The sequence below is a fragment of the Bombina bombina genome, chromosome 7 (assembly GCF_027579735.1).
Source record: "Bombina bombina isolate aBomBom1 chromosome 7, aBomBom1.pri, whole genome shotgun sequence".
NCBI lineage: Eukaryota > Metazoa > Chordata > Amphibia > Anura > Bombinatoridae > Bombina > Bombina bombina.
In genome coordinates, this window is record NC_069505.1 from 432,990,977 (window position 1) to 433,063,065 (window position 72,089).

At 39.3% G+C, this 72,089-nt stretch overlaps 1 protein-coding gene across 1 annotated transcript; it reads left to right on the plus strand.

Moving 5' to 3' along the window:
* Positions 1 to 19,287: 19,287 nt before the first annotated feature.
* Positions 19,288 to 56,337, plus strand: LOC128635972 (GTP-binding protein Rhes). The gene is made up of 3 exons (XM_053689051.1): positions 19,288 to 19,540; positions 25,926 to 26,204; positions 55,033 to 56,337. The coding sequence occupies exons 2-3, from the start codon at positions 25,934 to 25,936 to the stop codon at positions 55,560 to 55,562; spliced, it is 801 nt and encodes a 266-aa protein (XP_053545026.1). The 5' UTR covers positions 19,288 to 19,540; positions 25,926 to 25,933; the 3' UTR covers positions 55,563 to 56,337.
* Positions 56,338 to 72,089: the final 15,752 nt, after the last annotated feature.

Consider the following 72,089-nt stretch of genomic DNA (forward strand, 5'->3'; position numbering starts at 1 on the left):
GACTTGCTTGTCAATCTGATGAGGACACATAAATAAATCTGCTGTAACCTACAACTTGATTAATCCCTGGTTTTATTTATATGAAAATGATTGTTACTTAAAATATTGTTCAAATCTGTTTGTCAGTTCAATGTTTTTTAAGAAAAGTTGACACAGGAACTTTTTAAATCAAAATATTTTTTTTCATTATTAATAAAATATACCTTTTTAGGATGTGTGTTCCTGGACTACAAAACAATGAAAATTGTTCTAAAATTAGTTTTAAATATTTATACTACATTTATTGTGTGCGCAGACCTTTTGTAATGTGGCACTTAATTACTGATCTGTCCTGTGCATATATAAACATTTACTGTGTGCACAGATAATTTGTAATGCAGAACTTAATTACTGAGATATACTGTGAATATATAAACATTTATTGTGTGTGCAGACCTTTTGTAATGCAGCACTTAATTACTGATATATACTGTGCATATATAAACATTTATTGTGTGTGCAGACCTTTATAATGCAGCACTTAATTACAGATATATACTGTGCATATATAAACATTTATTGTGTGTGCAGACCTTATGTAATGCAGCACTTAATTACTGATATATACTGTGCATATATAAACATTTATTGTGTGTGCACAGACCTTATGTAATGCAGCACTTAATTACTGATATATACTGTACATATATAAACATTTATTGTGTGTACAGACCTTATGTAATGCGGCACTTAATTACTGATATATACTGTGCATATTTAAACATTTATTGTGTGTGCAGACCTTTATAATGCAGCACTTAATTACTGATATATACTGTGCATATATAAACATTTATTGTGTGTGCAGACCTTATGTAATGCAGCACTTAATTACTGATATATACTGTGCATATATAAAAATGTATTGTGTGTGCACAGACCTTATGTAATGCAGCACTTAATTACTGATATATACTGTACATATATAAACATTTATTGTGTGTACAGACCTTATGTAATGCGGCACTTAATTACTGATATATACTGTGCATATATAAACATTTATTGTGTGCGCAGACCTTATGTAATGCACTTAATTACTGATATATACTGTGCATATATAAACATTTATTGTGTGTGCAGACCTTTTGTAATGCAGCACTTAATTACTGATATATACTGTGCATTTATAAACATTTACTGAGTGCACAGATAATTTGTAATGCAGAACTTAATTACTGATATATACTGTGCATATATACACATTTACTGTGTGCACAGATCATTTGTAATGCATAAGGGATTAAATGCCATATACTCCTCTGTGGGAAGAATTATCATAACTTAACTATTTACATCCTAAATTTTAATGTAAACTTTTAACTTAATTTCTAACATAGAAATAATCACACAAACAACTTATTGGTTAAAGAACCTGCAGGTCACATTTATTGTGGCAACACAGGAACCAAACGACCAGCACGAATAAACATGGATCAGGGGGGTGGCAATCAGGTACTAGCTAATGCGTAGCAACCCATGCTAACAAGATGGGCAGTACCAGGGCAGCAGGAGAGGAAGCAGAGCGTAGCTCAATACTGAATGTCTTAGGGAGTTCTCGGCTTCAAATCACACGGGCAGGGAACACCTCAGATGCGCGTCTGAGGACTTCACCCCTGGCCAGAAAAAATGGCTGTCACTCTACCTCTATCACATCCTGCCCCCGTACACTGTCTACCCACCACCAGATCGCCCACATATTTAGGGCCACTCTCGCCGCCACCCAAAACTCACACAAATAGGAGTAGGGACTGTCTTAGGTCTTCAATAAACAGGTCCATGCCATGGTCAGAAAGATGTACCCCGTCACCTCGGTAGAGGCTCTGGTCAGCTGCCGTAATGGTTTTGTGCTCCACAATAAAGCCCCTAAGCTCAAACATCAATTTCCTCATGTCCCTGTTGAGCTTTTTCCTGACCTGAAAAGCAGCCCTGTGGCTTGCCATATGACGCCATGTCAACCTGGGAATAATGTTGGACCATCCCATTCTCACACCAGGCATCCAAGCTTTGAAGGTGCACAGGTCCGCTTGGATCACCACACTCAAATCCCGTCTGGGAATTGAACAAGATCATTTCCTCCTAAATAGAGGATCAAAACGTGGGGTTTCTCCCAACGTTTCATGGCATCTTGCAGCAATCCAGGCAGACCTGCGCAGCAAAGGCCTCTCCTTCCTAACCACCTAATCACCACCCTAGATGACGAGAACCCCAGTTGCTGTCCTCCAGGTCGAGTAGATGCTCGGGTGGCTGCCCAGTGCACAAACGAGAGCCCCACAAAAAACATCACACCAGAAACACACCGTATTACTTAGCAGTGGGATAAAAGGGGTCTCACATATAACTGATATCTCCTAGATTTCCACCTCCCCAATGCCATGATACGGTCAGCAGACCAACCTAAAGCCGCTGCTGTCATAGCAGTCCCAACCCTAAATGAGTGATGGGCTATGGTATTGGGATTTAACCCGGTTTTGTTCACAGCCCATCCCAGGACCCTCTGGAATCGGAATCTTGTAAGAGGGGTACCGTCCTGGTGAATTAAAAACCTATACCAATTATGCCAATATTTTTATGAATCTTTATGAAGAGAGATATATTTTTTCTAGTAATTTATTTGTTTGATATGGCGCCACCTGGTGGCGATATATCAACGATATTTTTAGCGTTTGGCTGGGCGACGTTGGAACCCTTGAGGAATTTGTTAATGATCTTAATATTTCAACTATTATATTATATTAAATTTAAACTTACATGGAGTGAGGAAATGATAGACTTTCTGGATGTGAGAATAATTAAAATGGGCAATGGATTTAAAACAGACATATTTAAAAAGAACACAGACCGGAAAAGCCTGTTGAGGTTTGAAAGCGCTCACCCCCTCTCTAATTAAGTCCCTTCCCATAGTCAAATGCTTTGTGTCCGGAAGATTGTATCAGATGATAATATACTTGATAAGAGACTGATAGAAATGGGTGATAGGTTCAAGGAAAGGGGTTACCCGACTGGTTTAATTAAAAAAAGAAATGGAAATTGTTAAGTCTATCCCTAGATTGAATTTATTGAAACCTAAGGGTAAGAAAAAGAGTGTAGATAATAAGACAGATAGACTTATTTTTGTCTCTGAGTATAATGCTCAGAGCAAGGAAATCCAGCATATCATCAGAAAACATTGGAAAATTCTATTAGATTGTAACCCCTCCATAGTGGAATTCCAAAGACCTCCTATGCCCACCTTTAAAAGAGGAACTAATATCCAAAGCAAATTGGTGAAAGCAGATATTGTCTCTAATATTAGATCAAATTTGAGGTATATTACCACCAAAAATCAAGGCTGTTATCCCTGCTTGGGATGCTCGTGTTGCTGTAACATGACTAAGGGTGCGGTATTTCATCATCCCCATACTGGGAAGAAATATAATATCAATGTTTTTTTTACCTGTTTAACCACCTTTATAATATATATGATTAAATGTCCATGTGGGGGGTTTATGTAGGTGAATCGACAAGGTCCGCTAAGGACCGGATTATCAAACATAAGAGCAGTATCCGTATTGGTAATTCAAAAAACCCTCTTGCTGCTCATTTTTTAAAGGCTGGCCATTCTATTAGTCAACTAAAATTCCAGATTACTGATAGTATATACATACCACGGAGAGGAGGTAACAGGGAGTTATTACTCAAACAGAAAGAGTCCTATTGGATATATGAATTGGAGAGTCTGGAGCCAAAAGGGTTAAACAGAGAATGGGATCTAACTGTATTCCTATGAAAGATGGATTATTGCCATCTCAAGTATCTGATGTTTTAATATGTATGGATTATGTTTTGCTGCTATACATATTATGAGTAGAGTATATTGTTATTTATATTATAAGTATTTGTTCTTTAGATTATAAGTGTTAGTTAAATGGTGAATATGTAATGTATTTTAACATGGAATGGGTTAAATGTTCTTGAGCGCCACCTAGTGACACACTAGTATATAAATCACTTGGATGTGTTTGTTAGGCATGGCATGACTAAGGGATAAGGTCCCAAAACGTTGCCCTATTTTTTGTCTTATTCAATAAATTTATATTGGAATTTGCTGTCACCCTCTTGCTATTTTGAATTAAAAACCTATGCAGACCCACTGGATGCACGCCCGAGAAGGCCTTCAACAGGACGTAAGAGCAACTGGTGGAACCCTGATTCGCAGGGAGCGACAGCCAAGCACCCCTACTCTCCTGATCCACTTTGGAGCTGGGAATAAATAGCAATACCCCATTTTCGGTGAATCAAATGTGTTCGCACAACACCCCTCCCACTTTTGCCATCTTTGACTGTGGTACCAATTCCCCCACTCGAAGGGCACCATGAAATGCCATGGCGAATGCCGCGGAAAAAAGTTGAATCTCATATTCTGAGGAACAGACGTCAGGTAGAACCTGAAGCAAAAGGAGTAACCGATCAGCAGTTATGGGTTCCCGAATGTTAGGTCGTCGCACTTCCAACCTACCCCCAGCCCCAAAGAATTTGGCGAACCAAAAACGTCTTGGAAGAGTCTGTCAGAGTGAACAATTTACAGAAAAATGATACCACTGCTAACCGCGCTGTCACCACCCCCTTTTTCACCTGCTACGTTCTAAGCTCCGCAAGCCATCGCAGCAACCATTCTTGCTCACCTGCGCAGGAAGGAAATCCATGAACATTGCAGAAGAAAACCCATTCTTCCCAATACCTCACATAAGACTTCCAAGTGGAAGGTGCCAGGGACGCTTTCAGTAGTGGAACAAGAGACTACCATCCAGTGCCACCTTCCAAAGGAAAGGAAACACCATGAGTCGCAGCGTTAGGTGCAAACTTCCTAAAATTTTACCATTGAAAATGGGAAAGCGCATCAGCTATAATATTAGCAACCCCAGGGGCATGCCTAGCCTGAAACTCAATGTTCCGCTTAAGGCACCCCAAGATCAGAATCCTAAGATATCTTACCACTGCTGGGGATGATGATGAGAGTCCATTAATGGCAAAGACCACACTCATATTGTCCATCCAAAAAACCACAGAACTGTTTTTAAGTTCATCTCCCCAGATCTCCAACGCCACCAGAATGGGGAAGAGCTCCAGGAGGCACATGTTCCTGGTAAGCCCTTTAACAGTCCATTCCACCGGCCATGGCTCAACGCTCCACCTACCATTTAGGTAAGCTCCGTAGCCGAAGGATCTTGCAGCATCCATGAAAAAGTGAATGGACTGTGCGGACGTCTGAGGTTTGCGTCAAATGCAAACCCCATTGAATTCCCTAAGAAACTGATCCAAAATCTGGATATCGTCCCTCATGTCTTTGCTAACCTTAATTCTTGCCTTAGGGAAGGTCACCCCCGGCAACAATCATTCCATTCTTTTCAGAAAAATTCTCCCGATAGGGATGACTCGCCCTGCGAAATTGAGCAGACACAAAAGGGATTGCAGCTCTTTTAACGTGCAAAAAGCCGCCAAAGCAATTCTTCTCACTTCTTCAAGCATCTTCCGGACTTTATTTCCCGGGAGTCTGCATTCCTCGGCTACAGAGTCAATTTCTATCCCTAAGAACGTAAGACATGTACAAGGGCCCTCAGTTTTGTCCTCTGCCAAGGGAACACCGAATTTAGTCATTAACATTCTCATGGTGTGCAGCAGTAACTCACATTCCCTGGAGCCCTGTCTGCCCACCATTAAAAAATCATTTAGATAATGAGCAATTCTATCCTCCCCCAGCACCTTGGCGACAGCCCAATGTAAGAAGGAGCTGAAGGCCTCAAAATAGGCGCAGGAAATTGAACACCCCATGGGTAAACAGCGGTCGACAAAGCACGATCCGTTGAAAAAAACAACCCATTAGATAAAAAGAAGATAGGTGAATCGGCTGCAGACAGAAGGCAGATTCTACATCAAGATTTGCCAGCAAGGCACCTGGACCGACCTCCAAACCACCCTTAGAGCATCTTTAAAGGACTGATAATGAACCGTGCTCAATTCCTGTGGGATTGCATCATTGACTAACCTGCCTGTTACAGAAGCATTAGTTATTTTGTTGTGAAGAACTTATTTCCCAGCAGCAATGCCTGAACCAGCCAAGCCAGCGCCTAAGAAGGGCTCCAAGAAAACTGTAACAAGTATCATTTCATAAAGGGTTAACTCTGTTCAGTTTTGAGAAAACTATTTTCTGAGGCAGGTTTCCTAGCATATTGTGTACTGTAATTAAGTTTATGTGATAAGCATTCACTGCTAGGTGATAAGAAGGACTCAATTGTTTTCTTGTGTGTACTTGTTATCTGTGGTGGCCTGTCACAAGGGCGTTGTCTAAATGTGTGATGGGGGATTTTATGCTTCCCCCCCTGGGAGTGCCCTGTGTGCATGTAACCTAAATAAAAAGCAGGCTGGGCATCCCAGTCCTCAGTTCTTCGTTGTCCCTCAATCGCAGTGTTGACTCGTTTTTGTGGGCAGAAGGGTATCCTAGCTGTACTACAGCTAAGGGGGATTATTTGCGAGACTCATATAGAATACTATGGAAAGCAGCTTCTCCCCTCTTCAGCAATAGGAATCCAGGCTACTAAGCGGTCCATCTCTCAGCGAGACTAAGGGTAACCGTAACATTTGGCGGCAGCGGTGGGATTTTTCCTGGATTTCCTAGGAGAGGTACAGAACGGATGGAGAGCGCTTACGAAAAATTGAAGCGTACAACCCTAAAGGATTTACTTGAAAGCAGAGGGGGGTACGCCAGCAACCGGCCGAGGAGAGAGCTGATCGCAGAATTGACCGAACTGGATCAGAGCTTCACAATGGCGGAAACACCGACCACGATTAGTGACGAAAAAACCAGGATTGTTCGGGAGAGGCTCTCACTGTACGGGCCGAACCCCTCCATGGAATTGGTACAGCAGTTGATGGTGGAAGCGGAAAAGGATATACGAGAGACTCGAGCCCACGAACTCAACCTAGCGAACGCACACCGCAATGCTGAAGCCCCGCAGGTAATCATCCCTGTCGAAAATGCTGGGAGGCCCAAGATACCCTATGCGGCATTTCGACCCTTCCTAGAGAGCGAGACAGGGATTGATGAATATTTGGCGGACTTCGAAAGGCAATGTGCCCTGCACCAGATTCCCAACAGGGGGTGGCCCACGATATTGTCTGGGAAACTATCCGGGCGAGCCCTGGAAGCCTTTCGTACTCTGGGTGCTGAGGAAGTGACACAGTATGAGCTAGTTAAGGAGACACTGTTGTGACGGTACGCGGTAACTCCGGACGCGTATCGCCGACAGTTTCGGGGCACGAAAAAGAAGCCTAACGATACCCATATGGAATGGGCGCACCGAATGCGGAGAGCGGCAAATCACTGGATGAGCGGAAGTAAAGCGGTGACTGGTGAGGAAATTTTACAATTGTTTCTCTTAGAACATTTTTATAATGGCATGGAACAGCAAGGGAAGGAATGGCTGCGAGACAGGCGACCTTCTACCTTAGAAGAAGCAGCCAAATTGGCCGATGAACATTATGACTCCCGTCTTCACGAACCCACAAACTACCGAGCTCCAGCACGGGTCGAACCCAGAGAGGTTTACCGTACACCCCCTCGGGCTGAATTCCGAGCCCCGGTGCCCGCAGGGCCCGCCCGACACTCAGGAGCATCCAATAACAGCTCTGAGCGTCCCAGACCGACTTGCCACCGATGCAAGCAACCAGGGCATTTCATGGCTAGCTGCCCCCTTAATACGCACCAGACACCCAGGAATTACAATTACCCCTCTGGGGCATATCGTCCGGCCCGGACCCTCTGTGCTAACCAAGAGGCCCCTATGGAGGAATATTTGGGGCCGCTTCACGAGGCGGACCCTGTATATGCTGCCTCAGATAACCGCCAGCACCATCGGCAGAAGGTATGGCTCGAGGGGCGATCTACCGAGGGATTGAGAGACACAGGGGCTACTATCACGCTGGTACAGAGTCATTTGGTGCCGGAGCACAAGCGATCTGGACAGACTGTGGCCGTTAGAGTGGCGGGGGGGATGTGTACAAAATTCCAACAGCTAAAGTGCATCTTGATTGGGGAGCGGGAAAGGGGGCTGTGAACATGGGCATAATGGATAATTTACCTGCCGAAGTACTACTGGGCAACGATTTGGGCCCCATGACTTCTGCCTATGCTCCAGTATGCCACAACGAGGCGGACCCAGTGACTACACGGGCCCAAGCCCGGACGGAGCGAGAACTCTCACCAGTGCGGGAGACACAGGTAAGACCTACCCCGACTTTGCCTGACATGTTAGGCCCCATACCCTGGGACACCCCAGATGCTTTTGAGACAGAGTCTAAGACTGACCCGACCTTACAAAAGTACCGGGAACGAGCAGAGACCGGAGGGGGCGGGGCAGATAACGAAACCTTCTTATGGGAAAAAGGGAAACTATACCGCTGGACAGAGAAAAGGGGAGACACCACTTATTTGATAGCTAGCTGCCACGACAACAATCTTAGAAAGACATTCCATGTAAACATGCTCAAGGAATATTTTGAGCGACCAGAGAACGTGACGGCCGTATGTTGTTCCCCTCAGGAAGGCCCCGACAGTCTACCCATTCCAGACCTATTAGAAAAGAGTCTCCCCACAGGTATAGTGGCTCAGGTTCAGATAGGAGACCGACTTAGCCCCACTGAAAGGGAGCAGCTCAACCAACTCCTACAGTCCAAACACCTCACCTTCTCCCCGAAGCCAGGGTACACTACTTTAACCACCCACCAGGTAGATACTCCGGGACAAGCTCCCTTGCGCCAGGCTCCGTACCGAATCTCCGAAGCAGTTAGGATAGGAATGAAGAAGGAGATCGATGAGATGCTCCAACTCAGGGTAATTGAGCCCTCCGATAGTCCCTGGGCCTCCCCAGTTGTCTTGGTGCCCAAGAAAGATGGGACCACCCCGGTTCTGCGTAGACTATCGGAGGCTCAATGAAAAGACCGTGACGGACGCTTACCCTATGCCCAGGGTAGACGAGCTACTCGATCGTATAGCCAGGGGAAATTACCTGACCACTATTGACCTCTGCAAAGGTTACTGGCAGATTCCCCTGGCCCCGGAGGCTATCCCCAAGTCGGCATTCGTCACCCCATTCGGCTTATATCAGTTTAGGGTAATGCCGTTTGGGATGAAGAATGCCCCAGCTACATTCCAGCGCTTGGTGGATAGGCTCCTGGATGGCTTCCAGAGTTTTGCTTGCGCCTACCTGGACGACATAGCGATCCACAGTGAGTCCTGGGAGGACCACTTAGCTCACGTAGGAATGGTTCTGGATCAGATCCGGGCTGCTGGCCTGACTCTGAAGCCAGAAAAATGCCACTTTGGGATGGCCAAGGTACAGTACCTGGGTCACAGGGTGGGGTGTGGAAAGCAGCGACCAGAGCCGGCCAATTGGCCCACCCCCATCACTAAGACTCAGGTCCTAGCCTTCCTGGGCACGGCAGGGTACTATAGACGGTTCGTACCAGACTACAGCACACTTGCCAAACCCCTGACTGACTTGACCAAGAAGAACTTACCTCGACAGGTCCTGTGGTCTCCCCACTGTGAAACGGCTTTCCAGGCTCTCAAAAATGCTCTAATTAACGCTCCTGTCTTGGCGGCTCCAGCCCTTGACAAACGTTTTATCGTCCATGCAGATGCTTCCATGTTCGGGCTGGGAGCCGTCCTCAGCCAAGTAGGTGAAGATGGAGGGGAGCATCCAGTTGCCTACATCAGCCGGAAGCTCCTGCCCCGCGAAGTCAGCTATGCAGCGGTCGAAAAGGAGTGTTTGGCTTTGGTGTGGGCATTAAAGAAATTGACTCCCTATTTATATGGGCAGGAGTTCACTCTGGTCACCGACCATAACCCGTTGGTGTGGCTGAACCGGGTCTCTAGAGATAACGGCAGGCTATTACGTTGGAGTTTATCGTTGCAACCCTTCAATTTCACCATTACTTACAGACCTGGGAAACAGAATGGCAACGCCGACGGGTTGTCCAGACAAACCGACCTCAGCCCCGCATAACCAGCGGTCTGGACAGCCTTAGTCTGCCCCGAAAAGGGGTCAGACCGTGTCTGCCAGAGTGTTCCACAGAAAGGGAGCACTGTTACAGAAGCATTAGTTATTTTGTTGTGAAGAACTTATTTCCCAGCAGCAATGCCTGAACCAGCCAAGCCAGCGCCTAAGAAGGGCTCCAAGAAAACTGTAACAAGTATAATTTCATAAAGGGTTAACTCTGTTCAGTTTTGAGAAAACTATTTTCTGAGGCAGGTTTCCTAGCATATTGTGTACTGTAATTAAGTTTATGTGATAAGCATTCACTGCTAGGTGATAAGAAGGACTCAATTGTTTTCTTGTGTGTACTTGTTATCTGTGGTGGCCTGTCACAAGGGCGTTGTCTAAATGTGTGATGGGGGATTTTATGCTTCCCCCCCCTGGGAGTGCCCTGTGTGCATGTAACCTAAATAAAAAGCAGGCTGGGCATCCCAGTCCTCAGTTCTTGGTTGTCCCTCAATCGCAGCGTTGACTCGTTTTTGTGGGCAGAAGGGTATCCTAGCTGTACTACAGCTAAGGGGGATTATTTGCGAGACTCATATAGAATACTATGGAAAGCAGCTTCTCCCCTCTTCAGCAATAGGAATCCAGGCTACTAAGCGGTCCATCTCTCAGCGAGACTAAGGGTAACCGTAACACTGCCTTTTGGGTAGGAAAGGTGTTGAATAATCCTGAACTTCCCTGGGTTTTTCTTTGACACGACCCCCAAAGGAGAAATAACCAATCCCGGTATCGGCTTTACTCTAAATAGTCCAGCCATCCAACCCAGCGAAACTTCCTTACCCAATTTCTCCTTCAATGCATCTGGAAACTGGTAAGCCGATTTCAGATTCCTGCTTTCGCAGAACCTTTAACCTTACCTTGAACCGAAATAATGAAACCTTCCTGGAGACCCAACCTCAGCAAGGCAGCCGCATCCCTATCAGGGTACAGCGCGAGTCAAGGTCTAATTGCGGCCACCCTCAGCGGGGTGTCCGCTCTTACCGACAGCAGGGCTTCTTGGTCCAACCCTATCTTGCTTCTCGCTTTTCTTGATGCAATCTGTGCCTGGGTGAGGTCCCCTGCATTTGCGGCATGCATGCCGAAAGGAACACGCAGTTCCCAGCGCGCAGTGCTTATCTTGAAATTTCCAACAGAACATACCTGGTGTGATCCGCTGGAGGAGCAGCAGTCCCTGGGACCTTCTCAGGACCCAGCCGGGCCCAAAGCTGCATCACCACACATCCAAAGTCCAGACGAGGGTTGCCTACCATCTTCCTGCAAAATTCTTTGTCATAATCCCGCCTTTTCTCCAAAAAGCAAGAAGAGTATATCCTGAAACAACGTCGCCTGGAACGTGTCAGGTCGCTGGTATTTCGTCGGCCCAGTCCCATTTTCGGCTCTCTTCTTCTGCCTCAAGGCTTCCACAGAGAGCTCAAAGATATTGACATACTTTCTTCCTGAATGCACCGAACTGTCTTAGTTTTAAGATGTTCATGTAGATCATAAGAGGACTAGGAGCGTGTATAGCCGTGGAGTGCCACCTTGCGGTTAGCAGGTCCACGCACCTCACTGATTCTGGATCTGGGTTGGGATGCCCTATCAGACTTCCCAGAGGTAACAGGTTTCCGAAGATCTTTGCAACCCCTTCCTAGCAGCCTTTCATTCCTCTGTCACCCACCTAAGCATTATATACATTCACTTATGACCCTTAGCATTTAAACCCAACTCCTTGTCATTCTCTGAATCAGAATCATCCGAAGATGATGTGAAACCCCTGAACCCCACTGAAACTGAGGACAAATGGTTTGCAACCCCGTCCTAGGCGGTATTGCCACCACGCCCGAAGTCGATGGACGCTCATCCTCTGACACCAGGGAATCTGCACCACTCTCTGTTCCTCTCTCCATGCCACTTCCGGATTTGCCAGTAGTTGCCATGTCGCTATCCTGAAAAACAGAATGCAAGAGAGGAGTACCACGCAGGAGAAGTTCAGCTCTCCCCTTCCCCCTGCTCGCACACTGCTCTCCCCCCCTCAGGCACTCTGGGCCCACATGGGCGCTTGCCACGCCCCTCTCCAACATGCACACTCTCTCTCTTCCTCAGAAAAATCATCAATATCCTCACTGAAGTGTACTGTCTTAGGGGCCTGGGAAGGGGACTTCATGCGACTTCTAGTTGGCGCTAATTCCATATCTAGACTATGAAATTGTGATGGGGTACCCTGCCTAGCAGCCGACCTAGTAACTACCTTCCTAGCAGTGGTCGGAACCGTGACCGCACGCAGAGGCCTTTCATCCCTATCATCCTGCTCGTACTCGGCCTAATAGGTGTTGCAGCAAATTTATTTTTGCCCGCTGAGGCCTTTGCCCCTGACCGTGCACTAGCGCTTTTATTAGCCCCCTTTTACCGAGCACCTGAACCATGGGGCACTCCTTTCTTACCTGCAGAGCCCCACGGGGAACTCGATGCACTCCTCTACAGGGCCAGGTGTTGAATAGCGGAACCAGAAGTGATGTAACCGGAAGTGACGTCACCGGAAGTACCGTCACTAGAGGACCCGAGACCAGAAGTCGACACGGAAAAGGCCGAAACCACCAGAGGAGCATGCGCAACACCGATCGCCGTACCATGGACCACATGGGACCCACCCGGAGCCCCGGACATCACCGACGCCAGCATTTGGAAGAGGGACACAGCTGCTGCAATGGATTCACGGGACAAGGCCACGGAAGGCCCGGCGCTCCCACTATACCCACCAACTATACCGGGGAAGTTATGGGGCCACGAGGGACCGGGAGTGACCTAGGGAGGGCAAAGAAATATGATGGATAGGCCAGGAAGGATGGGGGGGGGCTTGGGGACAAATTAGAAGGACCAGCCGCCGCATCGCCTAAATGAGAAGGCCCAGGATAAACCACATGGCCCACGGACTCAGACGCCACATCTGAGGGGCCTACATTGTCTCCCCATCCACCCTCCTGGTTAATGGCCTCTAACAGGGCCTGATCAGAGATCTCAGGCATAGTCGTGGCGCTACCACCCTCACTAAGCCGACCCTGGGGAGGAACATGGGAAGGAGAAAACAAAGGGGTTTGACCCACTGTTTCTGGGGATGGTGCGATCCATTCTTCAGCTTCATCACTCTCCTCCACGACTTCTCTCTCTGTAGGTTTCTCCCTAGCCTCCATGACTCGTTTTGGAGGTACCTTAGATCTGCTTGAACGCTTTATGTGAAAACTTTGAAGAAACCAGCAGAAAGAGGACTTGCACTTCCTGTACAGGGCTTAAAAAGGTACGCTAGAACCCCTCCTCTCTATCTGCAACATTGCTTCACACACATGCAAACCAGAGCACTCCCACTCCTCCGTCTTGGCCTTAACCCTTATGTGCATTCCAGACACATTGCCTTACATTTCCTGAACCTAATTACTGATATATACTATGCATATATAAACATTTATTGTGTGCACAGATCATTTGTAATGCAGAACTTAATTACTGATATATACTATGCATATATAAACATTTATTGTGTGCACAGATCATTTGTAATGCAGAACTTAATTACTGATATATACTATGCATATATAAACATTTATTGTGTGTGCAGAACTTTTGTAATGCAGCACTTAATTACTGATATATACTGTGCATATATAAACATTTATTGTGTGTGCAGACCTTGTGTAATGCAGCACTTAGCTACTGATATATACTGTGCATATATAAACATTTATTGTGTGAGCAGACCTTTTGTAATGCAGCACTTAATTACTGATATATACTGTGCATATATAAACATATATTGTGTGAGCAGACCTTATGTAATGTGGCACTTAATTACTGATATATACTGTGCATATATAAACATTTATTGTGTGCACAGACCTTATGTAAATTATGTAATGCAGCACTTAATTACTGATATATACAGTGCATATATAAACATTTATTGTGTGTGCAGACACTGAGGGGTAGTTATCAACGTGTCTACCTCAAATACGCTGGAATTCCACAGCGTATTTGAGGCGAGGCTGATTCGCCTTAGTTATCAAGCCCTAGATACCGGCAAAAGTAGAATATAGTGACGTAAGCTTCGATCCGCCGGACTCAGTCCGACACAGATTGATTCTTACGTCACTCCAGATGTTCCGCACACAAGTGCGGCACAATCTGACTACTTTTGCAAGTTATCAAAAAACTAGCAGGTACGCTTGGCACTTTTCCGGCCCAGCGTACCTGGTTTTCAAACCTGGAGGCGGCGGATCCCATAGGAATCAATGGGAGTCTGACCATAGCGAAAGTTCAGGTTCGCTGCTGCCAGACATCCCATTGATTCCTATATGAGATGTCTACACCTAACACCCTAACATGTACCCCGAGTCTAAACACCCCTAATCTGCCCCCCCTACACCGCCGCAACTAAATAAAGTTATTACCCCCTAAACCGCCACTCCCGGACCCCGCCGCAACTATATTAAACATGTTAACCCCCTATACCGGCGCCCCTGGAGCCCCCCGCAACTAAATAAAGTTACTAACCCCTAAACCGCCGCTCCTAGACCCCGCTGCAACTCTTATAAATGTATTAACCCCTAAACCGCCGCTCCCGGACCCCGCCGCAACTATATTAAACATGTTAAACCCCTATACCGGCGCCCCCGGAGCCCCCCGCAACTAAATAAAGTTACTAACCCCTAAACCGCCGCTCCTAGACCCCGCCGCAACTATTATAAATGTATTAACCCCTAAACCGCTGCTCCCTGTCCCCGCCGCAACTATAATATATGTATTAACCCCTAAACCGCCGCTCCCGGACCCCGCCGTCACCTACATTATACCTAGTAACCCCTATCCTGCCCCCCCTATACCGCCGCCACCTATAATTAAGTTATTAACCCCTATCCTGCCGATCCCGTACCTCGCTGCACCTAAATAAATAGTTTAACCCCTAAACCGCCGCTCCCGGACCCCGCCGCAACCTATATTAAACTTATTAACTCCTAATCTGCCCCCCTACACCGTCGCCACCTCTAATAAATGTATTAACCCCTATCCTGCCCCCCCTACACCGCCACCACTGTATTAAAATGATTAACCCCTAAACCTAAGTCTAACACTAACCCTAACACCCCCCTAACTTAAATATTAATTAAATAAATAAAAATAAATTTAACTCTTATTAACTAAATGAATCCTATTTAAAACTAAATACTTACCTTTAAAATAAACCCTAATCTAGCTACAATATAAATAATAATTATATTGTAGCTATCTTAGGATTTATTTTTATTTTACAGGCAACTTTCAATTTATTTTAACTAGGTACAATAGCTATTAAATAGTTATTAACTATTTAATAGCTACCTAGTTAAAATAAAGAGAAATTTACCTGTAAAATAAATCCTAACCTAAGTTACAATTACATCTAACACTACACTATCATTAAATTAATTAAATTAATTAGCTACAAATAACTACAATTAAATACAATTAAATAAACTAACTAAAGTACAAAAAATAAAAAAAGCTAAGTTACAAAAAATAAAAAAAATAAACCAATCATCCAATCGGATTGAACTTGAATCTGATTGGCTGATTCAATCAGCCAATCAGATTTTCTACCTTAATTTCGATTGGCTGATAGAATCCTATCACCCAATCGGAATTCGAGTGACGCCATCTTGGATGACGTCACTTAAAGGTACCGTCATTCGTCGTTAGTCGTCGGGAAGAAGAGGATGGATCCGCATAGGCTCCTCTGAAGATGGCTCTGCTCCGCTCCGGATGGATGAAGATTGAAGACGCCGCCTGGATGATGACTTCATCGGATGGAAGATTTCTTCAGCGCCGCCTGGATGATGACTTCATCGGATAGAAGATTTCTTCAGCGCCGCCTGGATGATGACTTCTGCCACTCCGGATCTCCTCTTCGGTTCCATCGGTGGTCGGCTGGCTGAACACGGCTCAAGGTAGGATGATCTTCAGGGGGGTAGTGTTAGGTTTATTTAAGGGGGGTTTGGGTTAGATTAGGGGTATGTGGGTGGTGGGTTTTAATGTTGGGGGGGGGGTTGTATTTTTATTTTACAGGCAAAAGAGCTGTTTTATTTGGGGCATGCCCCGCAAAAGGCCCTTTTAAGGGCTGGTAAGGCAAAAGAGCTGTTTACTTTTTAATGTAGAATAGGGTAGGGAATTTTTTTTATTTTGGGGGGCTTTGTTATTTTATTAGGGGGCTTAGATTAGGTGTAAGTAGCTTAAAATTGTTGTAATATTTTTTAAATGTTTGCAACTTATTTTTTTTATTTTTTGTAACTTAGCTTGTTTTATTTTTTGTACTTTAGTTAGTTTATTTAATTGTATTTAATTGTAGTTATTTGTAGCTAATTAATTGAATTAATTTAATGATAGTGTAGTGTTAGGTTTAATTGTAACTTAGGTTAGGATTTATTTTACATGTAATTTTGTATTTCTTTTAGCTAGGTAGTTATTAAATAGTTAATAACTATTTAATAACTATTCTAACTAGCTAAAATAAATACAAAGTTACCTGTAAAATAAATATAAATCCTACAATAGCTACAATGTAATTATTAATTACATTGTAGCTATCTTAGGGTTTATTTTACAGGTAAGTATTTAGTTTTAAATAGGAATAATTTATTTAAGTATAGTGTAGTGTTAGATGTAATTGTAACTTAGGTTAGGATTTATTTTACAGGTAAATTTCTCTTTATTTTAACTAGGTAGCTATTAAATAGTTAATAACTATTTAATAGCTATTGTACCTAGTTAAAATAAATTGAAAGTTGCCTGTAAAATAAAAATAAATCCTAAGATAGCTACAATATAATTATTATTTATATTGTAGCTATATTAGGGTTTATTTTAAAGGTAAGTATTTAGTTTTAAATTGGATTCATTTAGTTAATAAGAGTTAAATTTATTTTTATTTATTTAATTAATATTTAAGTTAGGGGGGTGTTAGAGTTAGTGTTAGACTTAGGTTTAGGGGTTAATCATTTTATGGTTAATAAGTTTAAGATAGGTTGCAGCGGGGTCCAGGAGCGGCGGTTTAGGGGTTAAACTATTTATTTAGTTGCGGCGAGGTCCGGGATCGGCAGGATAGGGGTTAATACATTTATTATAGGTGGCGGCGGTATAGGGGGGGCAGGATAGGGGGTTACTAGGTATAATGTAGGTGGCGGCGGGGTCCGGGAGCGGCGGTTTAGGGGTTAATACATTTATAAGAGTTGCGGCGGGGTCTAGGAGCGGCGGTTTTAGGGGTTAGTAACTTTATTGAGTTGTGGGGGGCTCCGGGGGCGCCGGTATAGGGTGTAGAACAGTGTAGTTAGTGTGGGTGCTTAGTGACAGCTTGTCAATAAAGCTGTCAAAAAGCCGAAGAGCAGCGAGATCGGATGAGTGATAACTATCACAGTCCGCTGCTCATCGCCCCGTACTTGGTGCGCGGCTTTTTGACAGCTTTTTTGATAACTTAGGCGAACGTATTCAGGTCCGCGGCGGCGATGGTAGGCGAGCTTAGGCGGGCGTATTGGACCGGCGAAGGCAGGTAAAGTAGACGGCTTGATAAGTACCCCTCCTTATATAATGCAGCACTTAATTACTGATATATACAGTGCATATATAAACATTTATTGTGTGTGCAGACCTTATGTAATTACTGATATATACTGTGCATATATAAACATTTATTGTGTATGCAGACCTTATGTAATGCAGTACTTAATTACTGATATATACTGTCCATATATAAACATATATTGTGTGTGCAGACCTTATGTAATGCGGCACTTAATTACTGATATATACTGTTCATATATAAACATTTGTTGTGTGCACAGACCTTATGTAATGCAGCGCTTAATTACTGATATATACTGTGCATATATAAACATTTATTGTGTGTGCAGATATTATGTAATGCTGCACTTAATTACTGATATATACTGTGCATATATAAACATTTATTGTGTGTGCAGACCTTTTGTAATGCAGCACTTAATTACGGATATATACTTTGCATATATAAACATTTATTTTGTGTGCAGACCTTTTATAATTACTGATATATACTGTGCATATATAAACATTTATTGTGTGTGCAGACCTTTTATAATTACTGATATATACTGTGCATATATAAACATTTATTGTGTGTGCAGACCTTTTATAATTACTGATTTATACTGTGCATATATAAACATTTATTGTGTACGCAGACTTTGTACTGCGGTACTTGATTGCTGATATATACTGTATGCAGATCTTTAGCTAAATATTGCTAATACAGCTGGTATAAATGGGGTTATGGAGCATATAGCTGGTATAACAGGGACGCAAGCTGGTATACAGAATGCAAGGTGTAATACATCTAGTCTGGGGTCTCAAGTCTTGTAGCTGGTATAATAGGGGTGTAGCATGAATGATATAAGTTCTTATATGTGTGTATAAAGCTGGCACAGGGAGTCACATAACATACTTCTGGCTGGCGTATTGTGGGTTTTTCAGCTTCTATCTGGTATTTCGTGTCCCATTTTCTCTTTATTTTGATGTAAAGTTCAAAATAAATTAACTGTAGTTAAGTTTGTTTAAGAAATAAAAATAATGTATTTTTTCACTACATATTCAATAAACATTTGTTTAAAACAAAAACAAACAAAAATTAATTAAAAGTTCTGCACACACTAAATAATCTGAAAATCTGCTAACAAAAACAACATATGACTTGTCTGACTACCTCACAGAAAAAAGATAACTGTATAGCAAAATACTCAATATGGAAATGACAATAGTTTTAAACTTCTTATAATAAATATATATAAATATAGATGTCTATAAAATACCCCCCTCTTGTCTATCTTACAATAATTCATCAGTTGCTGGGATGTGACAATATATTTTTCTAGACTTTATTTTTATAGAACTTGTAATGTAAAAGAGATAAATAAAAAGCAGTGCTCATTTCTTGTTGTATGCAAGGGGAGGTGAGAGCTGGGTTATGTATAAACCAGACCATGGGAGCTTATGTACAGCCCATCCATCTGAGACGGACAGTTGCTTCCAGGCCGTGATTGGAGGCTCCCTGGGAGGGAGGAGAGAATTTGCTGCCCCTGTGCCTAGAATCCAGCACTGCCTCTTCTGCAGCTGCAAGTTCAGAGATGCTGAGAGAGGAGAAGGGACCAGTCACATCTGTCAGTGAGAGACGCTGCCTGGCCAGGGGTGGGGGGCAGTACCAGGGTGTGAATGTGCCCACTTGTCAATCCCAGTCACAAACTCACAGGATCTAATCCATGGGCACAGGGGCTTTTATGGGGACCCTTCTGAGACCCCCCCAGCTAACACCCCAGAAGAAAGAACTGGCATCTGGTGGAAGGACATTAACCAGAGCACTACAGGAGTCCTAAAGACAGGACATTCACCTGTGACAGGTAAGTGACTGAGACAATAAGACTGAGGGAAACTGATGCATGTGACAGCTTCACTAGCCGTGTTAGAGTCTGAAGTCAGAGACAGCAAAGTGACAGAGAGTGCGACAATGACTAAAGAGGGAACAAGTGACTGCTGAGATTACGCAGAGCCCGAGATGGAGAACAATATAAAGAAATTAAGAAGTTTCAGCAAATAAATATTTAACACAAAATGTACAGTATAGCAAAGTATAGTAACATGAGAAACACAATAACATGAGACACACAGTAACATAGAGCACAGTATAGTAGCATGAGACACACAGTAACAGATAGCACAGTATAGTAGCATGAGACACACAGTAACATATAGCACAGTATAGTAACATGAGACACACAGTAACATATAGTACAGTATAGTAACATGAGACACACAGTAACATATAGCACAGTATAGTAACATGAGATGTACAGTAACATATAGCACAGTATAGTAACATGAGACACACAGTAACATATAACACAGTATAGTAACATGAGACACACAGTAACATAGAGCACAGTATAGTAACATGAGACACACAGTAACATATAGTACAGTACAGTAACATGAGACACACAGTAACATAGAGCACAGTATAGTAACATGAGACACACAGTAACATATAGCACAGTATAGTAGCATGAGACACACAGTAACATATAGCGCAGTATAGTAACATGAGACACACAGTAACATATAGTACAGTATAGTAACATGAGACACACAGTAACATATAGCACAGTATAGTAACATGAGATGTACAGTAACATATAGCACAGTATAGTAAAATGAGACACACAGTAACATATAGCACAGTACAGTAACATGAGACACACAGTAACATATAGTACACTACAGTAACATGAGACACACAGTAACATATAGCACAGTATAGTAATATGAGACACACAGTAACATATAGCACAGTATAGTAAAATGAGACACACAGTAGCATATAGCACAGTATAGTAAAATGAGACACACAGTAACATATAGCACAGTACAGTAACATGAGACACACAGTAACATATAGTACAGTACAGTAACATGAGACACACAGTAACATATAGTACAGTACAGTAACATGAGACACACAGTAACATATAGCACAGTATAGTAATATGAGACACACAGTAACATATAGCACAGTATATCAATAAAGGAGTAGCAAAACCAGGTTTGCCAAGTGCAATGTCCTTTGTTCTCTTGTTGTTATAACATACAGCGCAGTGTGTAAATTCCCTTTATATACCGAGCTACAGAGCAGACTACAGGTTCAGTATGCTAATATATATGGACTTTATACACTCTCAATCACCCCGCTCTTCATGCGGTAGCCTCACTCCGTCTGTCCTCCCAGATCAAACTCCTTTCGCAGGAAAAAGAAGAGGTCTTACCTAGTGGTGTAGAGTGTCCGTTTGCAACCTCCACATTCGCGGATCCTGCTACGTCCTCGCTCTTGCGGCTCGCCCGGTCACAGCTGCACATTAACGCTGCTTTTCAAATTTGGGTGTGATCACACTGCAAACTCCTTCCTGTTTGCAATTGTCATGAAGCAAAAAAAAGAAAAAGCGGATCCATCCATATGCTTTCAAAACAAGGTGACTTTATTGTAGCGATTTTCTGTCACAAATACAACTTGTGATAACTTCAGAGGCACACACTTTAATATCAAGGGAGCTGTTACGAGGTCCGGTTTCAGTCTTACATGTTTCCGGGGATCCTGACCGTCTTAATCATAGACCTTGTTTTGAAAGCATATGGATGGATCCGCTTTTTCTTTTTTTGCTTCACAGCACAGTATAGTAGCATGAGACACACAGTAACATATAGCACAGTATAGTAACATGAGACACACAGTAACATATAGCAAAGTATAGTAACATGAGACACACAGTAACATATAGCACAGTATAGTAACATGAGACACACAGTAAAATATAGCACAGTATAGAAACATGAGACATACAGTAACATATAGCAAAGTGTAGTAACATGAGACACACAGTAACATATAGCACAGTATAGTAACATGAGACACACAGTAACATATAGCACAGTACAGTAACATGAGACACACAGTAACATATAGCACAGTACAGTAACATGAGACACACAGTAACATATAGCACAGTACAGTAACATGAGACACACAGTAGCATATAGCACAGTACAGTAACATGAGACACACAGTAACATATAGCACACTATAGTAATATGAGACACACAGTAACATATAGCACAGTATAGTAATATGAGACACACAGTAACATATAGCACAGTATAGTAATATGAGACACACAGTAACATATAGCACAGTATAGTAACATGAGACACACAGTAACATATAGCACAGTATAGTAACATGAGATGTACAGTAACATATAGCACAGTATAGTAACATGAGACACACAGTAACATATAGCACAGTATAGTAACATGAGATGTACAGTAACATATAGCACAGTATAGTAATATGAGACACACAGTAACATATAGCACAGTATAGTAACATGAGACGTACAATAACATATAGCACAGTACAGTAACATGAGAGACACAGTAACATATAGCACAGTAAAGTAACATGAGACACACAGTAACATATAGCACAGTATAGTAGCATGAGACACACAGTAACATATAGCACAGTATAGTAACATGAGACATACAGTAACATATAGCAAAGTATAGTAACATGAGACACACAGTACCACATAGCACAGTATAGTAACATGAGACACACAGTAAAATATAGCACAGTATAGAAACATGAGACACACAGTAACATATAGCAAAGTATAGTAACATGAGAAACACAGTAACATATAGCACAGTATAGTAACATGAGACACACAGTGACATATAGCACAGTACAGTAACATGAGACACACAGTAACATATAGCACAGTACAGTAACATGAGACACACAGTAACATATAGCACAGTACAGTAACATGAGACACACAGTAACATATAGCACAGTACAGTAACATAAGACACACAGTAACATATAGCACACTATAGTAATATGAGACACACAGTAACATATAGCACAGTAAAGTAATATGAGACACACAGTAACATATAGCACAGTATAGTAATATGAGACACACAGTAACATATAGCACATTATAGTAACATGAGACACACAGTAACATATAGCACAGTATAGTAACATGAGATGTCCAGTAACATATAGCACAGTATAGTAACATGAGACACACAGTAACATATAGCACAGTATAGTAACATGAGATGTACAGTAACATATAGCACAGTATAGTAATATGAGACACACAGTAACATATAGCACAGTATAGTAACATGAGACGTACAGTAACATATAGTACAGTACAGTAACATGAGAGACACAGTAACATATAGCACAGTATAGTAACATGAGACACACAGTAACATATAGCACAGTATAGTAACATGAGAAGGACAGTAACATATAGCACAATATAGTAACATGAGACACACAGTAACATATAGCACAGTATAGTAACATGAGACACACAGTAACATATAGCACAGTATAGTAACATGAAATACACAGTAACATATAGCACAGTACAGTAACATGAGACACACAGTAACATATAGCACAGTATAGTAACATGAGACACACAGTAACATATAGCACAGTATAGTAACATGAGACACACAGTAACGTATAGAACAGTATAGTAACATGAGACGTACAGTAACATATAGCACAGTACAGTAACATGAGACACACAGTAACATATAGCACAGTATAGTAACATGAGATGTACAGTAACATATAGCACAGCATAGTAACATGAGACGTACAGTAACATATAGCACAATACAGTAACATGAGAGACAAGCAGGATAATTTAAGGACACACAGTGCAGTATAGTCACATACAGGGTAAAACAATAATATACAGGAGCACAGTATTATAAAGAACACGCTAAAAACATAATGGGGAATATAAAACACACTGAGCAATATAGTATTACAGATGTAATCAGAATTATATGGTATCAAACACAACATGCAGCGCAAGACTGGTTATTTTGATGGGAAGAGTTATTCAGTAAGTAATATAATTAATTACACAATGTCACACAGTCATCGATGACTGCACAGTCAGATGCCACTTGACTGTGTGACGCAGCACAGGACAAACACACTATCAATAGTACAAACAGCAATAACCAATCAGGAAGTGGGGTATTGAAAGTAGTCCACCCCCCACCACACACACACAAAGCATGCCCACCTCATCAGACTCCAGGGGGTTATACCTGGCACCCACACTAAAATATATATATATATATATATATACTTATTGTGTGTAGACCTTTTGTAATGCCGCACTTAATTGCTGATATATACTGTTTATATATAACCATTTATTGTGTGTGCAGACCTTTTGTAATGCTGCACTTAATTACTGATATATACTGTGCGTATATAAACATTTATTGTGTGTGCAGACCTTTTGTAATGAAGCACTTAATTACTGATATATACTGTGCATATATAAACATTTATTGTGTGTGCAGACCTTTTGTAATGCAGCACTTAATTATTGATATATACTGTACATATAAACATTTATTGTGTGCACAGATCTTACGTAATGCGGCATTTAATTACTGATATATACTGTGCATATATAAACATTTATTGTGTGTGCAGACCTTATGTAATGCAGCACTTGATTACTGATATATACTGTGCATATATAAACATTTATTGTGTGCACAGACCTTTTGTAATGCAGTACTTAATTACTGATATATACTGTGCATATATAAACATGTATTGTGTGTGCAGACCTTATGTAATGCAGCACTTCATTACTGATATATACTGTGCATATATAAACATTTATTGTGTGTGCAGACCTTATGTAATGCTGCACTTAATTACTGATATATACTGTGCATATATAAACATTTATTGTGTGCACAGACCTTTTGTAATGCAGTACTTAATTACTGATATATACTGTGCATATATAAACATGTATTGTGTGTGCAGACCTTATGTAATGCAGCACTTAATTACTGAAATATACTGTGCATATATAAACATTTATTGTGTGTGCAGACCTTATGTAATGCAGCACTTAATTACTGATATATACTGTGCATATATAAACATGTATTGTGTGTACAGACCTTATGTAATGCGGCAATTAAATACTGATATATACTGTGCATATATAAACATTTATTGTGCGCGCAGACCTTATGTAATGCAGCGCTTAATTACTGATATATACTGTGCATATATAAACATTTATTGTGTGCGCAGACCTTTTGTAATGCAGTACTTAATTACTGATATACACTGTGCATATATAAACAGTTATTGTGTGTACAGACCTTATGTGATGCAGCACTTAATTACTGATATATACTGTGCATATATAAACATTTATTGTGTGTGCAGACCTTATGTAATGCAGCACTTAATTACTGATATATACAGTGCATATATAAACATTTATTGTGTGCACAGACCTTATGTAATGCGGCACTTAATTACTGATATATACTGTGCATATATAAACATGTATTGTGTGCACAGACCTTATGTAATGCGGCACTTAATTACTGATATATACTGTGCATGTAAAAACATTTATTGTGTGCACAGACTTTATGTAGTGCAGCACTTAATTACTGATATATACTGTGCATATAAACATGTATTGTGTGCACAGACCTTATGTGATGCAGCACTTAATTACTGATATATACTGTGCATATATAAATATTTATTGTGTGTAGACCTAATGTAAGGCAGCATTTATTACTAATATAGACTGTGCATATATAAACATTTATTGTGTGCACAGACATTTTGTAATATGGCACTTAATTACAGATATATACTTTGCATATATAAACATTTATTGTGTGTGTAGACCTTATATAATTAAGCACTTAATTACTGATATATACTGTGCATATATAAACATTTATTGTGTGTATAGACCTTATGTAATGCAGCACTTAATTACTAATATATACTGTGCATATATAAACATGTATTGTGTGTACAGACCTTATGTAATGCAGCACATAATTACTGATATATACTGTGCATATAAACATGTATTGTGTGCTCAGACCTTATGTAATGCAGCGCTTAATTACTGATATATACTGTGCATATATAAACATTTAGTGTGAGTGCAAACCCTTTGTATTGCGGCACTTAATTACTGATACATACTGTGCATATATAAAAATGAATTGAATATCCCTTTAATAAAAGAAAAATTTGGGTTAGTTTCCTGTCCCTGCCCTGATCACTGTATATAATACGTAGTGGATACAGAGCCTGATATCCCATCACTGTTTCTGTTTCAGTTGGAGCCATGATGAAGACGCTTAGCGCTGGGAACTGCACATTAAATGTCCCAGCAAAGAACTCGTACCGTATGGTGGTGCTTGGTGCCTCGCGGGTTGGAAAAAGTGCCATTGTCTCTCGTTTCCTGAATGGGAGGTTTGAAGACCAGTACACTCCGACCATTGAGGATTTTCACCGCAAGCTGTACAACATCAGAGGGGAGATGTACCAACTGGATATCCTGGACACTTCAGGGAATCACCCATTCCCGGCCATGAGAAGACTCTCAATACTGACAGGTAATGAGGGGGTCTTATGGTCTGGGGCCATTGGTTTATCAAAGGGAGATAAAGACACATTTAACATTCAATTCCTAATCAAATGTTAAATTATTCTTAATAAAATGCTGTAAAGTGGAATTCCATGATTCACTTTATTTCATTTTATAAATTGTGTTTTTACCCGCCCCCAAGAAAAGATATAGCCCCCTCCAGAATGCTGCACAGGGATTGTTTGAGAAGCACAGGAGCACATATATATCTGTCCCTAATTGGCCACAGTTGAGGAGATAAGGTGAACATATTCAAATGTTGTTTCAAAGAGTTTCTGCCCTGCAATGCTTAATTATTGATATATACTGTGCATACATAAATATTTATTATGTGCACAGATCTTTTGTAATGTAGCACTTAATTATGGATATATATTGTACGTATATAAACATTTATTGTGTGTGCAGACCTTATGTAATGCAGCACTTAATTACTGATATATACTGTGCATATTTAAACATTTATTGTGTGTGCAGACCTTATGTATGCAGCACGTAATTACTGATGTATACAGTGCATATATAAACTTTTATTGTGTGTGCAGACCTTATGTAATACTGGACTTAATTACTGATATATACTGTGCATGTATAAACATTTATTGTGTGCTGAGACCTTATGTAATGCAGCACTTAATTACTGATATATACTGTGCATATATAAACATTTATTGTGTGTGCAGACCTTATGTAATACAGCACTTAATTACTGATATATACTGTGCATATATAAACATTTATTGTGTGTGCAGACCTTATGTAATGCTGCACTTAATTACTGATATATACTGTGCATATATAAACATTTATTGCGTGCTCGGACCTTATATAATGCAGCACTTAATTACTGATATAAACTGTGCATATATAAACATTTATTGTGTGCAGACCTTATGTAGTGCAGCACTTAACCTCTTAAGGACATACGACGGAATTTTTCCGTCATAAAACAATTGAGCAAACTTAAAGCTGCGTCCTTAAAGGGTTAATTACTGATATATACTTTGCATATATAAACATCTATTGTGTGCGCAGACCTTATTGTCAGCAATGTATTAAGTGCATATATACAGACTGGTATAGACTGTGCTCTGTATCTATTGTCAGCAATGTATTAAGTGCATATATACAGACTGATATAGACTGTGCTCTACACCTATTGACAGCAATGTATTAAGTGCATATATACAGACTGGTATAGACTGTGCTCTGTACCTATTGTTAGCAATGTATTAAGTGCATATATACAGACTGGTATAGACTGTGCTCTGTATCTATTGTCAGCAATGTATTAAGTGCATATATACAGACTGGTATAGACTGTGCTCTGTACCTATTGTCAGCAATGTAGTAAGTGCATATATACAGACTGGTATAGACTGTGCTCTGTATCTATTGTCAGCAATGTATTAAGTGCATATATACAGACTGGTATAGACTGTGCTCTGCACCTATTGCCAGCAATGTATTAAGTGCATATATACAGACTGGTATAGACTGTGCTCTGTACCTATTGTCAGCAATGTATTAAGTGCATATATACAGACTGGTATAGACTGTGCTCTGCACCTATTGCCAGCAATGTATTAAGTGCATATATACAGACTGGTATAGACTGTGCTCTGTACCTATTGTCAGCAATGTATTAAGTGCATATATACAGACTGGTATAGACTGTGCTCTGCACCTATTGTCAGCAATGTATTAAGTGCATATATACAGACTGATATAGACTGTGCTCTGTAGCTATTGTCAGCAATGTATTAAGTGCATATATACAGACTGGTATAGACTGTGCTCTGTACCTATTGTCAGCAATGTATTAAGTGCATATATACAGACTGGTATAGACTGTGCTCTGTATCTATTGTCAGCAATGTATTAAGTGCATATATACAGGCTGGTATAGACTGTGCTCTGTATCTATTGCCAGCAATGTATTAAGTGCATATATACAGACTGGTATAGACTGTGCTCTGTATCTATTGTCAGCAATGTATTAAGTGCATATATACAGACTGGTATAGACTGTGCTCTGTATCTATTGTCAGAAATGTATTAAGTGCATATATACAGACTGGTATAGACTGTGCTCTGTATCTATTGTCAGCAATGTATTAAGTGCATATATACAGACTGGTATAGACTGTGCTCTACACCTATTGTCAGCAATGTATTAAGTGCATATATACAGACTGGTATAGACTGTGCTCTGTATCTATTGTCAGCAATGTATTAAGTGCATATATACAGACTGGTATAAACTGTGCTCTGTACCTATTGTCAGCAATGTATTAAGTGCATATATACAGACTGGTATAGACTGTGCTCTACACCTATTGTCAGCAATGTATTAAGTGCATATATACAGACTGGTATAGACTGTGCTCTGTATCTATTGTCAGCAATATATTAAGTGCATATATACAGGCTGGTATAGACTGTGCTCTGTATCTATTGCCAGCAATGTATTAAGTGCATATATACAGACTGGTATAGACTGTGCTCTTTATCTATTGTCAGCAATGTATTAAGTGCATATATACAGACTGGTATAGACTGTGCTCTGTACCTATTGTCAGCAATGTATTAAGTGCATATATACAGACTGGTATAGACTGTGCTCTGTACCTATTGTTAGCAATGTATTAAGTGCATATATACAGACTGGTATAGACTGTGCTCTGTATCTATTGTCAGCAATGTATTAAGTGCATATATACAGACTGGTATAGACTGTGCTCTGTATCTATTGTCAGCAATGTATTAAGTGCATATATACAGACTGGTATAGACTGTGCTCTGCACCTATTGTCTGCAATGTATTAAGTGCATATATACAGACTGATATAGACTGTGCTCTACACGTATTGCCAGCAATGTATTAAGTGCATATATACAGACTGGTATAGACTGTGCTCTGTACCTATTGTCAGCAATGTATTAAGTGCATATATACAGACTGGTATAGACTGTGCTCTGTACCTATTGTCAGCAATGTATTAAGTGCATATATACAGACTGGTATAGACTGTGCTCTGTATCTATTGTCAGCAATGTATTAAGTGCATATATACAGACTGGTATAGACTGTGCTCTGTACCTATTGTCAGCAATGTAGTAAGTGCATATATACAGACTGGTATAGACTGTGCTCTGTATCTATTGTCAGCAATGTATTAAGTGCATATATACAGACTGGTATAGACTGTGCTCTGTACCTATTGTCAACAATGTATTAAATGCATATATACAGACTGGTATAGACTTGCTCTGTATCTATTGTCAGCAATGTAGTAAGTGCATATATACAGACTGATATAGACTGTGCTCTGCACCTATTGTCGGCAATATATTAAGTGCATATATACAGGCTGGTATAGACTGTGCTCTGTATCTATTGCCAGCAATGTATTAAGTGCATAGATACAGACTGGTATAGACTGTGCTCTTTATCTATTGTCAGCAATGTATTAAGCACATATATACAGACTGGTATAGACTGCTCTGTACCTATTGTTAGCAATGTATTAAGTGCATATATACAGACTGGTATAGACTGTGCTCTGTATCTATTGTCAGCAATGTATTAAGTGCATATATACAGACTGGTATAAACTGTGCTCTGTACCTATTGTCAGCAATGTATTAAGTGCATATATACAGACTGGTATAGACTGTGCTCTGCACCTATTGCCAGCAATGTATTAAGTGCATATATACAGACTGGTATAGACTGTGCTCTGTACCTATTGTCAGCAATGTATTAAGTGCATATATACAGACTGGTATAGACTGTGCTCTGTACCTATTGTCAGCAATGTAGTAAGTGCATATATACAGACTGATATAGACTGTGCTCTGTAGCTATTGTCAGCAATGTATTAAGTGCATATATACAGACTGGTATAGACTGTGCTCTGTACCTATTGTCAGCAATGTATTAAGTGCATATATACAGACTGATATAGACTGTGCTCTGTATCTATTGTCAGCAATGTATTAAGTGCATATATACAGACTGGTATAGACTGTGCTCTGTACCTATTGTCAGCAATGTATTAAGTGCATATATACAGACTGGTATAGACTGTGCTCTGCACCTATTGTCAGCAATGTATTAAGTGCATATATACAGACTGGTATAGACTGTGCTCTGTACCTATTGTCAGCAATGTAGTAAGTGCATATATACAGACTGATATAGACTGTGCTCTGCACCTATTGTCAGCAATGTATTAAGTGCATATATACAGACTGATATAGACTGTGCTCTGCACCTATTGTCAGCAATGTATTAAGTGCATATATACAGACTGGTATAGACTGTGCTCTGTACCTATTGTCAGCAATGTATTAAGTGCATATATACAGACTGATATAGACTGTGCTCTGCACCTATTGCCAGCAATGTATTAAGTGCATATATACAGACTGGTATAGACTGTGCTCTGTACCTATTGTCAGCAATGTAGTAAGTGCATATATACAGACTGGTATAGACTGTGCTCTGTATCTATTGTCAGCAATGTATTAAGTGCATATATACAGACTGGTATAGACTGTGCTCTGTACCTATTGCCAGCAATGTATTAAGTGCATATATACAGACTGGTATAGACTGTGCTCTGTACCTATTGTCAGCAATGTAGTAAGTGCATATATACAGACTGGTATAGACTGTGCTCTGTATCTATTGTCAGCAATGTAGTAAGTGCATATATACAGACTGATATAGACTGTGCTCTGCACCTATTGCCAGCAATGTATTAAGTGCATATATACAGACTGGTATAGACTGTGCTCTGTTAAAAATAAACCCTATTACGAGAATAGGCAAAAGTATGCTTTTTCTACACATAAAGTTTATATTTTTCCACTTAAAATTTAACTTTTACTAGTTGTAGTTAAAAAGGCAGCAGAAATAGAAGTTATATCTAGCGTGCCAGAAAAATAGTTAAAAACACACTCTGTAACTGTGACTTGTATAAAGTACTTCAATGTTCCTGATTTTAGGCTGTTTATCACATATGAGGAGGAGGGGAAAAATCAATGATATTAGGTAAATAAATGTAAGAGCCTCTATTTAGGAGCAGTGTCCTGTATTGCCCTATATTAGGGTAGATAAGCCACTTTTTTACACTAAATATGCTATAAATCCCTTCCCCATCCTTCCCACAATATGTCTCAAATATTACAACAACAAATAAAAATATCAATTAGTAGATAGTCTGAAATTAACAGAGTGCAATTAAAATAAACACAAAGCCCCTTGTACTCTGAGGAAGCGTATATGTGAAACGCGACCTCGTCAGGGGCTTTGTGTTTATTTTAACTGCACTCTGTTAATTGATCATTTTATTTGTTGTTGTAACATTTGGGACATATTGTGGGTAGGATGGGGAAGGGATTTATAGCATATTTAGTGTAAAAAAAAAGTGGCTTATCTACCCTAATATAGGGCAATACAGGACACAGCTCCTAAATAGAGGCTCTAGAAGCCCCTGGAAGGGACATAGTGAACTGTAGGAGGCTTTGACCGTGGGAGGAAGAGGCCCTTTGCGGTTGGTGGGGATAGAAGGGAAGGGGTGGGTTCAAAGTGATCCGTACTTAAAAGGGACATTATACACTCATTTTTTCTTTGCATAAATGTTTTGTAGATGATCTATTTATATAGCCCATAAAGTTTTTTTTTAAAAAAATAAATGTATAGTTTTGCTTATTTTTAAATAACATTGCTCTGATTTTCAGACTCCTAACCAAGCCCCAAAGTTTTATGTGAATACTGTAAGCTACCTACTCATATGCAAAAGAAGGGGGAGGGGGGAGTGTCTTATTTGCCACTTGCAGTGGGCTTTCCAGCTACCTTTTTTAACAGAGCCAAACTGACAGCTTCTAAGTAAGTTTTTAAACAGTTTTATACTGGATTTTTATATCAGTATCTGTGCATCTTATTCTTTATAGTAGTGTCTATTACATGCAGTTATATGAAAATGAGTGTGTACTGTCCCTTTAAGGGGCTGAGCGGGAAGAGGCAGGAAGTCACTTGTGAATAAATACTGTGGTGGCAACAGCTCCCTCCCGCCCACCCTTTTGCTGATGGTTTTTATGCTTTTGCAGAATTTGTCGCAGCTAGGTGGGGGTGCTAGTTCTCAGGCAGCAAGGAAAGGAATATGGCCAAGTGAATTGGGGTTTGAACAAGTTGCCTCTCCATGGGGTAAGTGTGCAATTGGGTTCTTATAGGGGCAAGGGGTCCTCTAATAAAGTGGAAGTGAGGTTTGTAACGGACTCAACAGGTATATAGTTGAGTCCAGATAGAGTAACGTCCATGTTGCTAAATAAAAGGAACTAGCACCGCTGGGTATTGTACGTGTGGTTTTAAATGATGTTTAAGGCTAAGTTATTTAAGAACATTGTGTTGATGTTCATGTTTAAAATGTGCTATTTATTAATAAAATTAAAGGTTTTCTGGTTATTTAATAAAAAGTGCTGCGGCCAATTTGTACCAAGTCAATGTCTCCTGTGTCTTATTTTATGTTTGGTATGGTTAATTGTAGGCTGGTGATTACTGGGGGGCTGTAACTTGACTACTTTAAAGGTCATACATTTACCTAATATCATTGATTTTTCCCCTCCTCCTCATATGTGATAAACAACCCTAAAATCAGCAACATTGAAGTACTTTATACAAGTCACAGTTACAGAGTTGTGTTGTTAACTATTCATCTGGCACGCTAGATATAACTTCTATTTCTGCTGCCTATTTTAACAACAACTAGTAAAAGTTAAATTTTAAGTGGAAAAATATAAACTTTATGTGTAGAAAGAGCATACTGCTCCCTATTCTCTTAATAGGGTTTTTTCTGTGATTTAAATGTTGTAATATGCTCTAAGCACACTCCCAGCCAGTTACCTCTGTCTATTATACAGACAACAAGGTCACCTGGGAGCCAATAGCATTTTTGCCTTTTCAGGCAAATCTGGGATCACCTCCCTTTCGCCTAGATTTAGAGTTTTGTCGGTAAAGATCTGCGTAGCTAACGCTGCTTTTTTTTCCAGCGCACCCTTAAGACACCGCTGGTATTTAGAGTTGTCTGAGGGGCTGCGTTAGGCTCAGAAAAGGGAATGTTGAGCATAATTTAGCGCCACTTCAACCCTCAATACCAGCGTTGCTTACGGTAGCGGTAAGCTGGAAAAATGTGCTTGTGCACAATATCCCCATAGGAGACAATGGGGCTGAGCTGGCTGAAAAAAAACCTAATACCTGCAAAAAAGCAGCGTTCAGCTCCTAACGCAGCCCCATTGTTTCCTATGGGGAAACACTCTCTAAGTCTGCACCTAACACCCTAGCATGAACCCCGAGTCTAAACACCCCTAACCTTACACTTATTAACCCCTAATCTGCCGCCCCCGCTATCGCTGACACCTGCATAATATTATTAACCCCTAATCTGCCGCTCCGTACACCGCCGCAACCTACATTATAGCTATGAACCCCTAATCTACTGCCCCTAACATCGCCGACACCTATATTATATTTATTACCCCCTAATCTCCCCCCCCCAATGTCGCCGCCACCTACCTACACTTATTAACCCCTAATCTGCCGACCGGACCTCGCCGCCACTATAATAAATGTATTAACCCCTAAACCGCCGCACCTCCGCCTCACAAACACTATAATAAATTGTATTAACCCCTAATCTGCCCTCCCTAACATCGCCGCCACCTACCTACAATTATTAACCCCTAATCTCCCGCCCTCAAAGTCGCCGCTACTATAATAAATGTATTAACCCCCAAACCTAAGTCTAACCGTAACACCCCCCTAACATAAATATAATTTAAATTAAACAAAATAATATTCCTATAATTAAATAAATTAATCCTATTTAAAACTAAATACTTACCTAGAAAATAAACCCTAATATAGCTACAACATAAATAATAATTACATTGTATCTATTTAGGATTTATATTTATTTTACAGGCAACTTTGTATTTATTTTAACTAGGTACAATAGCTATTAAATAGTTATTAAACTATTTAATAGCTACTTATTTAAAATAATTACATGTAAAATAAATCCTAACCTAAGTTGCAATTAAACCTAACACTACACTATCATTAAATTAAATAAATTACCTACAATTAGCTAAACTAAAATACAATTAAATAAACTAATCTATAATACAAAACCCCCCCACTAAATTACAAAAAATAAAAAAAATATTACAAGAAGTTTAAACTAATTACACCTAATCTAAGCCCCCTAATAAAATAAAAAAGCCCCCCAAAATAAAAAAATGCCCTACCCTATTCTAAATTACAAAAGTAATCAGCTCTTTTACCAGCCCTTAAAAGGGCTTTTTGTGGGGCATTGCCCCAAAGTAATCAGCTCTTTTACCTGTAAAAAAAAATACAACCCCCCAACATTAAAACTCACCACCCACATACCCCTACTCTAACCCACCCAAACCCCCTTAAATAAACCTAACACTAACCCCCTGAAGATCTCCCTACCTTGAGTCGTCTTCACCCAGCCGAGCTGAAATCTTCATCCAAGGTGCGCAGAGGAGGTCCTTCATCCGGTAGAAGTCTTCATCCAGGCGGCGTCTTCAATCTTCATCCATCCGGAGCGGAGCGGAGCCATCTTCCAAGGAGCCTACGCGGAGCCATCCTCTTCATCCGGAGTCTTCTAACACAATGATTGCATCAGCTAATCAGATTTTTCCTACCTTAATTCCTATTGGCTGATAGAATCCTATCAGCCAATCGGAATTGAAGGGACGCCATCTTGGATGACGTCACTTAAAGGTACCGTCATTGTGTTAGAAGACTCCGGATGAAGAGGATGGCTCCGCATCGGCTTCTTGGAAGATGGCTCCGCTCCGGATGGATGAAGATTGAAGACGCCGCCTGGATGAAGACTTCTACCGGATGAAGGACCTCCTCTGCGCACCTTGGATGAAGATTTCTGCTCGGCTGGGTGAAGACGACTCAAGGTAGGGAGATCTTCAGGGGGTTAGTGTTAGGTTTATTTATTAAGGGGGTTTGGGTGGGTTAGAGTAGGGGTATGTGGGTGGTGGGTTTTAATGTTGGGGGGGTTTGTATTTTTTTTACAGGTAAAAGAGCTGATTACTTTGGGGCAATACCCCGCAAAAAGCCCTTTTAATGGCTGGTAAAGAGATGATTACTTTTGCAATTTAGAATAGGGTAGGGCATTTTATTATTTTGGGGGGCTTTTTTATTTTATTAGGGGGCTTAGATTAGGTGTAATTAGTTTAAACTTCTTGTAATATTTTTTTATTTTTTGTAATTTAGTGGGGGGGGTTTTGTCTTATAGATTAGTTTATTTAATTGTATTTTAGTTTAGCTAATTGTAGGTAATTTATTTAATTAATTTAATGATAGTGTAGTGTTAGTTTTAATTGTAACTTAGGTTAGGATTTATTTTACATGTAATTTTGTAATTATTTTAAATAGGTAGACATTAAATAGTTAATAACTATTTAATAGCTATTGTACCTAGTTAAAATAAATACAAAGTTGCCTGTAAAATAAATATAAATCCTAAAATAGATACAATGTAATTATTATTTATATTGTAGCTATATTAGGGTTTATTTTCTAGGTAAGTATTTAGTTTTAAATAGGATTAATTTATTTAATTATAGGAATATTATTTAGTTTAATTTAAATTATATTTATGTTAGGGTTAGACTTAGGTTTAGGGGTTAATACATTTATTATAGTAGCAGCGACGTTGCGGGCGGGAGATTAGGGGTTAATAATTGTAGGTAGGTGGCAGCGATGTTAGGGAGGGCAGATTAGGGGGTAATACAATTTATTATAGTGTTTGCAAGACGGGAGTGCGGCGGTTTATGGGTTAATACATTTATTATAGTGGGGGGCGGCCCCGCAGATTAGGGGTTAATAATTGTAGTTAGGTAGCGGCGACATTGTGGGGGGGCAGATTAGGGGTTAATAAATATAATGTAGGTGTCTGCGATGTTAGGGGCAGTAGATTAGGGGTTCATAGAGATAATGTAGGTGGTCGGCAGATTAGGGGTTAAAATTTTTTATTATAGTGTTTACGATGAGGGGGGCCTCGGTTTAGGGGTACATAGGTAGTTTATGGGTGTTAGTGTACTTTGTAGCACAGTAGTTAAGAGCTTTATATTCCCGCGTTAGCCCATAAAGCTCTTAACTACTGACTTTTTTTGCGGTTGGAGTCTTGTCGGTAGAGGGTCTACCGCTCACTTCTTCCAAGACTCTAAATACCAGCGTTAGGAAAATCCCATTGAAAAGATAGGATACGCAATTGACGTAAGGGGATCTGCGGTAGCCTGGAGTCGCAGAAAGAAAGTGAGCGGTAGACCCTTTCCTGCCTTACTCTAAATACCAGCGGGCGGTAAAAAGCAGCGTTAGGACCCTTTAACGCTGCTTTTGACGGCTAACGCCAAACTCTAAATCTAGCCGATTGTTTTCTTATGTAATGTAGTGTCTTTAAATAGCGATCTATAGGAATTGTGTTTTAAACTGCAAATATATATGTTAGTATGTGTATATACATATATATTTATGTGTTACTATGTGTATATACATATATATTTATGTGTTACTATGTGTATATACATATATATTTATGTGTTACTATGTGCATATACATATATATTTATGTGTTACTATGTGCATATACATATATATTTATATGTTACTATGTGCATATACATATATATTTATGTGTTACTATGTGCATATACATATATATTTATGTGTTACTATGTGTATATACATACATATTTATGTGTTACTATGTGTATATACATATATATTTATGTGTTGGTATGTGTATATACATATATATTTATGTGTTAATATGTGTATATACATATATATTTATGTGTTAGTATGTGTATATACATATATATTTATGTGTTACTATGTGCATATACATATATATTTATGTGTTACTATGTGTATATACATATATATTTATGTGTTACTATGTGTATATACATATATATTTATATGTTACTATGTGCATATACATACATATATATTTATGTGTTACTATGTGTATATACATATATATTTATTTATGTGTTACTATGTGTATATACATATATATTTATGTGTTGGTATGTGTATATACATATATATTTATGTGTTAATATGTGTATATACATATATATTTATGTGTTAGTATGTGTATATACATATATATTTATGTGTTAGTATGTGTATATACATATATATTTATATGTTAGTATGTGTATATGCATATATATTTATGTTACTATGTGTAGTTATAGATATAATATATATATATATATATATATATATATTATATATATATATACATATATTTATGTGTTACTATGTGTATATACATATATATTTATGTGTTAGTAAGTGTATATACATATATATTTATGTGTTACTATGTGTATATACATACTATATTTATGTGTTAATATGTGTATATACATATTATTTATGTGTTACTATGTGAATATTACATATAATTTATGTGTTAATATGTGTATATACATAATATATTTATGTTACTATGTGTATATACATATATATTTATGTGTTAGTATGTGTATATACATATATATTTATATGTTAGTATGTGTATATACAATATATATTTATGTTACTATGTGTATATACATCTATATTTATGTGTTAGTATGTGTATATACATATATATTTATGTTACTATGTGTATATATATATATATATATATATATATTTATGTGTTACTATGTGTATATACATATATATATTTATGTGTTACTATGTGTATATACATATATATATTTATGTGTTAGTATGTGTATATACATATATATTTATGTGTTACTATGTGTATATATATATATATATATATATATATATTTATGTGTTAGTATGTGTACATACATATATATTTATGTGTTAGTATGTGTATATACATATATATTTATGTGTTAGTATGTGTATATACATATATTATTTATGTGTTAGTATGTGTATATACATATATATTTATGTGTTAGTATGTGTATATACATATAGTATTTATGTGTTTAGTATGTGTATATACATATATATTTATGTGTTAGTATGTTGTATATACAGTATATATTTATGTGTTAGTATGTGTATATACATATATATTTATGTGTTAGTATGTGTATATACATATATCTTTATATGTTAGTATGTGTATATACATATATATTTATGTTACTATGTGTATATACATATATATTTATGTTACTATGTGTATATACATATATATTTATGTTACTATGTGTATATACATATATATTTATATGTTAGTATGTGTATATACATATATTTTTATGTGTTAGTATGTGTATATACATATATATATATTTATGTTACTATGTGTATATACATATATATTTATGTTACTATGTGTATATACATATATATTTATGTTACTATGTGTATATACATATATATTTATATGTTAGTATGTGTATATACATATATATTTATGTGTTAGTATGTGTATATACATATATCTTTACATGTTAGTATGTGTATATACATATATATTTATGTTACTATGTGTATATACATATATATTTATGTTACTATGTGTATATACATATATATTTATATGTTAGTATGTGTATATACATATATATTTATGTTACTATGTGTATATACATATATATTTATATGTTAGTATGTGTATATACATATATATTTATGTGTTAGTATGTGTATATACATATATATTTATATGTTAGTATGTGTATATACATATATATTTATGTGTTAGTATGTGTATATACATATATATTTATATGTTAGTATGTGTATATACATATGTATTTATGTGTTAGTATGTGATATACATATATCTTTACATGGTTAGTATGTGTATAACATATATATTTATGTTACTATGTGTAATATACATATATATTTATGTTACTATGTGTATATACATATATATTTATATGTTAGTATGTGTATATACATATATATTTATGTTACTATGTGTATATACATATATATTTATATGTTAGTATGTGTATATACATATATATATTTATGTTACTATGTGTATATACATATATATTTATATGTTAGTATGTGTATATACATATATATTTATGTGTTACTATGTGTATATACATATATATTTATGTGTTATGTGTATATACATATATATATTTATGTGTTACTATGTGTATATACATATATATTTTAAATTTGCAGCTCATCACTGTGCGACTTACCCCTTGTGCTGTGCTAGATTCTTTGTCGTGTCTCACGTCATCAGAACAAGGCTCCCATTGGAGCCTATGGAAGTGCTTTCTTGTGACATTTGCGTGCACTGGTATTGCTAAGTGGAGCGCAAATATTACGCTCGTGAAAGCGCAATTTTGCGCTCCATTCGTAATCTAGGCCTTATTGTGTGTTCAGACCTTTTATAATGCAGTGCTTAAAGGGACACTAAACCCTCATTTTATCTTTCATGATTTAGATAGAGCAGCAATTTTAAGCAACTTTCTATTTTACTCCTATTATCAAATTTTCTGCGTTCTCATGCTATCTTTATCTGAAAAAGCAGGAATGTATAAGCTTAAGAGCCGGCCCATTTTTGGTTCAGCACTTGGGTAGCGCTTGCTGATTGGTAGCTAAATGTAGCAAACCAATCAGCTACCCAGGGTGCTGAACCAAAAATGGTCCGGCGTCTAACCATACATTCTTGCTTTTTCAAATAAAGATAGCAAGAGAACGAAGAACAATTGCTAATAGGAGTACATTAGAAAGTTGCTTAAAATTGCTGCTCTATCTGAATCATGAAAGAAAAAATTTGGGTTTAGTGTCCCTTTAATTACTGATATATACTGTGCATATATAAACATTTATTGTGTGCACAGACCTTATGTAATGCTGCACTTAATTACTGATATATACTGTGCATATATAAACATTTATTGTGTGTGCAGACCTTTTGTAATGCAGAACTTAATTACTGATATATATTGTGCATATATAAACATGTATTGTGTGTGCAGACCTTATGTAATGCAGCGCTTAATTACTGATATATACTGTGCATATATAAACATTTATTGTGTGTGCAGACCTTATGTAATGCAGCGTTTAATTACTGATATATACTGTGCATATATAAACATTTATTGTGTGCACAGACCTTATGTAATGCTGCACTTAATTACTGATATATACTGTGCATATATAAACATTTATTGTGTGTGCAGACCTTATGTAATGCAGCACGTAATTACTGATATATATTGTGCATATATAAACATTTATTGTGTGTGCAGACCTTATGTAATGCAGCACTTAATTACTGCTATATACTGTGCATATATAAACATTTATTGTGTATGCAGACCTTATGTAATGCAGCACGTAATTACTGATATATATTGTGCATATATAAACATTTATTGTGTGTGCAGACCTTATGTAATGCAGCGCTTAATTACTGCTATATACTGTGCATATATAAACATTTATTGTGTGTGCAGACCTTATGTAATGCAGCACGTAATTACTGATATATATTGTGCATATATAAACATTTATTGTGTGTGCAGACCTTATGTAATGCAGCGCTTAATTACTGATATATACTGTGCATATATAAACATTTATTGTGTGCACAGACCTTATGTAATGCTGCACTTAATTACTGATATATACTGTGCATATTTAAACATTTATTGTGTGTGCAGATCTTATGTAATGCTGCACTTAATTACTGATATATACTGTGCATATATAAACATTTAGTGTGTGTGCAGACCTTATGTAATGCAGCATTAATTACTGATATATACTGTGCATATATAAACATTTATTGTGTGTGCAGACCTTATGCAATGCAGCGCTTAATTACTGATATATACTGTGCATATATAAACATTCATTGTGTGTGCAGACCTTATGTAATGCAGCACTTAATTACTGATATATACTGTGCATATATAAACATTTATTGTGTGTGCAGACCTTATGTAATGCGATAATTAAATACTGATATATACTGTGCATATATAAACATTTATTGTGTGTGCAGACCTTTTGTTATGCAGCACTTAATTACTGATATATAATGTGCATATATAAACATTTATTGTGTGTACAGACCTTATGTAATGTAGCACTTAATTACTGATATGTACTGTGCTTATATAAACATTTATTGTGTGTTCAGACCTTATGTAATGCAGCACTTAATTACTGATATATACTGTGCATATATAAACATTTATTGTGTGTGCAGACCTTATGTAATGCTGCACTTAATTACTGATATATACTGTGCATATATAAACATTTATTGTGTGTGCAGACCTTATGTAATGCGGCACTTAATTACTAATATATACTGTGCATATATAAACATTTATTGTGTGTTCAGACCTTATGTAATGCGGCACTTAATTACTGATATATACTGTGCATATATAAACATTCATTGTGTGTGCAGACTTTATGTAATGCAGCACTTAATTACTGATATATACTGTAAATATATAACATTTAGGGCTTAGTTACAAGTGGAGTGTTAAATTATCGCACACCCACAAATGGGCATTATAAGTGGCTGGTTATTTCTACCGCAAGGTCACGGTAGCTATTAACGCTTATAAAATGAACCAGAGATCAGATCTCTGGTTAATTTTATAAATGTCCCCCAAATGCCCCCAAAATACAGTATATCAGGGCTCAAAATTTCCACTAGCCCACTAGCCATTGGTGAGTGAAATTAGTTAGTGAATGTTGAGTCTGAAGTCTGGTGGCAGTTTGTAAGTAGCAAAGTTGGCACATTGTATTTGCAGAATGTACATTCCTATTGCAGCACTGACAAAAACACACGTTATTCCTCAAGGGCTGTAGGGACCCCATTACTGCTCATACTGTACCTTCTGAGAGGGTAAACTGGGCAGAGAGAGAGAGATTGGAGAGGAAAAATGAAAGTGGAGAAGAAGGTAGCATTAAGAGAGAATGGAGAAAAATAGAGTGAAGAGAGAGAGAGGGGAAAGTGTAAAGAGAAGATATGGGGGTCAATTTATTAAAGTGCAGACGGACATGAAACGATGTAGCGTATCATGTCCGCTGCACATCGATAAATGCCGTCAGCATACGCTGTTGGCATTTGTCATTGCACCAGCAGTTCTTGTGAGCTGCTTGTGCAAAAGCTTGTCCCCTGCAGATTTGCGGCTGCTAGCAGGGGGTGTCAATCAACCCGATCATGGATGTCCGCAGCCTCAGAGCGGGCAGACAAGTTATGGAGCCGCGGAAACAGAGGCATCAAGCTCCATTCGGCACTTGATAATTCGGCCCCATGGCCTGAGAGAAAAGGGAGAGGGTACAAAGAGAGATTGAAGAGAGAAGGAAGTTGAGAAGGATAGTTAAGAGCGAGAAGGGAGAGATGATAATTATAAAAAAAATCTCCAGGTCTGCTAGGACCTTCCATGACTGTCAGCACTCTCCGCACTCCCTATGTTTAACAACTTCCTTTTTCTATCCAGCTGTTGTCTTCACCAGAACACCAGGTTGATGTTGCTAACTGCTATAACTTATTTTTGCTAATGTATTACTGTATGTAGCATTATTTCATTTGTTATGGTATTAAATAAAAACTATATTACAAAATGTTTCATGTTTGCTAAACATTTGCAAAGAAGCGGTGAAGTAGCGGGTGTGGGTGGGATTAGAAGTGGCGAGTAACATTTTGTCCCGGTCAGTGTTCATTTTGACGGCAAATTTCGATTTAGTTTTAGTCGTATTTTAATCATCGGAATTGTTTTAGTTTTAGTCGACTGAATTTCCAGTAGATTTTAGTCCACTAACATAACACATGTTAATATTTATGGTATTAAGGTTTAAACATGCAGTACAGACACAGATTTAGCCGTTGTGATATGTAACATCTTTATTAAACTTAAAATTAAATAAAACCAAGTTTCATAAACAAACAGAAGTCCAACTTTAAAATATAACAAAAACAACTGTAAACTGTATTGGCTGTAACGCCATTTGCACATGTTACCCAATATAAAAACGTAAACAGTTCTCTGTTAATAATTAAAACAAGTATCAAGTAACTCAACACAACAAAAAGTTTCTGCAGCTAGCACAGGCACAGCATAACTGAAGAACAAGGCAATCCATACTCGTGGGTTATGCTTATTTCTATAGGAAGAATCAATTGATTGTTCACAGATTCGAAAAATTTTCAGCAACAATATTAGCACTGCTCTAGAACTTCCAAACACATTATATACTCCTGGAGTAAAGGTTTATTAACCTGTTTTTATTTATGGTATTAAGGTTTGAACATGCAAAACAGATTTAACTGTTGTGGTATATAACGTCTTTATTTATCTTAAAATGTTATAAAATTAAGTTTAGAAAATTTGACAAAAGAGCAGTAATTAGATTCGGATTGATTATAACACCTTGCATAAAATGTTTTTGTCAGCAAATTTTGATTTAGTTTTAGTCGTAGTCTTTTGACTAAAATGTCATTTTAGTTTTAGTCGTAGTTTAGTCATCAGAATTTCTTTAGTTTTATACTCACTTTAGTTTAGTTTTAGTGGACAAAATTAACACTGGTCCTCTCTAGTAGGTTAGGACTTGAAATTTTGAGCCCTGCAGTATAGTGTAATAAAACCACTGCACTAGGCAGTATTTTGGGGTTAAAGTTGGTGGGTGTGGGGTGTTAGAAAACAAACGGCACTGAAAGGTGCTTTTTTCATTGCGATCTATGGGAACTGTGTGTTCCCAGTAAATATATATGTATATGATTATATACCTATATATTTATATTTGCTGCCATCACTGCATGAAATATTCATATTTTCATGTTGAGTTAGCGCACTTGAGAATATGCCATAAAGTTAGCACGAGAGTGGGGTGTTAGGCTTTTGTTCAACTTTTTTTTCTCCATTGACCTCTATAGGGGAATAGGTTATCTCGCACACAATATTGTAAGTTCAGCTTTATGCGTGCATCGGATTAGCACAAGCACGATAACTCTTTACTTTCAACTCATAATACGAGCGTGTGACAGACCCTTCTGTCAGTACTGAAAGAGTTAACTTTAATAATATAATAATAATAATTTGCGATTTATATAGCGCTTTTCTCCCTGTGAGACTCAAAGCACTTTACAAATATACTGTACTAACATAAGACATAAAAGTTAGGAGTTTCTGAAGGTCAGATAAGCGGATTGAATGCCTGATGGAAGAGGTGGGTCTTTAGCTTTTTTTTAAAAGTCTGTAAGGACGGTGCCTCTCTGATTGCGCACGGTAAAGAGTTCCAGAAAGTAGGCGCAGCGTGGCAGAATGCTCTGGAGCCTGAGTTTGTCCTTATTCTTGGCACTGAGAGGAGGGATGTGTTGGCTGACCTAAGTGAACGGGATGGGATGTAGGGTGTCAGGAGCTCTTTCAGGTACTGTGGGCCTTGGTTGTTTAAGGCTTTGAAGGTCAGCAGGCCAATTTTAAAATATGTTCGCCATTTAATTGGAAGCCAATGCAGGGAGTGGAGAACAGGTGTTATGTGGCAGGAGCGAGTTTGATTGGTCAATAGTCTTGCTGCTGCGTTTTGTACCATCTGAAGGCGATGGAGTTCTTTTTTTGGGAGGCCCAAGTAAAGTGCATTGCAGTAATCTAGCCTAGAGGATACAAATGCATGGATTAATGTTGGCATATCATCCGGTGGAATTAAGTGTTGTATCCTGGCTATGTTTTTCAGATGAAAGTAGGCAGATTTTATTACGGAGGAAATCTGCTGTTTAAAAGATAGTCCAGCGTCAATCAGCACTCCGAGGTTTCGTACCTTTGCTGAACTAACGAGTTCAGAACCTCCAAGCTCCAGGCCAGTTGGGAAATCGTGGGATGTTTTTGATGCCCGGGGTCCCCTCACCAAGAGTAACTCTGTTTTGTCTGGGTTCCCTTTGAGACAGCTAGCATTCATCCATTCTATGAGGTCTGTTAAGCAACTGTTTATGCGGCATGCTGTGTCTGTAGTATCTGGAGCAAAGGAGAAGTAGAGTTGTGTGTCATCAGCGTAACAATGATACCTTAGGCCATGTTGGTTAATGATGTCCCTCAGTGGTAATAAGTAAATTGCGAATAGCATGGGAGACAGGATAGATCCTTGTGGAACCCCGCAGGCCAGTTCTGTTGGCGCTGATGAGCTTGATCCTGATATTACTCTCTGTGATCTACCAGCGAGGAAGGATTTAAACCAGTTAAGGACTGTGCCTCCTAGACCACAGATGTACTGCAAGCGCTCTATTAGAATCCTATGGTCAATGGTGTCAAATGCAGCTGAGAGATCCAGGAGGATTAGAATGGAGTAATCACCTTTGTCTCTTGCCATGAGGAGATCATTTAGCACTCGGACTAGCGCTGTTTCAGTGCTGTGGCGGCATCTGAAGCCTGACTGGAAGGGATCGAATATGTTTAGGCGTGATAGATGGGCTTCCAGTTGAGTTGCCACTACTTTTTCAATTATTTTCCCCAGAAATGGGAGGTTGCATACCGGTCTGTAATTAGTCATGCAGTCTGGGTCTAATAAAGGTTTCTTTAGGAGTGGTTTTACCACAGCTTCTTTTAGAGGATCTGGAAAGTCTCCTGTTTTTAGTGAACACTGCACTATTTTTGTGAGGACTGGGGCGAGTGTTTCAATGCATCCAGATATGAGCTGAGTTGGAGCAGGGTCTAAGTCACACGTAGTAGGGTGCAACTTTTGTATGGTGTTTTTAACTTCTTTTATATCCACATTTGTAAAAGTGGACCATAAACTGGGGCAGTCTGGCATTCCATTGTAGTGGTTCTGGTGTGTAACTGGCCTGCTGTGATAGCAGTTCGGATTAAGGAAATCTTGTCTCTGAAGAAGTTTGCAAATGCTTCACATTTATCCTGAGAAAAGTTGGTGGGGCTAAGCATGCATGCTGGTTTGCAGAGCCTTTCTACTGTGCGAAACAGTTGCCTGGGTCTATTGTGGGAGAGTGCAATTTCACGTGATAAAAATGAAGATTTTTTCTGAGTTATCTTGGATTGATATTTATTTAGATGTTTGGTAAGAGCAGCTTTATCCTCTGGATCATGTGTTCTGCGCCACTTTCTCTTGAGCTTACGTCCTGTTCTTTTCATTTCTCTGATGGAGCTATCAAACCACGGTGCATGGTTGTGGGTTTGGACAGTGCGTATGCGAGTTGGTGCAATGCTTTCTAGGGTGTCTCTCATGGTTTTGTTGTAGAGTCAGACTAAGGAGCTGGGGTCTTCGCAGGTGCCCATTAGTTCACTTAGATCCATATGTGATGCTACATCCAGTGGTGTCACCCCTTTTAATGAGCGGTGTTTGACCAGGTTCTGAGGCTGGTGTCTGGTTGATTGTGATACAATGGAGAAGTGAATGGAGTGGTGGTCTGACCAGGTAACTGGGTTTACAGTTACTGGTGACACTTCTAGTCCAGACTGAAACACTAGATCAAGTGTATGACCTTTTCTGTGGGTGGGAGTGGTGACGATTTGTGTAAAGCCGAGTGTACTCATCAAGCTGAGGAGATCCTGCCCAAGCAGGGATAGGGTGTTGTCAATCCAAGTGTTGAAGTCTCCTAATATAAGCCATCTGGGGTGTTCAAGGATTAAGCCAACCAAAAGGTCTGGGAGTTCCTGAAGAAATCTCTTCCCATCTCCTGGGGGTCTGTATATTAGAAGTATTCGGAATCCTCTCTCTATTGAGAGGCTGGCAGCTACACATTCAAAAGATTGGGTTTTGTGGACTGATATTTGTCTGGGATTTAAGGATGATTTTGCACAGATCATAACTCCGCCTCCCTTGCGATCTTGTCTCGGGCGGTGGAACACTGTGTAATTGTCTGGAATAGCTGCCTCTAGAATAGGCCCTGCATTTTCATCTAACCATGATTCTGTGATGCATGCTAATTCACATGTTTCAATAAGGTCGGAAATAATATCTGTTTTGTTCTTTATTGATCTGGCATTGCATAGGATTGCTCTGATAGGACAGTCTTGGGATTCTGAGTTTTTGCTCTGTACTTTGGAGACAACGTGTCTTCTAATAGGGATCACACAAAGAGATGTTCTTGATTTGATAGTGCGGTTTTTGTGGCTTTTAGGTTGGATCATTTCAATTGGGCTTGCGGGTGGACAGGATGGTGGGGCAGCTGTGATAGTGTTAGGATATAGAACTTTAAATTTTGATTTTCCTCCATGACAGCCCCTGTCGGTCCCTTTGAAAATGCTGAGTGATTTTAGGGTAGCCACTAGTGAGGGACTGAGTGCTGCGACCGCTTTTTGGGGTCTTAAGGAGTGCAGATGTGAGGTTGTATACGTGGTCATTCCCTCTGCAGTGAAGGGGTTAAAATAGCTTCTAGTATTTGTAGGAATGTTAGCAGTGGGGGCTGGTTACATTGCCCTGCTCTATAGGATTCAGGAGTGAGGTGTGAAATTTTGCACTTCAGGCTGCATTGTAGATAACAGATAAGAAAGCATGCAGGGGTTTTTAAAACCAATGTATTTTAGTAAAATAGACTTAATCAAATAGTTTTTCTTGTGTTTAGAAATGAAATATGAGCATTGTTAAATGGATGATGAAATCCAAAATCCAATTTGTGCATGGGTTGAGTCTTTTTTTTTTTTTTTTTTTTTAGTTTAAGTGTACCTTGTTTGTGGTGTTCAGCTGAAGATATCTCTTTCTGGTAGTAAGATGGTTCTGTCGGAGTATATTTCCATCCGTTGAGTATCTCACTTTAGTAATGTCATCTGTTCAATTTTTATGAGTCTAGTTGTGCGTTATGTGGAGTCGGTATTGGTCCTTGAAATAATTATAATGAATTTTGAATGTAAGAAGGTTAAAATTAAGATAAATCCAGAAGAGGTCATACACTGATTCAAATATCAGGTCACACTCACAGCAGTTCTCAACAGACCCCTGCATTTATTCAGCTTTAAGAAGCTATTTTCTAAAGACAAGGTTGCTAGCCTCAGCTATTGTGTACTGTAATTATGTTTAGTGATAAACATTCACATTGTTTAGTCACATCCAGAGAGCAGACGCCCATGTGATAAGAGGGGCTCAATTGTGTCTTGTGTTTAACTTGTTTATCTGCTTAAGTAATGTAATTCTATTGTGGCATGTCAAAGGGCGTTTTCCCTCTATCTAATGTACAATATTCTTTCAACCCCCCATCTGGGGCCAGACCTGCATAAATACTGGGCATATAGCCTTCAATAAAGTTCATTCTGTTTTAACCTTCAATGTGGAGCCTGGTCTCATGTTTGAGGGGGGTATTGGCTGGGTTGTGAGTTGCTGATCCCATATTCAGGACATCGTTCATCTGGTATTAACCCTTGGTATCCGGGTTATACTGTAACAATTGGTGGCAAGCGACGGGATCATCCTTATCGCCCAGAAGAGCAACTACACATCCAGACCGAATGGGAATACCGTATGAAAGGCTAAAAAGAGCTACCCTTAAAGACCTGCTAGAACAACGGGGCCAACAAACCAGTAACCTCAGGAAGAGGGAGATTATTACAAGACTGACCGAGATGGACGGAGTACCAGGGCCCGAGGGAACCAATGAGTCCAGCATATCAGACAGAACCCCCGAAGAAGCAAGCTTTGACCGGGTGGTCAAACTAAGACTGGCACATTATGGCCCCAACCCGTCCGCGGAAATTATCGACCGGGTCATAGCCGCTGTGGAGGCCAACCTACTTCGCCAAAGCGGCGCGGCAGCAGCCCAAGTCACAGCAACCCCAGTGGAAAAGAGAAAAGTGCATTTTGCAGCTTTTAAAAACTTCCTGGAAACAGAAGGAGAGATTGATGGGTACCTTGTGGATTTTGAGAGGCAATGTGCACTACACAAGGTACCCGCAGAGGACTGGGTCAAGATATTATCCGGAAAATTATCCGGCCGGGCCAGTGAGGCTTTTCGGGCCATTCCAGATGAGGAAGTCGGGGATTATAATACTGTAAAAGAGGCTCTGCTCTCCAGGTATGCATTTACACCGGAGGGATACAGGAGGCGTTTCAGAGACACTGTTAAATTAGCTGGTGATTCCTACGTTTAGTGGGCATGTAAGGTGCACCACACAGCATCTTACTGGATGGCGGGGTGCCAAGCCGTATCTGGGGAAGAGGTGCTGCAGCAATTCCTGTTGGAACATTGCTTTGACAAGTTATCAGCAGGAGTTAGAGAGTGGGTTCGGGACCGTAAACCCTCCACCCTGCATGAAGCTGCTCGTCTGGCAGATGAGAAAACGGATGCCCGCAAACTGGATATTGCTACCACTAAGCCACCTGCTAGAGTGGAGTAAAGACCCCAGTCACCCCAGCAGCTGCCAGTTACCAACCCCCAGCACACCGCTATACCACCCCACCTTCAGCCACAAACCACCCTCAGACAGCCCGGTTCAACTCACGGGACTACTCACAGCCTATCCGGTGCTTTGGATGTAAGCAACTAGGGCACAAAAAATCGGAGTGTCCCCTAAACACTGCAAACCAAGCACAGTCCTGGAGGAGACCCGACAGTGGAATCCCACGTAACCCTCAGCCTGCTGCCCACTGCGTAGAGGGGGAAGAATGCTGGGGCATCCTACATGAAGCGGACCCCGGGCAAGCGGTCCACCGGGATAACCGACAACAGCACTGGCAACTGGTTAAAGTGAATGGGAAGGAGGTCAGTGGACTATGGGATACTGGTGCTACCATGACCTTGCTCCAAAAGAACTTGGTGTCCGAGAACCAGCACACCGGAGACACTGTGGCTGTGAGGGTGACAGGGGGCACTGTGTTCCGCCTACCTGTTGCCCGGGTACATTTGGATTGGGGAGTGGGCGCTAGACATGTGAATGTGGGGGTCATGAAGGATTTACCAGCTGATGTTCTCCTTGGAAATGACTTGGCCCCCCTGTTTCTGCCTACTCTCCCGTGGGTCCCGCTGATGTTAACCCTGTGACTACCCGTGCTCAGGCCCGTGCCGCCGAGACCAACCCAACTGCTGCTGAGACCCAGGTAAGACCCTCTCCCCCGACTTGTACCCTAGATCAGGCCCCCTTAGGCTGGGATACCCCAGAGACGTACGGGAGGGAAACCCGGGAAGATCCCACCCTTCAGAAGTACAGGGCTAGGGCAGATGCTGGAGAAGAGGGGGTAGATGGGGAACATTATGAGTGGGTGGGAGATAGGCTATATAGAATCCCCAAACCTGCCCAGAAAAGTACTGCCCCTCCACAGAATCGGCAGCTGGTGGTGCCTGCGAAATACCGGCAAGAGATTCTGCGGATTGGGCACGATGTACCATTAGCTGGACATCTAGGGTCCCGCCGCACAGCTCATAGGATCACCCAAAATTTCTTCTGGCCCAATTTTAACCGAGATGTGCGGGTATATTGTAGCACTTGTGACACCTGTCAACGGGTGGTAAGCGGGGGGATCACCCAAAAGCTAGGCTTATGACTATGCCTGTCATTGGGGAACCCTTTTCCCGCATAGCCGTTGACATTGTGGGTCCACTGGCCAGGGCTAGTCCATCAGGTAAGAAGTATATTCTCACTGTGGTGGACTACGCCACTCGTTACCCAGAGGCAGCAGCACTATCGAATATAGAGGCAGAGACAGTATCTGATGCCCTGGTTAAGGTTTTTACTAGGGTCGGGTTCCCTAAGGAGATTCTCTCTGACCAGGGGACCCAGTTTACCGCTGTGCTCACCCAGCAGCTGTGGAAGGTGTGCGGCATTAAACCATTGCTCAGTTCGCCTTATCACCCACAGACTAACGGTCTCTGCGAGCGCTTTAATGGCACCCTCAAGCAGAAGCTGAGGACCTTTACTGACACTTGCAGAGACTGGGAACGATTCCTGCCTCATCTGTTATTTGCGTACAGAGAGGTGCCCCAGGAATCTACTGGGTTCTCTCCCAGGTTGGACAGAAAGTGTTGGTGCTCAAGCCTGTGAAGACCAACAAGATGCAAGCATCTTGGCAGGGCCCGTATAAGGTGTTATATCAGGTGTGTGATACTACCTATATTATAGCCAGCTGTGCAGATGAAAGGATCCAGCGATCCTTTCATGTGAACATGCTGAAGGAGTATCAGGAGAGGCCAGAGGATATCGCTGCAGTGTGTGCCCCTGCTGCAGACGACCCAGAGAATTTACCCCTGCCCGACTTATTAGAGAAGGACCCCCAGACTGACCTCACTAGTCTTGTGCAGCTAGGGGACCGGTTAAATCCTACCGAGAAGGTACAGGCAAGACAGCTCCTGTGGGAGAAGCAGGCGACGTTCTCCCAAGAGCCCGGCTACACTACTCTAGCTGTACATAAGGTAGAGACCCCTGGACAGAGTCCCCTGCGACAGCCCCCCTACCGTATCCCTGAAGCAGTCCGAGAAGGAATGCGGAAGGAGATACAGGAGATGGCTCGGATGGGAGTCATCGAGCACTCCGATAGTCCTTGGGCTTCACCTGTAGTCCTGGTACCTAAGAAAGATGGGACCACCCGGTTCTGTGTGGACTACAGGCGGCTCAACGAAAGGACCACCACTGACGCTTACCCAATGCCCCGTGTAGATGAATTACTAGACCGTATTGCTAGGGGACGCTATCTGACCACCATAGACCTGTGTAAAGGCTATTGGCAGATTCCCCTGGCCGAGGATGCTATCCCCAAGTCGGCATTCGTCACCCCATTCGGCCTGTACCAGTTCAAGGTCATGCCTTTTGGGATGAAGAATGCTCCGGCTACCTTCCAGCGTATGGTGGATAGACTCCTCGATGGCTTCCAGGAATTTGCTTGTGCATACCTGGATGACATTGCGGTTTACAGTGAGTCCTGGGAAGAACACCTAATCCATGTAGGGGTGGCTCTGGACAAGATTCGGGCCGCTGGCCTGACCTTGAAACCAGACAAGTGCCATCTAGGTATGGCTGAAGTACAGTACTTGGGTCACCGAGAGGGATGTGGGAGCCAGAGACCGGAGCCAGCCAAGGTAGAGGCTGTGGCTAACTGGCCCACACCTATCACTAAGACCCAAGTGCTAGCCTTCCTGGGGACGGCCGGTTATTACCGATGTTTTGTCCCGGACTACAGTACTATCGCCAAGCCCCTGACTGACCTGACTAAAAAGAACCTCCCCAAACAGGTCCTGTGGTCTCCAGCTTGTGAAGCCGCGTTTCAGGCACTGAAGCAGGCTCTTGTGAATGCCCCTGTCTTGGCTGCCCCAGTCCCTAACAAACGTTTTCTCATTCATACAGATGCTTCCATGTATGGACTGGGGGCTGTGCTGAGCCAAGTCGGGGAGGATGGAGGAGAGCACCCTGTCACATACCTAAGCAGAAAGTTGTTACCTCGGGAAGTAAGCTATGCGGCAGTAGAGAAGGAATGTTTAGCCCTGGTCTGGGCACTGAAGAAGTTGAACCCTTATCTATACGGACAAGAATTCTCTCTCATAACGGACCACAATCCCTTAGTCTGGCTTAACCGGGTCTCAGGAGACAATGGTAGATTTCTGCGGTGGAGTTTAGCCCTCCAACCCTATAACTTCACCATCAGCTACCGGCCCGGTAAGCTAAACGGGAATGCAGATGGATTGTCCCGGCAAACTGACATGCCTACCACCCTAGTCCGGTCATCCCCATGTTGACCCACCAAAGGGTCAAGCCGGGTCTGCCGGAGTGTTCCACCAGGAGGGAGTCATGTGACAGACCCTTCTGTCAGTACTGAAAGAGTTAACTTTATTCAGCTTTAAGAAGCTATTTTCTAAAGACAAGGTTGCTAGCCTCAGCTATTGTGTACTGTAATTAAGTTTAGTGATAAACATTCACATTGTTTAGTCACATCCAGAAAGCAGACGCCCAAGTGATAAGAGGGGCTCAATTGTGTCTTGTGTTTAACTTGCTTATCTGCTTAAGTAATGTAATTCTATTGTGGCATGTCAAAGGGCGTTTTCCCTCTATCTAATGTACAATATTCTTTCAACCCCCCATCTGGGGTCAGACCTGCATAAATACTGGGCATATAGCCTTCAATAAAGTTCATTCTGTTTTAACCTTCAATGTGGGGCCTGGTCTCATGTTTGAGGGGGGTATTGGCTGGGTTGTGAGTTGCTGATCCCATATTCAGGACATCGTTCATCTGGTATTAACCCTTGGTATCCGGGTTATACTGTAACAGAGCGCAACCTGACAGGCTCAAAAGTTTCCTTCTAGCGCAATTAGAGCTCTAGCAAAAGCGATAAATAGCACTAGTAATCTGACCCTTATTGTGTGCAGACTTTATGTAATGCAGCACTTAATTACTGATATATACTGTGCATATATAAACATTTATTGTGTGTGCAGACCTTATGTAATGCAGCACTTAATTACTGATATATACTGTGCATATATAAACATTTATTGTGTGTGCAGACCTTATGTAATGCAGCATTTAATTACTGATATATACTGTGCATATATAAACATTTATTGTGTGTGCAGACCTTATGTAATGCAGCGCTTAATTACTGATATATACTGTGCATATATAAACATTTATTGTGTGTGCAGAACTTTTGTAATGCAGCACTTAATTACTGATATATACTGTGCATATATAAACATTTATTGTGTGTGCAGACCTTATGTAATGCTGCACGTAATTACTGATATATACTGTGCATATATAAACATTTATTGTGTGTGCAGACCTTATGTAATGCAGCACTTAATTACTGATATATACTGTGCATATATAAACATTTATTGTGTGTGCAGATCTTTTGTAATGCAGCACTTAATTACTGATATATACTGTGCATATATCAACATTTATTGTGTGTGCAGAGCTTATGTAATGGAGCACTTAATTACTGATGTATACAGTGACATTCAATTACTGATATATACATGTACACACACACACACAAATACACATTCATATGCAGGCACTCACACACACATACACACACATTCATACACAGGCACTCACATATACAAAGACAGAAACACACAAATACACATTCATACACAGGCACTAACACATACATATACAGATATATATATATACACACATGTACAGACTCACACATACACAGGCACTTAAAAATTAGAGGATTCTTGTGCGTTAAAACGTCAGACTCTAAACAAGACTGAAACGCACACACACAAATACATAGTCATACACAGGCACTCACACATACATAGACAGAAACTCACACACGTATAGGCGGACACATGTACAGACTCACACATACACAGGCACTTATAGAGGATTCTTGTGCGATAAAACGTCAGACTCTAAACATCCACCTCTTCCTTATGAACAATACTATATTACTAATAAAATCATACAGAAAAATATGAGCACCAGTTTAAAGCAAGGATTCAGCAGTAAAACAGGTTTTATTCTATCACATAAGAGAGTTCCTTTTTTAATACAGATGTTTTTATTCTATGGAGTTAGAAAGACTATCACAATTAAAATCTCTCTATGTGGGACGTCTCCCATAGAGGTCTCTAGACAGTTATAATATACACCCCAATTCCTAAGCGTATCACCTTGGGCAAAAGCGTGCCACCCTTGCCCTGGTGTGTTAGCTACATCACCATATTGTATTGTTTAGTGTTTCACGATACTCTCACATCACACACCTCTCCCATACACTAATTAACTAACAGAAAAACGTATGTAACCGTTGACCTTGTTCCTTATGGGTTCTCTGTGTAACCTCTTGTGTCTCATTCCCTTTCAGGGGACGTTTTTATTCTGGTCTTCAGCATAGACAATCTTGACTCGTTCGATGAAGTTAAAAGACTGAGAAAGCAGATCTTGGAGGTTAAGTCCTGTGTGAAGAATAAGACCAAAGAAACAGGAGAATTCCCCATGATGATCTGCGGCAACAAGTGCGATTGTGGTGAACAACACCGCAAAGTGCGATCTGAAGAGGTGGAGAGGTTGGTGTCAGGAGATGACAACTGTGCGTACTTTGAGGTCTCAGCTAAAAAGAATTCCAATGTGGACAAAATGTTTCAAATTCTGTTCAGTATGGCCAAGCTTCCCAATGAGATGAGCCCTGCCCTGCACCGCAAGATCTCTGTACAGTATGGGGACACCTTTCATCAGAAGTCCTTCAGAATGAGGAGGCTGAAGGAGATGGATGCCTACGGCATGGTCTCCCCTTCTGCTAGACGCCCCAGTGTCAATAGTGATTTAAAGTACATCAAGGCCAAAGTACTGGGTGAAGGGCAGACACGGGACAGGGAGAAGTGTAGTATCCAGTGAGAGGCTACACACAAAAAAGGGAATGTGACATGCTTTTGAGATACAATCAGACAGATATGGAATTCAGTTCATGGAAGTCAAGTCCGGCTGGAGATGGACTCTTTTGTTGGAATAAAGTACCTTTGTAAAATCTGACACATCCATTCCACATTCAGTTGGCTGACTTGAGAGTTTATCCTCATCACCACTAGATCTTGGCTACCAATTCTGTTAGAGAAATTAATGTCTCATTTAAAATGATAACAATGTCTTCTAATGATATATGTTTAATTGTTAGATTGATACAGCTGTCAAATAAGGAGCTCAGTGTATCCCCAAGGAGACATCAAAGCAAGATGATTGCTGGTGTGATGGGACCTGCTTTGCTTGGTCTTCAAGGTGTTGATAAGATCAATGTGTATAAAGGTTTCCTCTGTTGAGTGGACATTAGTTTTCTCTTTGAATGTATATACTGACCACAGGAAAGCTTAGGTAAACACCACAAGAACATAAGTATAATATATTAGACCGTGGCATGTGTAGTGACTATAGGAGAAGATCACTTCAATTAAACAGTGTTTATGTCTTGATCTACACAATTGTGTGAGACGTCTTTGAAGGGACAGTCTCATCAATATATGTGACCTCCTAACAAATACATGAACCGTTTAACCTCTCGCTGGTATGTGATCCAGCTCTTTGTTATCAGTATTCAGAATGTAAACTGTCACCATGTAATGTGGATCAGGTCAATTTTCATGTTGTAACTTTAATAATAAAATGAAAAATAATCACATTTGTCAGCAGATGAAGAATTTATATATCCACAAATTCACGTGTTAACTGTGTCATGTCATTTGTTTTGATCAAATAACTAATTATATTCCATATGGTCAACACTAATCCAACATTTGCAAGTCTACTGGTCCTGGAACATCCTGCTTAACTATCACCAAGTCACATACTGCTGGGTTTGGGACATCCTGGGTATTGGTCACCAAGACATTTGTTACTGGGTCTGGTACATCTGTGTATCAGTCACCAAAACATTAATTACTGTGTCTGGCATATCTGTGTATTAGTCACCAAGACATTTATTACTGGGTCTGACACATCTGTGTATCGGTCACCAAGACATTCATTACTGGGTCTGACACATCTGTGTATCGGTCACTAAGACATTCATTACTGGGTCTGGTACATCCATGTATTGGTCACCAAGACATTCATTACTGGGTCTGACACATCTGTGTATCGGTCACCAAGACATTCATTACTGGGTCTGACACATCTGTGTATCGGTCACCAAGACATTCATTACTGGGTCTGACATCTGTGTATCGGTCACCAAGACATACATTACTGAGTCTGGCACATCTGTGTATTGGTCACCAAGACATTCATTACTGGGTCTGGTACATCCGTGTATTGGTCACCAAGACATTCATTACTGAGTCTGGTACATCTGTGTATTGGTCACAAAGACATTCATTACTGGGTCTGGTACATCTGTGTATTGGTCACCAAGACATTCATTACTGGGTCTGGTACATCTGTGTAATGTAATAGCCAAAAAACAGCAGCACCTTATTAATGCATCAAGGTATCTTTATTTGTGAGACATCACAGCTTACAAAAAATGACGTTTTGGTCACTTAATTACCTTAATCATGTTGTACATAACACCATCCTTGTACACAATTTATACCCTTTCAAAAGGGGAGGGGTCTAATTACCTGTTCAGGTGTATCAACAATTCTCATCCATATACAAAATTTACACACCCCCTCTAGTGGTCACAACAGAGTAAAATCTTCTTTAACCCATTAGGACCTGGAAAACATATATCCTTAATTAAAAACATATTTATAATTATTAAAAACATTACATGTTCTAGTCAAAACAACCATCTAAAATCAAACATAATCAGATATAATATAATACCACATCAGTACGTGAATAACTATAATGCTAGTTTGTTCTACAGAGTAACACCCCAATCCATCTCTTTATTCATTCCTATTGGTGCCATATATTGTAGGGTATAAATCCAGAGAGTCTCCCTGGATTTAAGTATTTTTATCCTATCTCCCCCCCGTCTAGGTCTTCTAATGTGCTCAATAATCTGGAATCTGAGTTGTGAGATAGAATGACCAGCTTGTAAAAAATGATTGGATACTGGGGCATCCATATTCTTCCTACAGATGTTGGATTTATGCTCATTCATTCTATCTCTGGCTTTACGTGTTGACTCCCCAATATACATTTTTGAACAGGGGCACTTAAGTATATAATAAAGTCAGTATTACACATATAAAAGATCCTGAATTTTTTCCCAGTTAATGGGTGAACAAAAACATCCCCTTTAATCATGTTGTTACAGTTGCAGCACCCCAAACAGGGGTAACTACCCATCCGTGGATTTGAAATGAACGTTTGTCTGTACCCCTTTTCAGGGCCAATGTCAGCTTTAACCAGTGTGTCCCTTACATTCTTACTCCTCCTATATGCTGGCATAGGAGGCTCCTGAAACTCTTTAATATGTTTATTAAGATCTCTTACCACTGGCCAGTGTTTCCTAATAATTCCATAATTTTTTTTGCTTAGCGTTTATACTCTGTGACAAACATAAGTCTATCCTTATTTTCCACTCTTCCATTTACTTTGCTTCCCTTAAGAATGGATTCCCTTTGGGTCATCTCAACCTCTCTAACTTGTTGTTCGATAAGGGATTTTGGAAAGCCCCTTTCAAGAAAACAATTACCCAATTCTCTTAATCTGGTGCCTACTTTTGTTTCATCAGAAACAATCCTCTTGACACGTAAAAGTTGACTCCTAGGTAAACTTTTAATAAGTGAGGGAGAGTGTGCACTGTCAAACCTTAATAGACTATTTCTATCGCTTGTTTTCCTATACAGATCAGTCTTTAAAAGTCTACCTTCCTTGATAACCGAGGTGTCCAAAAAGGCCACATACTCCTCACTAAAAGTTAATTTAAATTTAATGTGCCGTGTGGAAATGTTCTGATCCACAACAAACTCATATAATGAGTCAATGTCGCGCCCCCATATGCCAAACACATTGTCTATGTATCTGAACCAACATAATCCATACTTTTGGAACATGTTGTTTTAGTATAGACAAATCTCTCCTCATAGATATTCATATAGATGTTGGCATATGTGGGGGCGACATTTGACCCCATGGCAGTCCCTTGACATTGAATATAAAACTGATCTTGAAAAAGAAAGTAGTTACAATAGAGGACCAACAGTAAAAATTCCATGACGAATTCCCTTTCATTGTCTGATAGTATAGCACTAGATGTAATAGCCTGTCTTGTTGCATCCAAACCACTGATATGTGTAATAGATGTGTAAAGGCTATTCACATCTAGTGTATACAGAATAAACTTGTCACTCTGCAGAACGATTTCATTAAAGGGACAGTCAAGTCCAAAAAAAACTTTAATTTTCCAACTAGGGCATGTAATTTTAAACAACTTTCCAATTTACTTTTATCAACATTTTGCTTTGTTCTCTTGGTATTCTAGTTGAAAGCAAACCTAGGAAGGCACATATGATAATTTCTAAGCCCTTGAAGGCCGCCTCTATTTTATTTACTTTTCACAGCAGGGGAGAGCAAGCTCATGTAGATAGCATTGTGATCACGCCCGTGGCTAGTGGCAGACACTGCACTAATCGGCTAAAATGCAACTATATGCAAAATAACTAAAAGTCATGTGATTAGGGGCGGTCAGAAGATGCTTAGATACAAGTTAGTCACAGAAGTAAAACGTGTATAAATATAACAGTGTTGGTTTTGCAAAACTGGGGAATGGGTAATAAAGGGATTATCTATCTTTTTAAACAACAAAACTTCTAGTGTTGACTGTCCCTTTAAGTTTATTCAAAAAGTCCCCAGTATCTTTAATATAAGACATTGATGTAGTAACCAAAGGCCTCAATACCCTATCAAGATAAATTGATACATTGGTAAGGATAGAGTTAGTGCTAGCCACAATTGGACGGCCTGGTGGTCTCTCACAGCTCTTGTGTATTTTTGGCAATGTGTAAAAAACTGGTATAGAAAAAGTACTCTGAATCAAAAAATTCTGTTCCTTTTCAGAAATTAACCCATTACACATTGCCTTAGATACACATTTCTCAAGTTCTTTCTTAACCTCAAAAGAGGGGTCCCTGTCCAGTGGCAAATACACATCCCTATCCTGGAGTTGGGTTCTAATTTCCTGCACATAATAGTTTTTATCCAGTATCACGGTAGCACTGCCCTTGTCGGCCGGCTTGCATACAATATGTTTATTGGTACTCAGATCATTACCACATTACCATAGTTCCCAACAGCAACATTATTACCAAAAAACAACTTCAGTTTCATAGTCCTAAAGAAAGAGTATAAGTCTTTATGGAGGCTGAAAAAGTTACATCTAGACTGGGGACAAAACCATAGACCTCTATCAATAACTGCCCTTTCAGTCTCAGTTAACGTATATCCGGAGATATTTACCCCTAGACCCGCTTGGTCTTGTTGCGGGTCATCCTCTGTGTACGCTGTTCCTTCTGTTCCGGCACCTTGGTACTTGCGACGGTGCCTCCTTCTGCCTCTGTGTTTGCGCCCGAGTCCCCCGACGATAAGTCACCGGTTGGTTGATGACGTGGAGTGTCCGCGCCGATCACATGTGCGACGTTGCCTCCTCCAATTGGATCCGCCATGACGTCTGTTATCGTCATCCTGGGTGCCCTTCGACCACCGGTATACGGTCCCATTACGGTAATCCTCCTCGTCTCTGAGGAACTTCTGTCTCTTCCAGGTCTCAATAATTTTCTGGAGTTCAGCGATGCTTGCGTTTGTTGCAGTCAGCAGTTTATCCATCTCCTCCACGACAGCATCAACTTTAGAACACCCTCCAGGCGTGTGATTTCTTCGCCCTGCTTCTCCAAATCATACTGCAGGTACTCCACCGTTAGGACCAGAAGATCCAGGGAACATTTATTCAAAATATAGGTAAACTTCTCAACATATTCTTTGTTTTCTCTCATCAGGGTGGGCCTAGCATTCATGCGAAGGCCCCTTGGTATACGCCGGACCCTATGGTATTCAGCTAGGGTTGTGGCATGGAGTTCATAGGCAAGATGTTTTTTCTTTAATTTCTCAAACTCTTTAGTAGAGACATCAGTAGGTAGGGTCTAAAGGAAGTCTCTTGAGCCACGTACCAATGTGGTGATCCTAGCGGCCTCCAGGTCACTATATGTGAATGTCTGTAGATCAGTCTCAATCTGTGTCCTTTCCACTTTGCAAATGGGTCTTAGGGAGTGCCCCTAACCAGGTGCAGTACAAATAGATAGATTCAGTATGTAAGGTCCAGCACTCCTGCCCAGGCAAACAGATGCACGCTGTGAGGACTCTGCAGCAGTCCCTTACTCTGTCCAATAATAGCCAAAAAACAGCACCTTATTAATGCATACAAGCTGGTCATTCTATCTCACAACTCAGATTCCAGATTATTGAGCACATTAGAAGACCTAGACGGGGGGGAGATCGGATAAAAATGCTTAAATCCAGGGAGACTTTCTGGATTTATACCCTACAAACTATGGCACCAATAGGAATGAATAAAGAGATGGATTGGGGTGTTACTCTGCAGAACAAACTAGCATTATAGTTATTCACGTACTGTTGTGGTATTATATTATATCTGATTATGTTTGATTTTAGATGGTTGTTTTGACTAGAACATGTAATGTTTTTAATAATTATAAATATGTTTTTAATTAAGGATATATGTTTTCCAGGTCCTAATGGGTTAAAGAAGATTTCACTCTGTTGTGACCACTAGAGGGGGTGTGTAAATTTTGTATATGGATGAGAATTGTTGATACTTCTGAACAGGTAATTAGACCCCTCCCCTTTTGAAAGGGTATAAATTGTGTACAAGGAGGGTGTTATGCACAACATGATTAAGGTAATTAAGTGACCGAAACGCCGTTTTTTGTAAACTGTGATGTCTCAAAAATAAAGATACATTGATGCATTAATAAGGTGCTGCTGTTTTTTGGCTATTATTGGACAGAGTAAGGGACTGCTGCAGAGTCCTCACGGCGGGCATCTGTTTGCCTGGGGGGCAGGAGTGCTGGACCTTACATACTGAATCTATACATATGTGTAATGGTCAGCAAGATATTCATTACTGGGTCTTGTACATCTTTGTATTGGTCACCAAGACCTTCACTACTGGGTCTGGTACATCTGTGTATTGGTCACCAAGAACTTCACTACTGGGTCTGGTACATCTGTGTATTCCCAAAACAAACAGGATTACTGTTGATACCATCCTGGAGTAATTTGATGATCATCAAACTACTTTAGATATATTAATACCCACTTGGGATAATCTGAAGGATTGGCCATATATTAGGCCACATAGTCCTTTGATAAACAAATATACAGATACACCTAGAATACAATCTTGGTCTTACAACAGGGCTACCAAGTACTTTATACCAGTGATATCATACAAGCTAAGTATCATACAATCAACAGAGAGTGTGTTTTTAACTCTCTCCAGGGTAGCATACACGCACAACTTATGCTGTCTTTTTTTAAAAAATCAAATAAATAAAGGTTATATTTTAAGTTTGGTCACACATTTTCTTCAGTTGCAAGTTCCAGTAATCCACCGAATTAATTTCTATAATCCATTTTACAGTGCAATATAAGCATCTCTTTAGGACCAAAAGGCTTATTTAGCCTGTATAGTCCATCTTTGTTAATTAAGTATTTCATATGCTTATGCACTGCTCCTTAAGTGTTCAGATATAACCCTTATAATTGCATTACTTTCAGCAAAAATCAAAGATAAGAAACAAAACACTTAGGTAGATAATTTAGAGCTTAAAAAATAAAGGTTCAAAATCTCTTCCTAAATACTTTAGAAGTCATTTGCACATCATCAGACATCTGACTTACTGATTACCACATAATGATTAGGAGATTACCTTACTGATTACTACATAATGATCAGGTGATTACCTTACTGATTACTACATAATGATCAGGAGATTACTTTACTGATTACTACATAATGATCAGGAGATTATTTTACTGATTACTACAGAATGATTATCAGATTACCTTACAGATTACTACATAATGATCAGGAGATTACCTTACTGATTACTACATAATAATTATCAGATTACCTTTCAGATTACTACATAATGATCAGGAAATTACCTTACTGATTACTACAGAATAATTATCAGATTACCTTTCAAATTACTACATAATGATCAGGAGATTATCTTACTGATTACTACAGAATGATTATAAGATTACCTTACTGATTACTACAGAGTAATGATCAGATTACTTTACTGATTACTACAGAATAATTATCAGATTACCCTACTGATTACTACAGAATGATTATCAGATTACTTTACTGATTACTACAGAATAATTATCAGTTTACCTTACTGATTACTACAGAATGATTATCAGATTACTTTACTGATTACTACAGAATAATTATCAGATTACTTTACAGATTACTACATAATGATCAGGAGATTACCTTACTGATTACTACAGAATAATTATCAGATTACCTTACTGATTACTACAGAATGATTATCAGATTACCTTACTTATTACTACAGAATAATTATCAGATTACCTTACTGATTACTACAGAATAATTATCAGATTACTTTACTGATTAATATACGAGAGAAGGGAGAAAATGTTCTAAGCAACTTGCTATATATTGCTATATATTTTTAATTATATCCTTTTTAAAGGAAATGGTGCAGACCTTTAAAAACAATATAAAACCTTTAGAAAAGAGAGATATGACGGTGTGCATACACGCTATCAATAAAAAGACAGGGAATCAAGCAATGTTTATAGCAAAACATGTGAGTTCCAATAAAAAAATACAAAAACCAGAGATATTTTCCCCAAAAAAATTAAGCACAAAAAAGGAAAACAAAAAAAACAAAATATAAGCAATAAATGCAAAAAGGAAGAACAGAGAAAAAAGAACCCAATTAAAAGTAAATTAGTGACGTCACCATGAAGATCATAATGATAGAGGATGTAAGACCCAGCAGAGGGCAGCCCCACCTACATTAGGAGGGTATAGGCTCTCATGGAACACATCAGGATCTATGCAGTCCCCCACTATCCCTAAAATTAAGAAAATGCTCATGGTAACAGCAATTACTTTAGATAAGTAGTAAAGCAAGTCAACCTTACTGATTACTAAATAATAATCAGCAGATTACCTTACTGAATACTACATAATAATCAGCAGATTACCTTACTGAATACTATATAATAATCAGATTACCTTACTGATTACTACATAATAATCAGATTACCTTACTGATTACTACAAAATGATCAGCAGATTACCTTACTGATTACTACAGAATGATCAGCAGATTACCTTACTGATTACTTCACAATGATTGTCAGATTACCTTACTGATTACTACATAATAATCAGCAGATTACCTTACTGATTACAACAGAATGATTAGTAGATTGCCTTACTGATTACTACATAATAATCATCAGATTACTTTACTGATTACAACAGAATGATTAGCAGATTACTTTACTGATTACAACAGAATGATTAGCAGATTACCTTACTGAATATTACAGAATGATCAGCAGGTTACTTTACTGATTACTACAGAATGATTAATAGATTACCTTACTGATTACTACAGAATGATTATCAGATTACCTTACTGATTACTACACAATAATAAACAGATTACTTTACTGATTACTACAGAAGGATTAGCAGATTGCCCTACTGAATACTACACAAGGATTAGCAGATTACTTTACTGATTACTACATAATGATCAGCAGATTACCTTACTGATTACTACAGAATGATTATCAGATTACCTTACTAATTAATACAGAATGTTTAGCAGATTACCTTACTGATTACTACAGAATTATTATCAGATTACTTTACTGATTACTACGGAATGATTAGCAGATTACATTACTGATTACTTCACAATGATTAGCAGATTGCCTTACTGAATACTACACAATGATTAGCAGATTACTTTACTGATTACTACATAATGATCAGCAGATTACCTTACTGATTACTACAGAATGATTATCAGATTACCTTACTAATTACTACAGAATGATTAGCAGATTACCTTACTGATTACTACAGAATGATTAGCAGATTACCTTACTGATTACTACAGAATTATTATCAGATTACCTTACTGATTACTACGGAATGATTAGCAGATTACTTTACTGATTACTACAGAATTATAAGCTGATTACTTTACTGATTACTACAGAATGATCAGAAGATTATCTTATGCAAAGAAACCCAAATATTTATATTCCCTAGACTCAGAGCCCGATCACCTTAATATTGTTTCTTCTGGCTCTGTCTTTGAGATCCTATATTTTATTCTGTAGGGATAGTAGCGATTTATTTTGTGTTAATACCGTTTGATCAATATTGTAGACTTGATCTTCTACAGTGGATATACGCAGTTCAGCTTCAGTAAGCCTGTTGGCATATTGCCTGATCTCATTTGAAAGATTACTAATTTCTTGTAATAATTGGTGTGGCTCTAAAGTATTTATATGGGATAGGTCTAGACTAATTTCTAGGGCAGGGTCATAACCTTTATTGGGGTGTTTTTTGTCTTTCATTTTGGGCGGCATGGCAGGTGATCTAGATATAACACATTTTTACATAAGTGAGTGTGGGTGAGTGTAGTATTAATCCGGGAAGGGATCATGAACACTATGTGCGCTAATTTGTAGACAGCGGGACAAGTGCAAAGGTGTGCAAAATAGAACTTAGACAAAACTTAATACTCAAAAAAGAAGACTAAGCCACATCTTCATAGGTAACGACACTCTAACAGAGTTGTTGGTGGCTAAAACATATTCAACTTTTGGTGTGTTTTTGAGTAGGTGTATGCTTGCCACTTGTGCCTCAAATATACTCCCACAATGTTTGGGATTAGCCCCAGAGGAGATTCCACTTAAAATTGAGAGAGCACATAGGATAGGGGTTAGAAGACCAGATCAGGAGCACCAAAAAGCCAGACCAATTATGATAAAAGTGTTGAACTTTCAATGTAAGGTAAATATTCTACGACAATATCGCAAGAGGCAGAAATTAACTATAGGTCAGAGCAGAATCTTTTTGTTTGAAGATTTCTCTGCAGAAACAAGTACTTGAGATGGCACCCTTTTGTGCAAAACTCATTGAGGCCAAATGATCTATCCGGCCAAAATATGCGTGGAAGTCAATGGTGCAACAAGGAATCTGCTTACTGCAATAGAAGCCCAAACTTTTTGTAAAGAACAGTGTATACTGTAAGAACTAATAATTCACAGCCTGACCTAAAAAGGCTAAAACGATAATCAAGCCAAAATTTTTATTTTTTATATGTTTGTGGTTTTTATTTTGGTGTGCCAGGGAGGGGGTCCTATATATTTCTTCTGTATGGCATAGTTTATATCTGTGGCCAAACTAGGTATTCAGAGGTAATAGAGAGTACAAATGATATTTAAGAATGGCAAATAATATTTATTTGTTGTCATGGAATGTAGGTGGAATAACGTCACCTATAAAAAGGAAAGGAAACTGATTTTAAAACACTTCTAGATTTAGAGTTTTGTCGGTAAGGACCCGCGTAGCTAACGCCGTTTTTTTTCTGGCCGCACCATAAAAATAACTCTGGTATTGAGAGTCCACATAAAGGCTGCGTTAGGCTCCAAAAAAGGAGCGTAGAGCATATTTAACGCAGCTTCAACTCTCGATACCAGAGTTGCTTACGGACGCGGCCAGCCTCAAAAACGTGCTAGTGCACGATTCCCCCATAGGAAACAATGGGGCATTCAGCTCCTAACGCAGCCCCATTGTTTGCTATGTGGAAACACTTCCTACGTCTGCACCTAACACTCTAACATGTACCCCGAGTCTAAACACCCCTAACCTTACACTTATTAACCCCTAATCTGCCGCCCCCGCTATCGCTGACCCCTGCATATTATTATTAACCCCTAATCTGCCGCTCCGTAAACCGCCGCTACTTACATTATCCCTATGTACCCCTAATCTGCTGCCCTAACATCGCCGACCCCTATACTATATTTATTAACCCCTAATCTGCCCCCCACAACGTCGCCTCCACCTGCCTACACTTATTAACCCCTAATCTGCCGAGCGGACCTGAGCGCTACTATAATAAAGTTATTAACCCCTAATCCGCCTCACTAACCCTATAATAAATAGTATTAACCCCTTATCTGCCCTCCCTAACATCGCCGACACCTAACTTCAATTATTAACCCCTAATCTGCCGACTGGAGCTCACCGCTATTCTAATAAATGTATTAACCCCTAAAGCTAAGTCTAACCCTAACACTAACACCCCCCTAAGTTAAATATAATTTACATCTAACGAAATTAATTATCTCTTATTAAATAAATTATTCCTATTTAAAGCTAAATACTTACCTGTAAAATAAATCCTAATATAGCTACACTATAAATTATAATTATATTATAGCTATTTTAGGATTAATATTTATTTTACAGGTAACTTTGTAATTATTTTAACCAGGTACAATAGCTATTAAATAGTTAAGAATTATTTAATAGTTACCTAGTTAAAATAATAACAAAATTACCTGTAAAATAAATCCTAACCTAAGTTACAATTAAACCTAACACTACACTATCATTAAATTAATTAAATAAAATATCTACAATTACTTACAATTAAACCTAACACTACACTATCAATACATTAATTAAATACAATATCTACAAATAACTACAATGAAATAAACTAACTAAAGTACAAAAAAGAAAAAAGAACTAAGTTACAAAAAATAAAAAAATATTTACAAACATAAGGAAAATCTTACAACAATTTTAAACTAATTACACCTACTCTAAGCCCCCTAATAAAATAACAAAGCCCCCCAAAATAAAAAATGCCCTACCCTATTCTAGATTACTAAAGTTCAAAGCTCTTTTACCTTACCAGCCCTGAACAGGGCCCTTTGCGGGGCATGCCCCAAGAAGTTCAGCTCTTTTGCCTGTAAAAAAAAACATACAATACCCCCCTCCCAACATTACAACCCACCACCCACATACCCCTAATCTAACCCAAACCCCCCTTAAATAAACCTAACACTAAGCCCCTGAAGATCATCCTACCTTGTCTTCACCTCATCGGGTATCACACCGATCCGTCCTGGCTCCAATATCTTCATTCAACCCAAGCAGGGGCTAGACATCCACTGAAGAAGTCCAGAAGAGGCTCCAAAGTCTTCATCCTATCCGGGAAGAAGAGTAGATCCGGACCGGCAACCATCTTCTTCCAAGCGGCATCTTCTATCTTCATCCGATGAGGACCGGCTCCATCCTGAAGACCTCCACCGCGGACCCATCTTCATCCGGCGACGTCCAACTGAAGAATGACGGTTCCTTTAAGGGACGTCATCCAAGATGGCGTCCCTCGAATTCCGATTGGCTGATAGGATTCTATCAGCCAATCGGAATTAAGGTAGGAATATTCTGATTGGCTGATGGAATCAGCCAATCAGAATCAAGTTCAATCCGATTGGCTGATCCAATCAGCCAATCAGATTGAGCTTGCATTCTATTGGCTGTTCCGATCAGTGTAATTAGTTTAAAATTGTTGTAAGATTTTCCTTATGTTTGTAAATATATTTTTATTTTTTGTAACTTAGTTCTTTTTTATTTTTTGTACTTTAGTTAGTTCATTTCATTGTAGTTATTTGTAGGTATTGTATTTAATTTATTTATTGATAGTGTAGTGTTAGGTTTAATTGTAGGTAATTGTAGGTATTTTATTTAATTAATTTATTGATAGTGTAGTGTTAGGTTTAATTGTAACTTAGGTTAGGATTTATTTTACAGGTAAATTTGTAATTATTTTAACTATTTTAGCTATTAAATAGTTCTTTACTATTTAATAGCTATTGTACCTGGTTAAAATAAATACAAAGTTACCTGTAAAATAAATATTAATCCTAAAATAGCTATAATCTAATTATAATTTATGTTGTAGCTATATTAGGATTTATTTTACAGGTAAGTATTTAGCTTTAAATAGGAATAATTTATTTAATAAGAGTTAATTAATTTCGTTAGATTAAAATTATATTTAATTTAGGGGGGTGTTAGGGTTAGGGTTAGACTTAGCTTTAGGGGTTAATACATTTATTAGAATAGCGGCGAGATTCGGTCGGCAGATTAGGGGTTAATAATTGAAGTTAGGTGTCAGCGATGTTAGGGAGGGCAGGTTAGGGGTTAATAAATATAATATAGGGGTCGGGGGTGTTAGGGGCAGCAGATTAGGGGTACATAAGGATAACGTAGGTGGCGGTCGGCAGATTAGGGGTTAAAAAAAATTAATCGAGTTGCGGCGATGTAGGGGGACCTCGGTTTAGGGGTACATAGGTAGTTTATGGGTGTTAGTGTACTTTAGAGTACAGTAGTTAAGAGCTTTATGAACCGGCGTTAGCCCAGAAAGCTCTTAACTACTGACTTTTTTCTGCAGCTGGAGTTTTGTCGTTAGATTTCTAACGCTCACTTCAGACACGACTCTAAATACCGGAGTTAGAAAAATCCCATTGAAAAGATAGGATACGCAATTTACGTAAGGGGATCTGCGGTATGGAAAAGTTGCGGCTGAAAAGTGAGCGTTAGACCCTTTTTTGAGTGACTCCAAATACCGGAGGTAGCCTAAAACCAGCGTTAGGAGCCTCTAACGCTGGTTTTCACGGCTACCGCCCAACTCTGAATCTAGGCCTTAGGTTATCTGAAGCCAAATATAGTATTTTTGCAAGAGACACACATCAACCAAACTGAAATTGCTAAACTTAAAAGCAGATGGGTAGGGGAAATATTATCCACTTCATATTGTGGTAGGAAAAAGGGGGTAATGATACTCTAACAAAAACCTAGTCTACAAGATTCTATCCCAGGAGATTGATAAACAGGCCAGATATCTAATTATAGCAATACAAATACATCATTTAATTTTGGTTCTCTGCAACGTTTATGGCCCTAACAAGCTGGAATACGAATTTTGGGAGGAATTAAACAACAAACTCATTAAGCATATACGGAAGAATGTAATTGTGGGGGGCACACTTTAATTTGGCACTAGTACCACTAGTAGATAGGTTAAGGTGTAGTAACTCTAGAGATTCCAAAAGAGAAGCTAAAATTCTTAGTACCTTATGTAAAGGACTTAAGTTACGAGATATCTGGATAATCCAAAATCCTGACACTCAAGCATTTTCATGGGTATCTAAAACATTTAACACTTTTTCTCAAATAGATCTTTTTTTAATTTCGGACAACTTATTGGGGCTGGATTTTAACTCTGACATTAAAGATATCAGGGTATCAGACCATGCGATTATCTCATTAGAAATCCGGAATACAGCTTACCTTAAAGGGCCATGATACCCAAGTGTTAAAACATTTGAAAGTGATGCAGTATAGCTGTAAAAAAGCTGACTAGAAAATATCACCTGAGCATCTTAATGTAAAAAAGAAAGATATTTTACCTCAAAATGTCCTATGTATTCACACCCCATTGTAAAGGGACTTTAAGCAGCAAATCAGTATGTCTGTCCCGGGACCTGCAAGGGAGTGAGCCTCACGCACACTCATGTTATTTCCCTATTCAGTGTAAGGACGTTTACTATGAAATCTCATGAGATAACAGTAAAAGAGTTCATGACCTCAGCACTGCTGATTGGCTGCTGTTCATTTCTTCATTTTTTTTTATCTGTAGCTGGGCAGTAACTGACAGATAACTTTTTACACAGAACTTACTCTGCTGAGCTGAGGAAATTGTGAGGTAAAATATCTTTTTTACATAGAGATGCTCAGGTGATATTTTCCTGTCAGCTTTTTACAATTATGCTGCATCAGTTTCAAGTGATTTAGCATATGAGTATTATGTCCCTTTAAGTATAAAACGGGTAGATTCACATTTCCTAGATATTTAGCAGATAACATACATTTTAAAAACCATGTTAGTGAAAAGTGGAAGGAAAACCAGCGATTTAACAGAGCATATTTAGGCAAATGGGAAATATATTGGGAAGCAGCAAAAGCTTTCTTAAGAGGTATTATCAAGGCATAAATATGTAAATGGAAGAAAAAAAATAGAGAGAGAGAAATCTTTAATCATCCAATCAACTTAAAAATAGTTACAGAGCATACATTAACAACCCCAAACCTGAGAGTATGAAACAAATATCTAAACAGTAAACAGGAAAGAGATCTTTCCCTAAAACAAAACGCTATCTAACAAGACAAAAAAAATACACCTAGATTACGAGTTATGTGCGCTATAGGGAAATAAACGAACGCAACAAAAGTAACCCCCTATAGTGCAGCCATTACAAATACAAGTTTACAAACAGCCGGCTTGTGCGTGCGATATGGTTGCGTTGAGCTCCATACCGCACACAATTCCAGCTCTGTTTTGACGTGCTCGTGCACGCTTCCCCAATAGACATCAATGGGGAGAGCGAACAAAAAAAAAGCCTAACACCTGCGATCGTGGAATTAAAAGCTCTGTAACGCAGCCCCATTGATGTCTATGAGGAAAATGAAAGTTATGTTTAAACCTAACATCCCAACATAAACCCCACGTCTAAACACCCCTAATCTGATGCCCCTGACATACATAATGTTATTAACCCCTAATCTTCTGCTCTGTCCTGATATCGCCACCACCTAAATAAATCTATTAGCCCCTAATCTGCCACTCCCAATATCGTTGCCACTACATTAAAGTTATTAACCCCTATTCCGCCGCTCCCCAACATTGCCACCACTAAATAAACCTATTAACCCCTAAACCTCTGACCTTCCACATCACTAAATAAACCAATTAACCCCTAAACCGCCAGCCCCCCACATCGTAACAACCTAAATTAAACTATATTAACCCCTAAACCTAACCCTAACGTAACCCTAACACCCCCTAACTTTAACATAATTAAAATAGAGCTAAACTAAACTTACAATTATTAACTAAATAATACCTTTTTAAAACTAAATACAAACTTACCTGCAAAATAAAACCTAGGCTAGCTACAATATAACTAATAGTTATATTGTATCTAGCTTAGGTTTTATTTTTATTTCACAGGTAAGTTTGTATTTATTTTAACTAGGTAGACTAGTTAGTAAATAGTTATTAACTATTTACTAACTACATAGCTAAAAAAAATACAAACTTACCTTTGAAATAAAACCTGAGCTGCCTTACACTAAAACCTAAAATTACAAAAAAAAAATAAAAAAAAAACACCCCAAAATAAAAAAGCCTAACCTAGAATAAACTACCAAGGGCCATTTAAAAGGGCATTTTTGGGCCCTTAAATTGATGGTAAATTTTCATGTGAAAGTGTCCGGTTTTTAAAAAAACTATTAAAAACAGGGGC

Excerpts from the sequence above, each read along its gene's own strand:
- LOC128635972 (XM_053689051.1), top strand. The coding sequence starts at position 25,934 with ATGATGAAGACGCTTAGCGCTGGGAACTGCACATTAAATGTCCCAGCA. Across the intron at positions 26,205-55,032 it reads AAGACTCTCAATACTGACAG|GGGACGTTTTTATTCTGGTC; the intron begins GTAATGAGGGGG and ends ATTCCCTTTCAG.